Source organism: Choloepus didactylus, chromosome 18 (genome assembly GCF_015220235.1).
Source record: "Choloepus didactylus isolate mChoDid1 chromosome 18, mChoDid1.pri, whole genome shotgun sequence".
In the NCBI taxonomy this organism is placed as follows: Eukaryota; Metazoa; Chordata; class Mammalia; order Pilosa; family Megalonychidae; genus Choloepus; species Choloepus didactylus.
The window spans coordinates 19,499,306-19,571,394 of NC_051324.1; the positions used below are offsets into that span (position 1 = coordinate 19,499,306).

Consider the following 72,089-nt stretch of genomic DNA (forward strand, 5'->3'; position numbering starts at 1 on the left):
ACTAAAAAGGGTTGTCCATATTGTGCAAAAGAGTGCCCACCAGAGTGACCTCTCAGCTCCTTTTGGAATCTCTCTGCCACTGGAGCATATTTCATTTCATTTCATTTCTCCCTTTTGGTCAAGAAGATGTTCCCCATCCCATGATGCCAGGTCTACATTCCTTCTCTGGAGTCATATTCCATATTGCCAGGGAGATTCACTCCCCTGGGTGCCTGATCCCACATAGGGGGAAACCAGTGATTTTACCTTTCAAGCTGGCTCCACTAGAGAAAGAGGGCCACATCTGAGCGACAAAGAGACACTTGGGAGGAGGCTCTTAGGCACAATTATTGGAAGGCCTAGCCTCTCCTTTGCAGCAACAGTCTTCCCAAGGGCAAATCCCATGGTAGAGGGCTCAACCCATCAAACCACCAGCCCCTCATGTCTGTGAACACATTGGCAACCATCAAGGTGGGGCAGGCCAATACCCCTGCATTCTCCACCAGCCCCTCAACGGGGCTCTGCATATTTTTTCCTTGTTTTTTTTTTAAACTTTTCTTTTAAATCAACTGTATAAAAAATTAAAAAATTAAAAAATTAAAAAAACATAAAAGAACATTTCAAAGAGACCATAAGAAGGGAGTAAGAAAGACAACTAACCTGAGATAACTACTTTACTTCCAACAAGTTCCTACTCTACCCCAAGAAAGTTACCTAATATAGCAACATTTCTGGGAACTTGTTCTTACTATACCCATCAGAAATTAACAGATCATAGTCATTCCTGGGCATTCCCAGAACATTAAATTTACCCATGATAGCTTATCTTTTCTTATTGGATTATTGTTCCCCCTTCCTTAATTGCTCTCTATCGCTAGTTCCCCTACATTGTACATTATAAACTATTTGTTTCACATTTTTCAAAGCACACATTAGTGGTAGTATACAATATTTCTCTTTTTGTGCCTGGCTTACTTCACTCAGCATTATGTCTTCAAGGTTCATCCATGTTGTCATATGTTTCACAACATTGTTCCTTCTTACAGCTGCGAGGTATTCCATCATGTATATATACCAAATTTTATTTAGCCACTCATCTGTTGAAGGACATTTGGGTTGTCTCCATCTCTTGGCAATTGTGAATAACGCTGCTATGAACATTGACATGCAGATAACTGTTCGTGTCACTCCTTTCCGAGCTTCCGGGTATATACTGAGAAGCGCAATCGCTGAATCGATGGTTAAATCTATATTTAGTTTTCTAAGGAACTGCCAACAATTATACAGTCTCACAAACAATGAATAAGAGTTCCAATTTCTCCACATCCCCTCCAGCATTTGTAGTTTCCTGTTTGTTTAATGGTAGCCATTCTAATTGGTGTGAGATGGTATCTCATTGTGGTCTTAATTTGCATCTCTCTAATATCTAGTGAAGCTGAACATTTTTTCATGTGTGTCTTGGCCATTTGTATTTCCTCTTCAGAGAACTGTCTTTTCATAACTTTTGCCCATTTTATAATTGGGCTATCTGTGCTATCATCATTGAGTTGTAGGATTTCTTTATATATGCAAGTTATCAGTCTTTTGTCAGATACATGGTTTCCAAAAATTTTTCCCATTGAGTTGGCTGCCTCTTTACCTTTTTGAGAAATTCCTTTGAGGTACAGAAACTTCTAAGCATGAGGAGTTCCCAATTATCTATTTTTTCTTCTGTTGCTTGTGCTTTGGGTGTAAAGTCTAGGAAGTGGCCGCCTAATACAAGGTCTTGAAGATGTTTCCCTAAATTATCTTCTAGGAGTTTTATGGTACTTTCTTTTATATTGAGATCTTTGATCAGTTTTGAGTTAATTTTTGTGTAGGGTGTGAGATAGGGGTCCTCTTTCATTCTTTTGGATATAAGTATCCAACTCTCCCAGCCCCATTTGTTGAAAACAACATTATGACCCAGTTCAGTGACTTTGGGGGCCTTATCAAAGATCAGTCAGCCATAGATCTGGGGATCTATCTCCAAATTCTCAGTTCGATTCCATTGATCAATATGTCTATCTTTGTGCCAGTACCATGCTGTTTTGACTACTGCGGCTTTATAATAAGCTCCAAAGTCAGGGAGTGTAAGTCCTCCCACTTTGTTTTCCATTTTTAGAGTGTCTTTAACGATTTGAAGCATCTTCACATTCCAAATAAATTTGATACCTAGCTTTTCCAAGTCTGCAAAGTAGGTTGTTGGAATTTTGAATGGGATTGCATTGAATCTGTAGATGAGTCTGGGAAGAATTGGCATCTTAATGACATTTAGCCTTCCCATCCATGACTATGGAATATTTTTCAATTTTTAAGGTTCCCTTCTATTTCTTTTAGTAGAGTTATGTAGTTTTCTTTGTATAGGTCTTTTACATCTTTGGTTAAGTTTATTCCTAGGTACTTGATTTTTTTAGTTGCTATTGAAAATGATATCTTTTTCTTGAGTGTCTCTTCAGTTTGTTTATTTCTAGCATATAGAAACATTACTGACTTATGTGCATTAATCTTGTATCCTGCTACTTTGCTAAATTTGTTGATTAGCTCTAGTAGCTGTATCATCGATTTCTTGGGGTTTTCCAGATATAAGATTGTATCATCTGCAAACAATGACAGTTTTACTTCTTCCTTTCCAATTTGGATGCCTTTTATTTCTTTATCTTGCCAGATTGCCCTGGCTAGCACTTCCAGCACAATGTTGAATAACAGTGGTGATAGTGGGCATCCTAGTCCCATTCCTGATCTTAGAGGGAAGGCTTTCAATCTCTTGCCTTTGAGTACTGTGCTGGCTGTGGGTTTTTCATATATGCTCTTTATCATATTGAGGAACTTCCCTTCAATTACTACCTTTTGAAGTGTTTTTATCAAAAAGGGATGTTGGATTTTGTAGAATGCTTTTTCAGCATCTATTGAGATGATCATATGATTTTTCCCTTTTGATTTGTTAATGTGTTGTAATACATTGATTGATTTTCTTATGTTGAACCATCCTTGCATGCCTGCAATTAACCCCACTTGGTCATGGTGTATGATTTGTTTAATGTGTCTTTGCATTTGATTTGCAACTACTTTGTTGAGAATTTTTGCATCTATATTCATTAGGGAGATTGGCTGGTAGCTTTCCTTTTTTGTAGCATCTTTGCCTGGTTTTGGTATTAGATTGATGTTAGCTTCATAAAATGAGTTAGGCAGTGTTCCATTTTCTTTGATGTTTTGAAAGGGTTTAAGTAAGACTGGTGTCAGTTCTTTTTGGAAAGTTTGGTAGAATTGCCCTGTGAAGCCATCTGGCCCTGGGCATTTATTTGTGGGAAGCTTTTTGATGACTGATTGGATCTCTTTGCTTGTGATTGGTTGGTTGAGGTCTTCTGTTTCTTCTCTGGTCAGTCTAGGTTGTTCATATGTTTCCAGGAAATTGTCCATTTCCTCTACATTACCCAGTTTGTTTCCATACAGTTGTTCATAGTATCCTCTTACAATTTGTTTAATTTCTTCAGGATACACAGTAATGTCACGTTTCTTATTCATTATTTTGTTTATCTGGGTCTTCTCCCTTTTATATTTTGTCAGTCTAGCTAGGGGCTTGTCAATCTTGTTCCTCTTCTCTAAGAACCAACTTTTGGTGTTATTTATTCTCTCTATTGTTTTTTTTGTTCTCTATGTCATTTATTTCTGCTTTAATCCTTGTTATTTCTTTTCTTCTACTGGCTTGGGATTAGTTTGCTATTCACTTTCTAGCTTCTTCAGTTGGTCCATTAGTTCTTTGATTTTGGCTCTTTCTTCATTTTTAATTTATGTATTTAGTGCAATAAATTTCCCCCTGAGTACCACTTTTGCTGCATCCCATAGGTTTTGATATGTTGTGTTCTCATTTTCATTCATCTCTATATATTTGACAATTTCTCTTGTTATTTCTTCTTTAACCCACTGATTGTTTAGGAGTGTTTTGTTTAACCTCCAGGTATTTGTGAATTTTCTAAGTCTCTGGAGGTTATTGACTTCTAATTGTATTCCATTGTGGTCAGAGAATGTGCTTTAAATAATTTTAATCTTTTTTAAATTTTTTATTGAGCCTTGTTTTATGACCCAGCATATGATCCATTCTGGAGAAAATTCCATGAGCACTAGAGAAGAATGTGTATCCTGATGATTTGTGATGTAATGTTCTATATAGGTCTGTTAAATCCAATTCATTTATCAGATTGTTTAGGTTTTCAGTTCCCTTATTGTTCTTCTGTCTGGTTGATCTATCTATAGGAGAGAGTGAGGTGTTGAAGTGTCCCACAATTGTGGAAACATCAATTGCTTCCTTTAGTTTTGCCAGTGTTTCTCTCATGTATTTTGTGGCACCTTGGTTGGGTGCATAAACATTTATGATTGTTATTTCTTCTTGATGAATTGGCCCTTTTATTAGTATGTAGTGGCCTTCTTTATCTCTCATAATATCCCTGCATTTAAAGTCTATTTTATCTGAGATTAGTATTGCTACACCTGCTTGCTTTTGACTGTAGCTTGCATGAAATATTTTTCCCATCCTTTCACTTTCAATTTCTTTGTGTCCCTGTGTCTCAGATGAGTCTCTTGAATGCAACATATTGATGGTTCATTTTTTTCTTCCATTCTGCAACTCTATATCTTTTAATTGGGGAGTTTAATCCATTTACATTTAATGTTATAACCATGAAGGCATTTCTTGAATCAGCCATCTTATCCTTTGGTTTATGTTTGTTGTATATATTTTTCCCTCTCTCTATTAATATCCTTTAATGTACCTATACAAAATCACTTTAGTGCTGAACCTTTCTCCATGTCTCTCTCTCCTTTCTTTGTTTGTCTGTAGAGCCCCCTTTAGTATCTCCTGTAGGGCCGGTCTCTTGTCAGCAAATTCTCTCAGCATTTGTTTGGCTGTGAAAAATTTAAGCTCTTCCTCAAATTTGAAGGAGAGTTTTGCTGGATAAAGTATTCTTGGTTGGAAATTTTTCTCACTCAGAATTTTAAATATGTCATGCCACTGCCTTCTCGCCTTCATGGTGGCTGCTGCGTAGTCACTACTTAGTCTCATGCTGTTTCCTTTGTATGTAGTGAATTGCTTTCCTCTTCCTGCTTTCAGAACTTGCTCCTTCTCCTCAGTATTTGACAGTGTGATCAGAATATGCCTCAGAGTGGGTTTATTTGGATTTATTCTATTTAGAGTCCACTGGGCATTTACCATTTGTGTATTTATGGTGTTTAGGAGATTTGGGAAGTTTTCCCCAACAATGCCTTTGAATACTCTTCCTAGACCTTTACCCTTCTCTTCCCCTTCTGGAACACAAATGAGTCTTATATTCGGATGTTTTATGTTATCTGTCATATCCCTGAGGTCCATTTTGATTTTTTCAATTTTTTCCCCCATTCTTTCTTTTATCCTTTCATTTTCCATTCTGTCATCTTCCAGGTCACTGATTTGTTGTTCAACTTCCTCTAGTCTTGTACTATGAGTATCCAGAATCTTTTTAATTTGGTCAACAGTTTCTTTAATTTCCATAAGGTCATCTATTTTTTTATTTAGTCTTGCAATGTCTTCTTTATGCTCTTCTAGGGTCTTCTCCTTTATAGCCTGTCCTTTGTATCCTATGCTATGCTCTTCTTCATGTCCTTTATATCCTGTGCCATGGTCTTATCATTCATCTTTAGTTCTTTGATTAATTTCTCCAGGTACTGTGTCTCCTTTGATCTTTTGATTTGGGTGCTTGGGCTTGGGTTACCCATATCATCTGTTTTTTTCATATGCTTTAAAATTTTCTGTTGTTTTTGGCCTCTTCGCATTTGCTTAACTTGATAGGTTTCTTTTAGGATTTGTAGACCAATTGAAATCCTTATCTCTAATTTGTCAGATCTACAGCTTTGTGTAGTACACTTTCTCTAACTAACCAGCAGGTGGCATCCATGAGCCACTTGCTCCCCTCAAGCCAGTTCTCCCCCACTTTGTCTTTGTGGTGAGTGGGGGAGTGAGTCTTGTGGGGTCCAATTGGTGTACCAAGCTTGTGTATGTAGTTGGGGCTGCCTGCCCTGTATATGGGGCGTGTGTCTTAGTGGTCAGGGAGGGGTGTGGCTCTAACAATCAAACCTCCCTGGTGTTCTTGGAGTTTTAAAGCTGCTGCAATAGTCTAATCCTTCAGTTCAGTCCTGCCACAGTTTGTCTCTGCCACTGACCCACAAGTCCTTGGTATTGGTGTATGCGCCCTGAGACTTGCAAGTGGGTCCCTCTTCCAGGCCATGCACCCCCAGGTCCTCTGTTGAGGAATTACTGTGCTATGTCACAGGTGAGTGCCATCCCCCCAGGGCAGTTCTGGGCTGCAGGGCTGTGTAGGGAGGCTCCCACTCTGCTGAAAGGGAGGCTGAATGGGGCATGTTAATTTACACTGCTCTGCCTTCCCAAATCTGGGACAACCAGCTGACGGTGCAGGGAAGGCTAATTTCCACGCCCAGTTTTGTGGTGTGTGCATGTTATTGGAAGCACTTCTGTCACACTGGATTGTCTGGGGCAGCTCTGGGCTATGGGGCCAGCGATGGGCAGGAGTGTTCCCTGTCCACCAGGATGATGGCTGTGAGAGGATGCCCCCTTTTCTTGGGAAGTTGTGGTGTTTAGTGAATTTTCTCAGCCACTGGATTATTGCCTTTTGTCTCAGAACTCTCTTAGTTCTGCTTTTGTCTTGACCAGTGCAAATTGCAAGTCTTTGAGGCTTTCTGTATTGGGCTTCTTAGAGTAATTGTTTTAGAAAAAGAAAAAAAGATAAAAAAGGGCCCTCCTCACAGATCTAATGGGTTATTGAAATGCTAAGAGACAAAGCAATTAGGGCCATTAGGAAAGGTCCAGGGGGCAGAGAGATTGCTTTTTCTTCTGGATTTGCATATGAGCCTCAGGGCCTGAGCTCTGCCCTACCCTTTTCTTTGTTCACCAGAACTCCAAAAAGCCTCTGCTTTTATTTTTGGGTTTTTCTTGCTGTTTTTGCTATCCCTATCTCCTCTTTGCCAGGCTGGCTGCTCCCAGATTCTCTGGTATCTGTTCTATCTATGATTGAAGTTTGGACCAGTAGAATGAGTTTCCAATAAGAGCTGCCACTGCAGTTCTTCCTTCTCATTCCCAGTGCTGATGGCCCCTACTCCCATGGGACTGAGCCTGGAAGGGAGGTGCATGTGCTCATGAGTGTCGTATGATGCATCCCCAAAGTCAATTTGCTCTGTGGTGTCCAGTCCATGCACTTCCTGGCTTCCTACCTACTTCTCTGGAAGAGTAACTCTGAAATGCATTTTCAAAAGTTCAGTTTTCATTCAACATTAATAGGAAGTAGATGGAAGCATCATATCATGACTATATGTTGGGGATTCAGATAACCGAAACCAGTATTTATCATTTTTCATTTTTGCATAACATTAGAGAAGTGTTCCTCTGTCAAATCAAAAATTAAGCATCACGAAGAGGAGCAGGAGGAAGAGGAGGAAGGCACAGGGGTGGGAGCTGTTGCGGAAGCTGCCAGTGCAGAACCTCTTCCAAGGCGCCTAGAAAACTTTCAGCTGCCACAGATTCAATTTCGGGTTGCTGGTGGATAGAGGGAGGAATCAGCAGCTTGGAAATTCAACTAAGTGATCTGGCTGGATTTGCATTGTCCTGACATACTTTATAGAGGAATTTGATGGCTTAAGTGATTAAGGTGATACTGTGGGGTTTTGAAGCCTATGAAAGGTGGCAACTCAACCATGATTTCTTTTTCAACTCCAGAGCATTTCCTTCTTTGAAGTCTTTGTTTTCACCTTAGTCTCAAGAGCCTAAAGAAATAAATGCAGATGATGAGCTGGACGATACATTTGGTAACAAGGAGGGTGACCTGGGTGCTGTGGAAGAGCAATGCAGTGTTATCCTACATCTCTCCTCACAGCTCAAACTGGGCATGGATTTAACAAAGTGGTGCTTCTACATTTATTAAGCATTCCTTGCTGGAAATGTATGCAGACTTTATATCTCATTCATACCTGTTTATAGCCACAGCTGAGAACAGAATGATTCATTTTGTTGAGAACTACTTTGCCTCACTACATGAAGGCTGTAAGGGAGCCTTGCTAAGAAACTGTACAGTCTTGTCATTGGAGAAACATTTCACTGTTCCTGGAGGATGCCAAAAAGTGAGGCAGCAGTCAGGGATACTAGCAGCTCTTCCACCCAGACAGTTATAAATCAGACTCCTCTATCAGAGGAGTCTTTTGCCAAGTTGGATCAGACTATTTACAGCCAGATTTGTTGCTGAGCAGGTTTCCCAACATATTCCAGTCTCAGGATTTTATGCAGAATGTTCAGAGAGGAAGATGTGCGTAAATGCACATATTTGGACTAAGAGAAAATTCTTAGGCATGCCAATAGGAGTGACAATGGTTGTACAGGGTATCCTCAGTCTATTGGAGCATGGAGAAGAGTACTTTGTGCATATGCTCAGTCAATTTTAACTGTTCCTTGGGTGGAACTGGGTGGCAAAGTCAGTGTCAACTGTGCAAAGATGGGAACTGAGCCAGCATCACTTATACCAAGTCATTTTATGGTGGAAAACTGCTACCAGGTTTCAGCTGAAATAAAGCACATCACCAACTCTGTGGTATGCAGAGTGCAAGGGGACTGGAAGTGTTCTTGAGATCATTTATAGCAATTGAGAGATGAAGTATGTGAACTTGACTAAATTGGCAGTAATGGAGAAAAGATTAAGACCTCTGGAGAAGCAGGATCCATTTGAATCCAGGAGATTACTGAAAAAATGGAACTGACTCTCTGTGGCCTTATCAGTTTCAAAGCGTACCCTGGAAGAAAGCTAGAGGATTGAAGAAAGGCATTACACCAAAATAGGCACACCCTGGAAAACAAAATATTTATCAATGAGGGATATCAGTGGGTTTATCACCAACCCCTTTGGAAAATAAATCCAACAACACAACCAGCAGAGTGACACACACCATCTAGGACTTGATCAAATGAGGTTATCCTTCACTCTCCCAGCCTGCAGTCACTTCACTGAGACACCTGCTTACTGACTGTACAGATGGAAACTAGCTGAAAACTAATGTACCTACTAAGGCACTACTGTAGTACTGCAGCAAGGCCAAAGTGCTGAAGAAACATGATAGACCTTTCACCAGCTTGTTTCATGTGATTTGAAATATCATCTTAAAATGTTTTACCTGAAGTATTAGATGATTAATCTTCTACACAGTTCCTGTTCCTAAAGCTAAGTTTGAATCCTGGTTTTGCACAGGAGCAATAGATGTACACAACAGTGAGAACTCCATGGTTTGATTTCTTTAAAGTGAAAAGTGAAGTCTCTTTCAGAGTTTGTGTTTTGCTTTTGGTCAGTCACTGAAGTATTCACAACTTTTATTAAACAAAACAAAACAAAACAAAACAACAACAACAAAAAAAAAAACAAACAAGAGAAGGAGGAAGATGACCCTGAAGTGGATTCAGCCATTGTGCCTGAAATCAATGTTTAAAAAACAAAACAAAGAACCAACCAGGTTGTTCTAACAAGACATTCTATTCCTTCTGAAAGACTCTGCCTGTATCTGAGGAATTTATCCATTATCCCCCTCTGTTGGAGCTCTCTTTTAAAAAGCATATTTATAAGTGGATTAGAATTGTACCCACGAAAAATTTTTTTCTTCTGAATATCTTAACACACTTGAAAACAACACTGACTTGAAAATTTTCAGAACATTTTTCACTACCTAGTTTTATTAAATATTACACTGGAGATAATTTTTTTAAATGTGTTCCTGTCAATAGGATGAAATTTTAACTTTTCTCAACAATGAAGGTATTAAAGAAACAGCAAATAATTTAAAAAGGCTGTTACTTTTTTTCCACTTGTAGGTTAATATCCAGTATTATGTGCTATCCCTTTGGATAAGTATGCTTTATTTTACCTTTGTTTTCTCAAAATTTAAAACAACTATTCACATTTGTCAGTAATTCAGAAGTTATATGTATGACTGAATGCATGCAAGGTGTGGTTTCATTGTTTTCAGGAAAAAGTAAATGCTGAAGAAAGTATGAAATTTTATAAAAAACATGAAAAAGATATCAGGAAATTGTATTCAGGGATATAGCTTTTTTAAAATAAGTATTTTATTGAGGTTGAAGAATTGCTGGCAATTCAAAGATTAGTGCTAACTATGGCTTTCATCATTCATTCAAATATTTATTGAGCACCTACTTATGGTCCTCAACACTTGTTACTGCACCTTAATTTTCCAAGAGTGGTGCCTTAACTCTGTTTCTTCTGATGTGGTCTTCCAGTCAGTGTGTAACATACCTGTTTTCCATCAACCACTGTAGATGGCTGTTTCTATTACATCAGCAGGAGAAGTTGAAGATTTGTGCCCTGAAAAATTGTGTCTTATTAAAAGGGTTAATAAAATGGAAACAGCAAAACAATATTTTTTTCAGCAAATTGTAAATTATATAAAAAAAAACAGAATTGGTTTATGCACAACCATTTTAATGATTCCCTTGTTCATTTTTGCTGTGAAGTGCACTGAAAAATCTCCAAATGAGTTATGGTTCATGTGTTAGGAAAACTGAAAAATAAACTAGAGAACAATGAAAAAATAAGCATGAGGCTCACTAATGCAAGGTGTTAATAATAAGATGGCATACGGGAACTCTATTCTATGCATGATTTTTCTGTAAGCCTACAATTTCTCTAAGAAAAAAAAACAAAAAGCAATAAACAAAGCATCATGGTCACTCCCAAATCAATGATTTAACATTTTCATGGCCAGTGCAATTAGAGGATGGAATGAAATAAATGATAAAGTTTTGTGAAGTAGAGAAAAAATATAGTTGAATTCTGTAAGCTGGTCTAGAAAACAAAGAAAGTCCATTGGAAAAATGACTTAAATCTCCTATTCTGTTCCATTCATCCCATTTTGTTCTTTCACCATCATTATGTTTTACTTACAAAGGGTTTGTAGAAAGTATTGTCTGCTAAGACAAGACCTCCATCTTTCCTCCTTTTTTTGAAGTTGGCTTAGTTATTTGTAGCCATTTATTGATCCATACAAACTTTACTGTAATTATTGAGGCCTCAAAACAAATCCAACTGGAATTTATTTAGGTTCGTATTGAATTTATACTTGAATTTAGGAAAAATGTCTTTATTTTGTTGTCCCATTCAAGAGCATGGAATATCTCTCCATTTCATCACATTATCTCCCAACTCTCTATCAGAGAATCAAACATTTCTTCATAGAAGTTTTGTATGTTTTAAATTTATTCCTGATATTTATAGCTTTCTGGATGATGCCCTATTTTTATTATATTTTCTAAGTGTCTTTTTCTGGGTATGGAAAATACTATTGATTTTAAAGATGATCTTATGATGACAATCTTGCTGTACTCTCTTAATTTTGATAATTTAATGTCTATTAGTAATTAATAATGTCTAATAGTTTAATGTCTTTAATGTCTAAAAGTGTAACGCTTATTCTCTACAGATGACATAGCCTAGTCAAATAATGACAGTTTTATCTCCTCCATTTAAATATTTGCACCTCTTATTTCTTTTTGTTTCCTTATACTGCTATCTAGAATCTCTAGCACTATGTAGAACAGTAGTGGTGAGAGTGGGCAACTTTGGTGTCTTTCCAATCTTAAAGGAATTGCAATTAAAGTTCTCCATTAAATGTTTCCCCTAGGTTCCCAAGTTAAATAAGTTCCATTCTTTACATAGTTCACTAGCAGTGTTTCTCACAAATAGGCATTTAATATAATCAAATCACTTTTTCTACATTGAGATAACTGTGTGATTTTTCTCTTTCAATCTATTAATGTGACAAATGATTCTAGAGTTTTCTGATGTTGAACCATCCTTGCACTCCAGTGATATGCCCCACCAAAGCATGATGCATTATTTTTTGTAATGCAGTATTGGAATAGATAATATTTGGTTTAGGTTTTTTTTTTCCTTGTTTATAATTGAAATGGTTAATAAATTTCTTTCCTTGTTTCTTATTTATCTGGTTTGGTGACACAAACTCCACTAGCCTCATAATGAGTTGTGCAGTTTTACCTGAAAGTTTCCTTAAAGTTTAGCTCAGGGGATTTTTTGAAGGGTAAGTTGGTAAATCCATAATGACCATTTTACTTTCTTCACTACTTGTCAGCCTATTCAATTCCCCCTTCTTGTACCAATTTTATATGTTAGGTATATAATAAACCATAATATTCTCAGGTTATTTTAAGAAAATTATTTTTATTAAAGTGTAACATACTTACAGAAGTGTATAACTTATAAATGTGGCAGCAGGGGCATAGTTTTTAATCTCCATGAATCTTCCCCCCAGAAAACAGGTGGTGCAACTTGGATAGCATCTGCCACACACATGTGTGACAAAGAAGAGCAGTTGGGAAAAACTAACATAGCTACAAGACATGTATGATATCGGCATCTATGCAGGAGGGATCTAGGGGAAGCCACAGGGCAGTCAACAGACCTGAAATAAAAACAGCCCACAAATAGTCAGTGGAAACTCTGAAGGGGCTAGAGAAATCTAGGCCCAGTGAGCTCTCAGTATTAGGCCCTGCACACTTTGTGGACAAAGGGCCCCTACAGTGAGGAGAAATTACTGAGAAAAAAAGATAAATTGAGAGCACAGGAAAAAAGGAGAGATGCTGTTCAGGTAAAATTGGAGGACAGAAACAGAGCCAGGGAATTTGGTGGTGGTGGTGGTGGTGGTGGGTTGCTTGGTGGCTATAGAGTGTTTGTAAGTAAAATTTAATTTAAAAGTTTTAAAACAATAAAATGTCACTGCATTTTTGAATGCTTCATCAAAATGAAATAGGAAGCTCTTAAGCTAGGAAAAAACTACCCTTAACTTTATCCTCCTCCTAAAAGTTTGTGTAAAATAGTTTCACTTAATGACAAGCACTAGAAAAAGATTGAGTACTGGAAAGTGTGAAAAAGGGGTACTTATAAATTTTAGGAAAATATGTAATTGGCACAAGCTTATTAGAGGGCAATTTAGGATAGCTGTAAAAGTTAAAATTTTCCCTTTTAGAGGTCATTCCACTTTCTTAACTTATTTTACAGGAACTCATGCAACAGTGCAAAGAGTGAAAAGATATGGATACTAGTAAATTTATAACATTACCTATAATAGTAAAAATTTGGAGTTTCTCATATATACATCAATAAGCAATTGAGTGAAATAAAGCATGTGTATACAATGAAATACTATGCAGTTGTAAAAAAAAAGAGGGAAGTAGTTCTTAAGCTATTTATATGAAAAAAGTCCCATGAAATGTCAAACAAAAAAACACAAATTTGTATGATCTTATTTTTTAAAGTATCTAAATGTGTTTTTCTATATTTTCAGAAAAATCTGCAAGTATATGCATCAAATCATTAAGATAAGGTATTAATTTTCATATTTAAAATAAAAGATATTAAAAATCTTATGTTCATATAATGATCCCATAATTATACTTCCTCATACTCTTAAAAAAACCCAAAATTGAATCAGATTTACAGACAAAAATGCATCACAGGATTATTTATAATTTTGAAAAATGAAAAGCGCCTAACTGGCCATCAGTGAGGAAATTCTTATGCTTATAATGATACTTATTAGGAGTGAAATACTATGAAGCTTGTTTATGGTCATGGAAAATTTCTTAGGGGATAATGACAACAAGAAGGAAAAGTATTTCTGCATGTACAGAAAAATATTAGAAGTAAAGATACCAATCTGTTGCTTGTGTTTTTCTCTGGGTGATGGATTTAGAGGTGCCTCTTACTTATGGCTGTTTCCCACTGGATAGAGATCTAGGGCTTCTCCAGGGCAAGGATCATTTATTCCTCTAAGTCCCCAGAGCCCAGGCCAGGACCCGGGAACCAGAAGGCATCAGTGAGTATTTGCCTGTTGGAAGGTTATGAGGGTAAGGCTCCCACAAGATTTGGTGCCTCTGTGCTCCTTGTCTCAGGTGGTAATCACTGAGACACTACTCTGCAGCCCAAGGAAGATCACTGAATAAATTTGGGTTTTTGGAGTTTCTTGAACAGGGTCAGGGAAAGCAGCCTGGGGCCCCTGGGAGCATGTCATTGGTTAGAGGTGGCATATGCTCCTTTTGAAACCTAATTCCTGGCCACCAGGACTTTAAATCTCTCAAGGCCAGATAGAACCAAAGCACCTTAAACACTTTGAACATTAGTTGACCACTTACATTTAATGTAATTATTGATATGTTCAGGAGTAAGTCTGCCATTTTATTTTTTGTTCTACTAATTCAGTCTGACATTTTGTTTGCTTTGTCTGCTTTTTTGTTTCACTGTTTTACAGCCTACCAGTATATTACTTGGACATTTTTTTTTAGAATTCCATTTTGATGTATCTGCAGTATTTTTGAATGTATCTCTTTGAATAGTTTGGTGGTTGCTCTAGGTATTACATTATATATACTTAACTTATCACAGTCTCCTGTTGTGATATTTTACAGTTCAAGTGAAGTATAGAAACCTTACCTCCTTTATGTCACATTGCCCTCTCCTGTTTATAATATAATCATTTTAAATATTTCCTCTACATAAATTTAGAACTGCATAAGACAGTGCTGTAAGATTTGGTCAACTATCAAGCATAATTTATAAATCTAAGGAGGAGAAAAGAGGTCAATTTTGTTTACTGATTGGTCCAGTTTGCTAATGCTGTCATTTTGCAAAACACCAGAAATAGATTGGCTTTTATAAAGGCGGTTTATTTGTTTACAGAGTTACAGTATGAAGGCCATAAAATGTCCAAGGTAAGGCATCAACAACAGGGTCCCTTCACTGAAGGGTGGCCATTGGTATCTGGAAAACCTCTGTTAGCTTGGAAGCCATGAGGTTGGTGTCCACTTGCTCCCAGGTTGTATTTCAAAATAGTGCCCTCCAAAATGTTGCTCTTGGGGCATTTTGTCCTCTCTTAGCTGCAGCTCCTCCTCAAAATGTCACTCTCAGTTGCTCTCCAAAATGTCACTCCCAGCTGCACTGTGTCTGGGCCTGTGTGGCTCTTTTTAAAGTACTCCAGTCATTCAATAAAGACCCAACCTGAATGGGTGGGGCAACCCTCCATGGAAATAATCCAATGAAAGATCTCTCCCACAGTTGATTGAGTCATATCTTCATGGAAACACTGAACCATTAGGTTTCAACCTAATCAACAATCCCATGGAAACACTGAACCATTAGGTTTCAACCTAATCAACACTAACAAGCCTGCACCCACAAGATTGTATCAAAGATAAAGGCATTTTGGGAGACATAGTACCTCCAAACCAGCACACTGATATTTTTGTGCTATTTCTTCCTTCTGGATCTTCCAAGTTTCCTTCTTTAATAGTTTCTTTTCTGTTTATAAATATTCCTTTAGACATGCTTTATAGAATACGTCTGCCAGTAATAAATTCTCTTAGTTTTCCTTCACCTGAGAATACCTTGATTTCCCCCTCATTCCTAAAGGATATTTCCACTGGATATAGGATTCTGGGGTGACAGTTTTTTTCTTTCAACATCTGAAAAATATTGTGCTACTTCCTTCTGGCCTCAGTGCTTTCTGATGAGAAATATGTTCATTTGAATTGTTTTTTCCCCTACAAGTATAGTGTTATTTCTCTCTCATTGCTTTCAAGAATTTTTTCTTTGTGGGTAGCTTTCAGAAGTTTGACTATGATATGTCCTGGTATGGATTTCATTGGATTTATCCTGCTTGAGTTTCACTCAGCTTCTTGATCTGTAGGTTTATGTCTTCAATCAAATTTGAGAAGTTTTCATCCATTATATCTTGGAGTACTTCTTAAGCCCCCACCCTTTTTCTCCTACCTTCCAGTACACCATTAGCATTCTACAGGTCCTTAAGGCTCTGTTCATTTTTATTCATTATATTTAGTCTTTTAAATTGTTCAGGATTAGGTAATTTTTTATTAAGTTTTATTTGCAAATAGTCTATATATATACTCTATATCCACCAATCAAAAATTCCTCCTCCACCTACACCCCATTCCCTAGTAACTTCTAATCAACTTTCTGTCTCTGTGAATTTGCTATTTCTAGAGATCTCATATAAGTGACGTCATACAATATCTGTCCTTATGTGCCTTGCTTATTTCATGTAGCATAATGTTTCCAAGATTCATCCATGTTTTAGCATGTCTCAGGACTTCATTTTTTCTTACAGCTTAAAAATATTCCATTGTGTGTTTGTACCACATTTTGTTTATCCATTCATTTGTTGAAGTTTCAAATGAAGGAACCTTGAGATGACACAAGACTCCTCTACTGCAAATGTAAAAGTCAGAGTTCACAACCAGCCATGACTTAAACAGCTAAGGAAGAAAGTTAGAGAAAAGATACATACTAGTTACTATAATAGTTAACCTGTATTTATTTATTATATATTCTCATTATTAATTTCTATAAGTCTGCTTGCTAAAAAGAACATAGATCCCTCTGGTATTATTGAGAGATTTGTTATTACGGTTCCAAAGATTTTTGACTTGTAACCTTGAGACAACAAGTGTTTATATAATTGTCTATTTTCGTAGGGGTAAAACTGCATTTGTTTACTTAAAAGTGTAAAATCTTTGCAATATGATATTGGTCTTACCTGTTGTCCTAGTTTCCCAGGAATACGATAACAAAGTATCACAAACAAGGTAGTTTAAAACAACAGAGATGTACTGCCTCACATTTGTGGAGGTAGAAATCTGAAACCACAGTGTTGGAAGGGCCCTGTTCCCTCTACCCTGTAAGGGAGAATGTTTTGACTCGTCCTTCCTTCTGGCAATGTGCCAGCAATTCTTAGCATTCCTTGGCTTGCTGCTGCAGCACCACAATCTCTGCCTCATCTGTCACATGGTATTCTCCCATCTGTCTATGTGTCCAAGTTTTCCTCTTTTTATGGGGACTGGTTCATATTGAGTAAGGCCCACCTTAATCCACTGTGGCCTCATCTTAACTAATTCCATCTTCATGACTCTATTTCCAAATAACATCATATTGGGAAATTCTTCAGGTTAGGATTTCAACATATATTTTTGCTAGAAAAAATTCAACCCTTAACTCTTGCTAATATTTTTTATCATTATCCCACTTTCCAAAACCTCACTTGTCTAATTTTAGTAAATATCATAAAGGCTATACAGACTGTTAGAATGATGAACACTGCAAAAGACATTTATCTTTTACAAAAGTTATTTAATATGTAAAATTGACAAATGAATAAGTGACTCAGATTACCTTTAAGCACAATACAGAATACTGTTTTTCCTGATAATACCAAACCATGGTGGGGATTCAGGAAGGGGACTGGTGATAAGGCAAATTTGAGATTCAGAATGAGACCCTCATGGTAGAAATGTCTGTCAGTCCCTCACTGGAGGGGAGGAAGAACACTTGCATTTTCTCTGCTGACATCAGTGACCCCACAAGTAAGAGACTTTGCCCCTGAGAAGTCTCCCCAGTACACTCTGCATGTCCTTGTTCTGTAGGCTGTAAATGAAGGGGGTCAGCAGGGGAGTCACCACTGTGTACATGACAGCAGCTGCTGTTTCCTCCTCTACTGAGCTGAAGGAAGATGATGAGGGGCACAGATAAGCCCTGATCACTGTCCCAAAGAACAAGGAAACAACAGTGATGTGGGAACCACAGGTAGAAAAGCCTTTGTGCCTTCCCTGGGCAGAGGGAACTCAGAGGATGGCTGAAACAATGTGTATATGACACACCAAAATGAGCATAAAGGGCCTTAAAATAACTGCTCCCCCCACAAAGAGGAGGAAAAGCTCATTGACCTGGGTGTCAGAGCAGGACACCTTCATCAGGGGGCCCAGATCACAGAAGAAGTCAGGAATGATCTTCTCTGAGCAGAAGGAAAGCCAGAACATGAGGAAGATGTGGGTCATGGCAACAAGATTTGTAAGCGTCCAGCAAGCAGTGACCATGAGGATGCAACAGTGGGGGCTCATGACCACTGTGTAGTGGAGAGGGTGGCAGATGGCCATGTAGCAGTCATAGGCCATGGTGGCCAGGAGAAAGATGTCCATGTCCCCAAAGGTCACGAAGAAGAAGAGCTGAGTCAGGCATCCTGCATAGGAAATGGAAATGCTCTGGGTCTGGAGGTTCACCAGGGCCTTGGGAACAGTGGTGGAAGTGAACAGGATGTCTGCACAGGACAGGCTGGTGAGGAAGAAGTACATGGGTGTGTGGAGATGCCTGTTGGTGCCAGTGGCCAGGACAGTGAGCAGGTTCCCAGCCACAGTGACCACGTACATCCACAGGAACAGCAGGAAGAGGATGTGCTGCTGCTCTGGCTGCTAAGAGAGTCCCCAGAGGAGAAACTTCAAGATACTGGTCTGGTTCCCTCCTGCCATGAGCCCAGAGGCCAGAGAGACAGACCTCAAGTGAGACACAATAAAATTCTCTAAACTATTTCACTCTAGATGATTGGGGAAAATGCCATTCTGTGAACTCTAGAGAAGAGGATTAAAGAATGGCTTTAATGTATTTGTATGAACTACCCACTATATGTGCCATGAATATTTACTGAATCCTACTAAATACACAATGCTAGGAAGTGTGGGGACACACCTTAAGAGAACTAAAGTAGGTTGCTTGTTTGGTTTCTCTGCACTCCTTTTTGTCCACAATTTCTTTAGTTGTAGTTTCTATTTCTGCAGATGTAGTCTCAGTGGATTTGAGATAGTTTCCTCCACTCACTCATTAATTCATTAATTCACTCATTCATTCCACAGATTGTGTAAGTACTAAGCTGCACCTCATACAGTGCAAGGTAAATAAGACAGATAATAAACTCAGATAATTTTTAATGTAATGGGATGGACTGTCCATGTAAAAATCCTATAAAATTGGTTTTTCAGGGTCCTCCACACCTTCAGCTGCCTCCAAACCTCTCTGAGACCACAGACTGTATCTGTTCTGATCCACTGTCCCCAGGATGCCAAAATCATTATTGCAAAACTACAAGTTCATAATATCCCTTCTAGCAAAAACTGTTTCAACAGTCTAAAAGCTATTTCTTCAAGGTGTTGGGGAAACTATGAAGAAGAAATAAAAATATTTAGTCTCTCTTTCTCCCCCCATCCCACACACACACACACACACACACACACACACACACACACTCATTTCTAACACAAAGCAGAATGAGGCAGGAGAGGCTGGGCTCTGGGCCACAGGGTTTCACCAGGTGGATGGGGACAGTATGTTTAGAGACAAGCTCTTGAGCACAGAACAGGAGGTTGGAAGACCAGGACAGGTTCAGAGATGGGGACAGGAGCTTTGAGCAGGGAGAAGGGATTGGAGGCTGAGATGAAGATGGACAGGGAATTAGGGGCTGAAATAGGGAAATGAGGGCCAAAGTAGGGAACTGAGGGCTGAAATAGGGAACTGAGGACCTAAGTAGGGAACTGAGGGCCTGCATAGGGATAGTTTTGCAGATATTTCAGCAGGTCACTGATGTTAGTGCTTGAGTAGACACAACACCTAAAAATGCCTGTTCCCTCCATGTGTGGAACCAACTTAGAATTAGGCAGAGGGGTTAAGCAATCAGGTGGAGAAAAGAAAATCACATTCATTACTGAAAAAGACTAGACTGTAGAATGTGTCTTAGCTGTGTTCACTAAGTGAGTTCTTTTTATAACTTTTCCAAAATTAAATATATTTTCCTTTCCAGGCTTAGTTGGATAATCATGGATCTCTCACAGGAGAAGAGCTGCCCCTATAAAACATGTAACTTGGAGGAAAAGAGCAGAAAGCGTGTTTTCTGAAAATGATCTGGTTCCTGAAGAGAAAGGAGAAGCTGAGGTCCAAAATTCAGCAATCAGGTAAGTCCTCCAGGTTTGAGCTACACAAAAGCAGTGGAGTGGGGCCAGGGATATTCATCTGATGGATAAACACTTCACATGGAAAGAAACATCAGGAGAAGGAAGTAAATATTCCCCCAAGTGAAGGAGACAATTATTGGCAGTATTTCTTTCCATCTCTGACTGGCAAGATGTCGTGCATTTACATATCACCTACCACATAAAATTTCACTGATCCTTCTACACAAAAAAAGTTGTCTTTAGAATTAACTTCCACAACATTTTGCTTACAAATCATCTATGAGTTTTACTCTTTCAGCACTTGAATTGAAAATTTTTGTGATCCTATAAAAAAACCCAGATAGTCTTTTATATTTTTTGTCTTTTGCATGGTACTTCCAACAGACCCTATCCCATGTCCCATGAGTCCCTCCACCAGTGTCCAGCCTGACCCTGGTGCTCTCCCCATGACCTGTTCATATCATCACCATCATCCCTCTGTCACATACAGGCTCCCTCCACTGCTCAATCCTCACCTCTGGATCTTCTCACTTGCTCTCCGCGCTGCCTGGAGCACTCTCTCTCCATGACCAATCACTCCCTATTCATTTAAATCCTACTCATCCTTTACGTCCCAGCGTAAATATACCAAAAGACACCTAGGGTTTTCTGCGCTTTGCTGGGCATTCCAATATTAACCCTTTTCCCCCTATTTTAACACCCCTATAATTTATGCTACTTGGTTAAGGCAGCTTCACCATTGGACTAAAAGCTTCAAGAAGTCTGGCCCCTATGGTTCTGTTCACCAGTGTGATTTACTGGTGCATAAGATAATGCCTGGCTCAAAAGTGCTGAAACATATGATGCCTGAGCAAACAAAGGCATGGAGTGGACACTGGCAGATAAGAAAATCAACCCCTCTGTGTTACAGTCAGGAAACTGAAGCCCATGAAATTTAAAGGAATGCAAAGGGTTGTATCAAAAACTAGTTTCCCTGAATTTCTGTGGTGCCTTCCATTTGACCCTATCTACTCAGACTTCTAGAACCATGTACTCTCTGCAACTTAGTGTGGTGGACTAACTAAGAATGCATGGCTTAGAGCAAGAGATTAGCAGATGTTCTGCTTCCTACCAAACCTGTGGCTCCCTGATGAAAAGGAACAGTCCTGCCAGAAGGAATTTCTCAGTCAAAGCACAGATCCTTTTTCCAAAGGCCCAGCATGCTGAGTCTGCTCACTGTGGCTAGAGATTGAAATCCACAGCTGTTTTAAAACCCCTCCTTGTCTGTGGAGACTTCCCTGGCCATATAAGCCTACAGGATCCTCCTCTGACCACTCACCTCCATCACCTAATTACTGTACTCCTTATTCTGTACCCCCATAGACTGCCTGGTAATTTCTCACCTTCTATTTGGAAAGGCTTCCTTCCTCCAACACAAGGGAAGTATCAAGATTTTGTTATTCTTTCATCCTTACTTGACTTGGACTCTTTGGACATGGAGACCTCGCCCCGTTTACCTGCATATTCCTTTCACCTCCTGAGATATGCTGGGTCGTGTTTGCTATTAAGAACAGGGACAGCTCAGAGCTTGAGTCCCTTCCCAGCCATAAAGCTTACCTCCCTGTCTGTGTCCATCTCAGTCACTGTCTCCTATGAACTATTGCCTCTTGTTCAGTCCTCTACATCATTGGAAATTAACATGAAAGAGCTACCTGAATCCTCAAAGGCCATCCTTCCCTGGAACAAAGAGATGGGCTCATGGCTGTTTTTTTAGCCTCTGATGCAGCAAGTCTTTCCTACAACCCAAATGCAGCAGGGGTGCAGATGGGGAGTTTTCTGTTCATTAACTTCTGGACCTCTGGCATAATCCTTAGGGTCTCCAGCCCTGGGCTAAAAGGAAACTTGCCTTGTCTATTTCCTTGGTGGCCACAGTGTGAGGTCTCTTGGGTGTCTTGTGAGAAATGGGAACTTAATTGTCCCATGCTCTATATATCCCCTTGGGAGCAGTTTCTGGGAAGATGGAGAGGATTTTGTTCAACCATATTGGGATTTTCTCCAAGAAAAATTGACTGCCTATGTCTTGGGCTGAACTAGAAAATCTTCCCCATCCATCCAAAATAGTTTCTTTGGACCCTGTTACATGAAATGACAACTATTTTAATTAATTACAAAAGGCCTATGCTAGAATTTGAATTTCGTATGTAGAACAAATCACCCTTTGAAAAGTAGAAAATGTGTGCAATCATGGTCATTCTCACTTTAGTGTAGATTATTTCTCAAATTCTTCATGAAAAGGTCACTCTAGGCTTCATGGGAGAACAAGAAGGACAAAGATTGGGGCACAATGGATGGTGAGAATCCATCCAGAGGAAGTTGAGGATCAAGGTACACTATTAAAAACAAGTAACTACATTTCAAGTAACAGAACTGCACTGAATGGTGGGGAAAGAACTAACCCAAGTCACTCTTGAACACAATATTTTTACTACACACTTTCAGCCTAAAGACAAAATTAAAAACAAACATTGTATTCTGGTTATTGATTTGTTCTTCACAGTGGTATGGGTTAGCATTCTGACACTATTTTATGTGTATTCTATAAATAAGCAAATAAGTAAATATATTGTGAGAGCCAGGTGTTCCACTGTTGCAGAAGGGAGCTACAAGCATGAGAATGGGGAATGCTAAATGAACCCTATGGTGTTGCACAGGAAATGGAAGTATCAGTGTAGCCTCATGCTTTTGAAGATAGATAGATGATAGATATGTTTAGACATTACATAGATAGATACATACATACATGCATAGATGTGTGTATATGCTATGTGCTAATGCATACATACATTTCTTAGCTCTGTCCATTGAGAGAACTTAAAAGCAATGACACCTCAAAAGAAATGGGGACACCTGTCACCAAGATCTTAGATTTGAAATACCACTCTATTCTATGAGAAATATCTAATTACAAGTCTGGGATAGGAAAAATAAAAGGTGAGCCTGTACATCTTCTTGTACCAGAAAGGAGAAAAATGTTCAAAGAAAGATAAAAGAACAGAGAAACCAACTTGTCCCACTGGCCAAATTTGGGACAAATCAAGCAATAAAATAATGAGAGTAATGGATGATCACTCAGAATAACATTAAAATAAGTATTCACTATATTAGTTAGGGTTCTCTAGGGAAAAAGAAGCAACAAGAGATATCTGTAAATAATAAGATTTTATAAAAATGTCTCATTCAACTGTGGGGATGCATGAGTCCAAATTACATAGGGCAGGCAGTGAGCTGGCAACTCCAATGAAGGTGTTCAATGAACTCAGGAAATGCTTCATGGGCTAACTGAAGAAGAAGTGAAGGTACTCTCTCTCTCTTCCTTAAAAGTCTTCAACTAATTGGATTAAATCCAGCTTGTTGAATTCTCTCATTGCAGAAGAGATGCCCTTCATTAATGCAATCAGTCACAGGTGCACTGAATTGATGATTTAATAAACCAGACTTCTGGTTTGTTAACCAGCCACAAATGTCCTTGCAGTATTGTTTAAACAGTGCTTGCTTGAGCAGACACCTGGACGCCATCACTTGGCCAAGTTGAAACATAAACCTATCACTTTCATGTTATGATATTGACAGAATGAATGAATGAATGAAAAAGGAAGGAGTGAAGGAAGGAGAAAAATTTTTGGGATAGTATTTCAACTAACAAATGTAGAAGAAATGATAGAATTAGAAATAATCAATATTTGACAAATACCACAGTAATAATTGTTATAAACAGGACTCATTAATGGATGCCAATCTTAGTGCATAGCAGTACGACAAGCAATAGGGTATTTGCTTAGCTTAATGTATCTCTCTGTGAGATTTTTATTAATTACAAAAGAAAAATATTATCTTTTTCAATAGAGAGACCTGGTAAATATCACCTTAACCCACTTTTGGGGATAGACACATAAGAATAGAATTGCTGTGCTGTAAGGTAGATAGATACTGGCCAAAAGTTTTCCAAAATGATTGTACTTATGCCAGTTTGAAAGTGTTATGTACCCCAGGAAAGACTATGTTTTTTAATGCAGTCCTGTGGGGGCAGACTTATCATGGCTGGGATCATTTGATTAGGTTGTTTCCATGGAGATGTGACCCACTTAACTGTGGGTGAGACCTTTTGATTAGATTATTTCCATGGAGGTGAGACCCAACCCATTCAAGGTGGGTCTCTATTAGTTCACTGGAGTCCATAAGAGAGCTCAGGGGCCAACACAGATGCCGCACACTTGGAGATACAGACAGAAATCTATTTGGAGATACTAAGCTAAGAGATGAATCCCAGAGTTTGCCCTGGAGAAGCTAACAGAGGACCCCCCAGATGCTTGGAGAGGAACACCCTGGTAGAACATTCAAGATGCACAGAAGCTGAGAGAAAGAAACTAAGAGAGATGGAAGCACAGAGACATTTTGGAGAAAGCCATTTTGAAGCCAGAACTCAGGGGCAAAGGACAAGCATACTCCAGCCATGTGCCTTTACAGCTGACAGAGGTGTTCTAGATGCCATCAGCATTTCCTCATTGAAGGTATCCTCTTGTTGATGCCTTAGTTTGGACACTTTAAGACCTTAGAACTGTAAATTTGTAGCCTAATAAATCCTCTTTATAAAAGCCAATCCGGGCGGGGCAAGATGGCGGACTGGTGAGCTGCATGTTTTAGTTACTCCTCCAGGAAAGTAGGTAGAAAGCCAGGAACTGCGTGGACTGGACACCACAGAGCAATCTGACTTTGGGCATACTTCATACAACACTCATGAAAACGTGGAACTGCTGAGATCAGTGAAATCTGTAAGTTTTTATGGCCAGGGGACCCGTGCCCCTCCCTGCCAGGCTCAGTCCCGTGCGAGGAGGGGCTGTCAGCTCCAGGAAGGAGAAGGGAGAACTGCAGTGGCAGCCCTTATCGGAAACTCATTCTAATGATCCAAACTCCAACCATAGATAGACTGAGACCAGACACCAGATGATCTGAGAGCAGCCAGCCCAGCACAGAGGAGCCAGGCATAGAAAAAAAACAACACGAAAAACTCCAAAATAAAAGCGGAGGATTTTTGGAGTTCAGGTGAACATAGAAAGGGGAAGGGCAGAGCTCAGGCCCTGAGGCGCATATGCAAATCCCAAAGAAAAGCTGATCTCTCTGCCCTGTGGACCTTTCCTTAATGGCCCTGGTTGCTTTGTCTATTAGCATTTCAATAACCCATTAGATCTGTGAGGAAGGCCCTTTTTTTTAAATCCTTTTTTCTTTTTCTAAAACAATTACTCTGAGAAGCCCAATACAGAAAGCTTCAAAGACTTGCAATTTGGGCAGGTCAAGTCAAGAGCAGAACTAGGAGAGCTCTGAGACAAAAGGCAATAATCCAGTGGCTAAGAAAATTCATTAAACACCACAACTTCCCAAGAAAAGGGGGGTGTCCACTCACAGCCATCATCCTGGTGGACAGGAAACACTCCTGCCCATCGCCAGCCCCATAGCCCAGAGCTGCCCCAGACAACCCAGTGTGATGGAAGTGCTTCAAATAACAGGCACACACCACAAAACTGGGCGTGGACATTAGCCTTCCCTGCAACCTCAGCTGATTGTCCCAGAGTTGGGAAGGTGGAGCAGTGTGAATTAACAAAGCCCCATTCAGCCATCATTTCAGCAGACTGGGAGCCTCCCTACACAGCCCAGCAGCCCAGAACTGCCCTGGGGGGACGGCACTCACCTGTGACATAGCACAGTTATCCCTCAACAGAGGACCCAGGGTGCACAGCCTGGAAGAGGGGCCCACTTGCAAGTCTCAGGAGCCAAACGCCAATACCAAGTACTTGTGGGTCAGTGGGAGAGACAAACTGTGGCAGGACTGAACTGAAGGATTAGACTATTGCAGCAGCTTTAAAAGTCTAGGATCATGAGAGAGATTTGATTGTTAGGGCCACCCCCCCTCCCTGACTGCCCATATACAGGGCAAGCAACACCAACTACACACGCAAGCTTGGTACACCAATTGGACCCCACAAGGCTCACTCCCCCACTCACCAAAAAGGCTAAGCAGGGGAGAACTGGCTTGTGGAGAACAGGTGGCTCGTGGACGCCACCTGCTGGTTAGTTAGAGAAAGTGTACTCTACGAAGCTGTAGATCTGATAAATTAGAGATAAGGACTTCAATAGGTCTACAAATCCTAAAAGAACCCTATCAAGTTCAGCAAATGCCACGAGGCCAAAAACAACAGAAAATTATAAAGCATATGAAAAAACCAGACGATATGGATAACCCAAGCCCAAGCACCCAAATCAAAAGATCAGAAGAGACACAGCACCTAGAGCAGCTACCCAAAGAACTAAAGATGAACAATGAGACCATAGTACGGGATACAAAGGAAATCAAGAAGACCCTAGAAGAGCATAAAGAAGACATTGCAAGACTAAATAAAAAAATGGATGATCTTATGGAAATTAAAGAAACTGTTGACCAAATTAAAAAGATTCTGGACACTCATAGTACTAGACTAGAGGAAGTTGAACAACGAATCAGTGACCTGGGAGATGACAGAATGGAAAATGAAAACATAAAAGAAAGAATGGGGAAAAAAATTGAAAAAATCGAAATGGACCTCAAGGATATGATAGATAATATGAAACGTCCAAATATAAGACTCATTGGTGTCCCAGAAGGGGAAGAAAAGGGTAAAGGTCTAGGAAGAGTATTCAAAGAAATTGTTGGGGAAAACTTCCCAAATCTTCTAAACAACATAAATACACAAATCATAAATGCTCAGCGAACTCCAAATAGAATAAATCCAAATAAACCAACTCCGAGACATATTCTGATCACACTGTCAAACACAGAAGAGAAGGAGCAAGTTCTGAAAGCAGCAAGAGAAAAGCAATTGACCACATACAAAGGAAACAGCATAAGACTAAGTAGTGACTACTCAGCAGCCACCATGGAGGCAAGAAGGCAGTGGCAAGATATATTTAAAATTCAGAGTGAGAAAAATTTCCAGCCAAGAATACTTTATCCAGCAAAGCTCTCCTTCAAATTTGAGGGAGAGCTTAAATTTTTCACAGACAAACAAATGCTGAGAGAATTTGCTAACAAGAGACCTGCCCTACTGGAGTTACTAAAGGAGCCCTACAAACAGAGAAACAAAGAAAGGACAGAGAGACTTGGAGAAAGGTTCAGTACTAAAGAGATTCGGTATGGGTGCAATAAAGGATATTAATAGACAGAGGGGAAAAATATGACAAACATAAACCAAAGGATAAGATGGCTGATTCAAGAAATGCCTTCACGGTTATAACGTTGAATGTAAATGGATTAAATTCCCCAATTAAAAGATATAGATTCACAGAATGGATCAAAAAAAATGAACCATCAATATGTTGCATACAAGAGACTCATCTTAGACACAGGGACACAAAGAAATTGAAAGTGAAAGGATGGAAAAAAATATTTCATGCAAGCTACAGCCAAAAGAAAGCAGGTGTAGCAATATTAATCTCAGATAAAATAGACTTCAAATGCAGGGATGTTTTGAGAGACAAAGAAGGCCACTACATACTAATAAAAGGGGCAATTCAGCAAGAAGAAATAACAATCGTAAATGTCTATGCACCCAATCAAGGTGCCACAAAATACATGAGAGAAACACTGGCAAAACTAAAGGAAGCAATTGATGTTTCCACAATAATTGTGGGAGACTTCAACACATCACTCTCTCCTATAAATAGATCAACCAGACAGAAGACCAATAAGGAAATTGAAAACCTAAACAATCTGATAAATGAATTAGATTTAACAGACATCTACAGGACATTACATCCCAAATCACCAGGATACACATACTTTTCTAGTGCTCATGGAACTTTCTCCAGAATAGATCATATGCTGGAACATAAAACAAGCCTCAATAAATTTAAAAAGATTGAAATTACTCAAAGCACATTCTCTGACCACAATGGAATACAATTAGAAGTCAATAACCATCAGAGACTTAGAAAATTCACAAATACCTGGAGGTTAAACAACACACTCCTAAACAATCAGTGGGTTAAAGAAGAAATAGCAAGAGAAATTGCTAAATATATAGAGACGAATGAAAATGAGAACACAACATACCAAAACCTATGGGATGCAGCAAAAGCAGTGCTAAGGGGGAAATTTATAGCACTAAACGCATATATTAAAAAGGAAGAAAGAGCCCAAATCAAAGAACTAATGTATCAACTGAAGAAGCTAGAAAATGAACAGCAAACCAATCCTAAACCAAGTACAAGAAAAGAAATAACAAGGATTAAAGCAGAAATAAATGACATAGAGAACAAAAAAACAATAGAGAGGATAAATATCACCAAAAGTTGGTTCTTTGAGAAGATCAACAAGATTGACAAGCCCCTAGCTAGACTGACAAAATCAAAAAGAGAGAAGACCCATATAAACGAAATAATGAATGAAAAAGGTGACATAACTGCAGATCCTGAAGAAATTAAAAAAATTATAAGAGGATATTATGAACAACTGTATGGCAACAAACTGGATAATATAGAGGAAATGGACAATTTCCTGGAAACATATGAACAACCTAGACTGACCAGAGAAGAAATATAAGACCTCAACCAACCCATCACAAGTAAAGAGATCCAATCAGTCATCAAAAATCTTCCCACAAATAAATGTCCAGGGCCAGATGGCTTCACAGGGGAATTCTACCAAACTTTCCAGAAAGAACTGACACCAATCTTACTCAAACTCTTTCAAAACATTGAAGAAAATGGAGCACCACCTAACTCATTTTATGAAGCTAACATCAATCTAATACCAAAACCAGGCAAAGATGCTACAAAAAAGGAAAACTACCGGCCAATCTCCCTAATGAATATAGATGCAAAAATCCTCAACAAAATATTTGCAAATTGAATCCAAAGACACATTGACACATTAAAAAAATCATACACCATGACCAAGTGGGGTTTATTCCAGGCATGCAAGGATGGTTCAACATAAGAAAATCAATCAATGTATTACAACACATTAACAAGTCAAAAGGGAAAAATCAATTGATCATCTCAATAGATGCTGAAAAAGCATTTGACAAAATCCAACATCCCTGTTTGATAAAAACACTTCAAAAGGTAGGAATTGAAGGAAACTTCCTCAACATGATAAAGAGCATATATGAAAAACCCACAGCCAGCATAGTACTCAATGGTGAGAGACTGAAAGCCTTTCCTCTAAGATCAGGAACAAGACAAGGATGCCCGCTGTCACCACTGTTATTCAACATTGTGCTGGAAGTGCTAGCCAGGGCAATCCAGCAAGACAAAGAAATAAAAGGCATCCAAATTGGAAAAGAAGAAGTAAAATTGTCATTGTTTGCAGATGATATGATCTTATATCTAGAAAACCCTGAGAAATCGACGATACAGCTACTCGAGCTAATAAACAAATTTAGCAAAGTAGCGGGATACAAGGTTAATGCACATAAGTCAGTAATGTTTCTATATGCTAGAAATGAACAAACTGAAGAGACACTCAAGAAAAAGATACCATTTTCAATAGCAACTAAAAAAATCAAGTACCTAGGAATAAACTTAACCAAAGATGTAAAAGACCTATACAAAGAAAACTACATAACTCTACTAAAAGAAATAGAAGGGGACCTTAAAAGATGGAAAAATATTCCATGTTCATGGATAGGAAGACTAAATGTCATTAAGATGTCAATTCTACCCAAACTCATCTACAGATTCAATGCAATCCCAATCGAAATTCCAACAACCTACTTTGCAGACTTGGAAAAGCTAGTTATCAAATTTATTTGGAAAGGGAAGATGCCTCGAATTGCTAAAGGCACTCTAAAAAAGAAAAACGAAGTGGGAGGACTTACACTCCCTGACTTTGAAGCTTATTATAAAGCCACAGTTGCCAAAACAGCATGGTACTGGCACAAAGATAGACATATAGATCAATGGAATCGAATTGAGAATTCAGAGATAGACCCTCAGATCTATGGCCGACTGATCTTTGATAAGGCCCCCAAAGTCACTGAACTGAGTCATAATGGTCTTTTCAACAAATGGGGCTGGGAGAGTTGGATATCCATATCCAAAAGAATCAAAGAGGACCCCTACCTCACCCCCTACACAAAAATTAACTCAAAATGGACCAAAGATCTCAATATAAAAGAAAGTACCATAAAACTCCTAGAAGATAATGTAGGAAAACATCTTCAAGACCTTGTATTAGGCGGCCACTTCCTAGACTTTACACCCAAAGCACAAGCAACAAAAGAGAAAATAGATAAATGAGAACTCCTCAAGCTTAGAAGTTTCTGCACCTCAAAGGAATTTCTCAAAAAGGTAAAGAGGCAGCCAACTCAATGGGAAAAAATTTTTGGAAACCATGTATCTGACAAAAGACTGATATCTTGCATATATAAAGAAATCCTACAACTCAATGACAATAGTACAGACAGCCCAATTATAAAATGGGCAAAAGATGTGAAAAGACAGTTCTCTGAAGAGGAAATACAAATGGCCAAGAAACACATGAAAAAATGTTCAGCTTCACTAGCTATTAGAGAGATGCAAATTAAGACCTCAATGAGATACAATCTAACACCGGTTAGAATGGCTGCCATTAAACAAACAGGAAACTACAAATGCTGGAGGGGATGTGGAGAAATTGGAACTCTTATTCATTGTAACTGTATTATTATTCATTGTGACTGTATAATGGTTCAGCCACTCTGGAAGTCAGTCTGGCAGTTCCTTAGAAAAGTAGATATAGAGTTACCATTCGATCCAGCGATTGCACTTCTCGGTATATACCCGGAAGGTCGGAAAGCAGTGACACGAACAGATATCTGCACGCCAATGTTCATAGCAGCATTATTCACAATTGCCAAGAGGTGGAAACAATCCAAATGTCCTTCAACAGATGAGTGGATAAATAAAATGTGGTATATACACACGATGGAATACTACGCGGCAGTAAGAAGGAACGATCTCATCAAACATCTGACAACATGGATGAACCTTGAAGACATAATGCTGAGCGAAATAAGCCAGGCACAAAAAGAGAAATATTATATACTACCGCTTATGTGAACTTTGAAAAATGTAAAACAAATGGTTTATAAAGTAGAATGTAGGGGAACTAGCAATAGAGAGCAATTAAGGAAGGGGGAACAATAATCCAAGAAGAACAGATAAGCTATTTAATGTTCTGGGGATGCCCAGGAATGACTATGGTCTGTTAATTTCTGATGGATATAGTAGGAACAAGTTCACAGAAATGTTGCTATATTAGGTAACTTTCTTGGGGTAAAGTAGGAACATGTTGGAAGTTAAGCAGTTATCTTAGGTTAGTTGTCTTTTTCTTACTCCCTTGTTATGGTCTCTTTGAAATGTTCTTTTATTGTATGTTTGTTTTCTTTTTAACTTTTTTTTCATACAGTTGATTTAAAAAAGAAGGGAAAGCTAAAAAAAAAAAAGCAAAAAAAAAGCCAATCCAATTCTGGTATTTTGCATAACAGCAGCTTTAGCAAACCACAACTGTGCCAGTTTCAGTGTATTGTGTCCCCCAAATGCCATTATCTTTATAGTCTTGTGTGGGGCAGAAGTTTTGGTGTTGGTTAGATTTGCTTGGAGTGTGCCCCATCCAGCTGTGGGAGATAATTTTGATGAGATGTTCCCATGGAGGCGTGGCCCCGCCCATTCGGGGTGGGCCTTGATCAGTGGAGCTATATAAATGAGCTGACTTGGGGGGAAGAAAGAGAGAGCAGCTGGGAGTGATGTTTTGAAGAGGAGCAAGCTTGCTAGAGAGGAACGTCCTGGGAGAAAGCCGTTTTGAGGCCGGAGCTTTGGAGCAGATGCCAGCTGCCTTCCTAGCTAACAGAGGTTTTCCGGAGGCCATTGGCCATCCTCCGGTGAGGGTACCCGATTGCTGATGTATTGCCTTGGACGCTTTGTGGCCTTAAGACTGTAACTGTGTAGCGAAATAAATCCCCGTTTTATAAAAGCCAATCCATCTCTGGTGTTTTGCATTCTGCAGCATTAGCAAACTAGGACAGATTTTGGTACCAGGAGTGGGGTGCTTTTGCTGCTGAGTTTGCAAATACCAAACATGTTGGAACGGCTTTTTAAATGGATAAGGGGGAATTTCTGGAAGAGTTGTGAGGAGCTTGATAGAAAAGGCCAAAACTGCTTTAAAGAGACTGTTTGTGGAAATATGGACTCTAAAGATACTTCTGATGAGGACTTGAACAGAAATGATGAATGTGTTGTAAACTGGAAGAAAGGCGATCCTTGTTTTAAAGTGGCAGAGAATTTGGCAAAATTGAGTCCTGGTGTCAGATGGAAGGAAGAATCTGGAAGCAACAACTTGGAATACTTAGCTGAGGAGATCTCCAGACTACGTGTGGAGGACGTATCCTGGCTTCTCCTTGCAGCTTATAGTAAAATGCGAGCAGAGAGAGATAAACTTAGAACTGAACTCTTGGGTTCAAAGAAACCAGAAGTTGATGGCTTGGAAAATTACGGGCTTCCAGTGGGTAGAATCCCAGAAGCTACAGCCCAACCTGAGGACAAGCCAAGATTGGATAAGGAGTTAAGCAGAAAGGATTTGTGGAAACTCCTATTGTCTGATGGCTTTGACCCCTGCATGCTTCATGCAAAGCCAACAGAATTTTTGCGAGATCTTTATAGACGGAGCCATTGCCGGTCTGGACTGGAGGAGACAGACAAGGAAAAAATTAAAGGAAAAATCTCTTCAAAGACAGAGCCATGGAGGTTGAGGTCTGGAGTCAAGAGGTTTAGGGCTGGGAGAGCGGAGCAGCCCACATGCATGGAAAGGGTGAGTTTGCCCTGGAGGTCGAGGGCGGGTTTTCCGCCTCGATGCTCTGGAAGAGTTTTGCCACCTCAGGTCCCAAAGAGGGTGGAGCACATTTCCAGGGAATTGGGGAGAGCCTGGCTGCCACCACACTGTTCTAAAGGGGTTGAGCGTGTGACCCGGAGATGGAAGGGAATCCGGGAGCTGCCCCGATGTTTGAGGAGGGTGGGGCCGAGAAGGTGGTCTCCCCAATGTGTGGAAATGTTGGAGCACTCACCTAAGTGTTTGGAGAGGAACAGGCTGCCGAAAAGGCCCTTGGGAAGGGTTAGGCTCCCACTCTCTCAAGCCCCAAGGAAATGACTCTCGGACTTTGAAATCTAATGGACTTTGTCCTGTGTGTTTTAGGAACTGTTTTGCTCCTGTTAACCCTGTTTTCCTTACTGTTTCTCCTTATGGCAATGGAAATGTTCATCCTATGAATGTCTCTCCTTTGTGTATTGGAAGCACATAACTTGTTCTAGGTTCACAGATCCACGGCTAGAGGGGAATTATGCCTTAGAACTGACCAAGCCTAAACTGATTTTGATGGGATTTTGTACTTAACTTTTGTTACTGAAATGATTTAAGTTTTTGTGAAATGAATGTATTTTGTATTTGGAAAGATAATGCCATTTTGGGTTCCAGGGGGTGGAATGTGCCAGTTTGAGTGTATTGTGTCCCCCAAATGCCATTATCTTTATAGTCTTGTGTGGGGCAGAAGTTTTGGTGTTGGTTAGATTTGCTTGGAGTGTGCCCCACCCAGCTGTGGGAGATAATTTTGATGAGATGTTCCCATGGAGGCGTGGCCCCGCCCATTCGGGGTGGGCCTTGATCAGTGGAGCTATATAAATGAGCTGACTTGGGGGGAAGAAAGAGAGTGCAGCTGGGAGTGATGTTTTGAAGAGGAGCAAGCTTGCTAGAGAGGAACGTCCTGGGAGAAAGCCGTTTTGAGGCCGGAGCTTTGGAGCAGATGCCAGCTGCCTTCCTAGCTAACAGAGGTTTTCCGGAGGCCATTGGCCATCCTCCGGTGAGGGTACCCGATTGCTGATGTATTGCCTTGGACGCTTTGTGGCCTTAAGACTGTAACTGTGTAGCGAAATAAATCCCCGTTTTATAAAAGCCAATCCATCTCTGGTGTTTTGCATTCTGCAGCATTAGCAAACTAGGACAACAACATACTGGTTTAAATTCCCAACAATGTAAGAGTTACTGTTACTTTACAGCCTTGTCAACACATGTTTTTGTCAGTCCTTTAACTTTTAGACATCTTGGTAGGTATATACAGTGCTATGTCATTGCAGTGTTTATTTACTCATCCTTGATGAGTAATGAGTTTGAGCACATTTTCATATGCTTCTTGATCATTTGTTTATCTTTTATGATGGCCTATTTAAGTCTTCCGCCCATTTTTAATTGGGTTGTCAATTATCTCATTGACTTATACTTTTTTTATATCTAGGAGATGAGTTCTTTGTCTAATATATGTATTTGAAGGTCGCCCTATTGTTGTGACTTGTTTTCTCACTTAATGTATTTTGATGAGTAAACATCTTAATTTTAATAAAGGCCAGTTTGTCATTTAGTAGGATTAGTTTTGTGTTCATGTTCTGTTTAAAAAATCTTTGCCTTCTACAAGGTCATGAAGATATTCTCCCATGTTTTCTTCTAGAAGTATTGTAGTTAACTGTTCATATCTAGTTCCATGATCTATCTCAAACTAATTTTGTGTATGTGTGTATGAGGGATGGGTCTAGTTTCTTTTTTAATCTTAACAGTCTGAAATTCATGGTCTTTTTAACTTATTCAAATATTTGAAAATGGTGTTTTTAAAGAAATATTTTCAGTATTTTCATTTAATTTTTATAGACATAATTACAAAAGAATTAACATAACTGGGTATGGAATTTTGAGTTGTGAAAATTTCCACATAAAATGCTGATAATTCTTTAGTGTTTTATGACATTTGGTATATTTTAGGGAATAGTGTGAAGCCAATTTGAACTTCTGTTTCTTTTTAAGTAATGTTATTCTCTGTCATTAAAATTTCATTTTTAAATAAAGTTATTCTATTGTTAAAGTAGAAACTATCACTAGAATATGAGTAGGAATATTTTCATTAATATTCTCCAGAATATGGTAAGACATTAAATTTGAAATCTCAGGTTTCTGATTCTCTATAATATTATCTTATTTTAAGTTAAATCATTCATTACTTTTGTTCCCTTCTGGTTTCTTTTTGTGGAGCTACTATAATTCTTAAGTCAGATCTCAACATTCTCCCCAACATATCTATTCTCTATTATGTTTTAAAATCTTTGTCCTTTTAATAATCCCTCTAGAAGGAAGTCCATCCTCCATATTACTAATTTATTTTCTGAAATGTCAATTCTGCCTAAATTGCCAATTTAAATCTTAGTTCTGCTCTTTATTCATTCCTGTCTTCTGTTTCCAAATAAATGTTATTGCCTTCTAAATTTCTATGTGCACTGCCTCTTATTTTTGATGTCTTAACAATGTAAAAAAATAATAACTAAAATTTTTATGTTCCCTTTTATAAATCACTTTCAAGTACAAGCTTTTCTTCCAAATACTTAGATTGTTTCTACCTTTCTCTTACATTGCAAACATATTTCATGGATAATTCCTTTTTTAAGAATGGCCTTAAATAAGAAGGGATTTTATCAGGGCTGGAATTTGCCAACAGACAATGAAATTTACCCCATCTCATCATCCAGAGATTTTCTCCTTTGGGGGAGTTGGGGCAGAGATTCTCTGGATAAGTTAATGAATACTGCAGTAAATTTCTGCACATACTATTTGCAAATTTTTGAAAGTTAAATCATCATTTATTTTCATAGTTCTCTTCTATACCCCATATGATTCCTTACACCTAATTTGCATGCAATAAATAAAACATGACAAATAGTAAGAAATTCTGAGTAAGATAAAATATACTTTATAAATGTAAATCAAGTTTATATAAAATATAATTACTAGGAAGAAAATATGTATCATGAGGTGACATCCTTTCTGTTTCTGGGCAGGCAGTGTCCTGGGAAATGGAGTTTGATTGAATACAGGGCCACAGACAACAGGACCCATAAGGCTCTATGACCTGAATCTTGTGGAGAGGAAAAGACAATTTAGCAAATAGTTTCAACATCTGCTATGTGCATAAAGTGAGAGGAGATTCGGAGACACGTCCAACAAGTAAATGACTAGTGTAGGTGGCAGTGAAATAACAACTAACATTTACTAAGTGACTTTCAAAACAAACTGAACTATGTTCCAGGATCTGTTTAAGGAAATTAAGGAAATTTTCAGGTATTATTGCATTTGATCTGCCAAACAACTTTATGAAAATGTTATTATTATTATTGTTATTTCTGATTTACAGATAAGTAAGTAAAATAACTGTCCAAATTAGTGTCAGGGACTTATATAGACCCAGAGCTCGCAGTCTTCACCATGGTCCTCTCAGAAAGGTCACACTTCTCTGCCACTGAAGGTGCTAAGGCATAAGATAATGACCACTCTTCAGAGCAGTTGTAACAGTGACACATTCAGGAAGGGGATTAGATGACATCTAGACACTTTCCACCTCTCAGAATCTAAAAATTTAGGAGACCTTCTATCAACATGCTAGATAAGAGAAAGCATAACTCCCACCCTAACCCTACTCAAATCAGACCCAAGGACAAAGATGAAATAAAATTCTTTCACTTTGCCACCCTTGACACCAGAAAGGTTTCAGTATGGGCAGGAAGGAAGGCCAGGAATCAATTATACCATAGTCCTTGGAGCTCCAAAGGGGCATTACCAAGTTTCTGCTGAAGGACAGAAGAGAGGGGCCAACATTTCCACAAAGATCCTAGAGAGGTCACCCTGAGCTTCAACCCTGGGGACATACTCTCCTGGAAACCCTCCAGCCTGTCTTTGCTCTGGAAAAAACTCTGGTAATGATTACTCCTGACAGGCACTGTTTTCCCTGAGGGCATGGATGGAGGAGAGTGAAATGAGTCCCAGCAGTTACTGAGACTTGGCCTGAATGAAGACCCAGAGGAGTCGGGTTTCAAGAGACTTTATAACCTGGTGGATATTTCCAAATTTCCTCTATGCTAAGACACAGCTGGCTTCATTGAAGAGGAAAAAACCCTCCCCATCCTCAGGCTCCATAACAGCTCCAGCCCCCAGTGCCCTGGCTGCCCTATCTACTCTGCAGTTGGAAATCTCAGAGCTCATCGTTCCCAACCCTCCAGTCTTGTCTTCTCCACCTCAGGAAAAGATGACCAGGTACTGCACTCCAAGCCAACTTACTACTGGCCATTTCTCCAGCGTGTCTGTCCCCAAAAAGTAGTGCTATCTGGTGCTACACCAGCTGGCTGTAAATCCTCCATTTGTGGAAGAGGGGTGAATGCCACAGGACCAGACCATTTTCACCTCACCTGAGCTCAGCACAGACTCACCTGGTAGGGACTGAGGACACTGAATAAAAGTCTTTAGGGAAGTGATGTGGAGGAATAGCCAGCTTTTAACTGAGTACTTACTGTTTGTTCACAACTGAATTAATGCATTTTCTTCTTTGACCTAGACAAAACCCACAACATGTAAGCAGAACTAATAGGTCATCTTATCAGTTGAAAAAAAAAGGTGAAATGAATTACTTAAAGTCACAGAGAGGTAATAACAAGGTCAGGACTTGAATCAGCATGATTCCAGAATCCAATACCTCAAAGACGTGGGAGATGAGGATAAACACATGGGGGTGGAGTGAGAAACCACCCCTTCCTGGGTTCCCCAACTCCTTACACAATCCAGTACCAATGATCATAACATTGACCAAAGAACACCAATAATCAATATGTAGACCCTACCTGATAATTCTTCTGGGGACTTTGTCTATGAAAAAGGGATCTGAAAGGGGTAGTTTTGGTTTGGTTTCCTCAGTCTCAAGTTCTACCTCCTGAAGCAATACTGCTTGTCTGTGTGTGTGTGTGTGTGTGTGTGTGTGTGTGTGTGTGTGTGCATGTGCACTTCCTCTTAGAGGAGCTACAAAGCCACCTTACACTCCACACTGAATGATGCCTGCTAATGGGCCCCTTTGGACCGTTATTTCACTGTCAACACACTTACAATAGATTGCCTAATTGTTTTACAAAGTGGTTACAGTACATTACAGTCCTATCAGTAGGGCATACAAGTTTCCATTTTTCCTAACACTTGAAATTGTCAGACATTTCAACTGTCCAAGATGAAGGATGTTAAATTGATTTCTGTTTTAATTTGCATTTCTCTTCTTACTAATGAGGTTAGACATTTCTTTTGTTTTTGGGTCTTAGGAGCTTCCTCTCCGTGATTTGCCTATTTAAGTCTTTGTTCATTATATTCGCTTGGGTTTTTGGTTTTTTCTTATTAGTGTGTAAGCCTCTTTGTATTCTGAAAATAAATCCTTTATTGATTGTGTGTGTATCAAATACCTCTTTTCAGTCCAACACTTGTCTGTCCACCTTCTTTATGATATCTTATTCAGAAAAATGTAAATTTTCATGTCAAATTTTACAATATTTGATTCTGTGCTTGTGTGTCTTGTTTCTGGTTTAGGATATCAATTCCTACCCTGATATTATGAACAGTTTTTCCTATAAAATTGTGGAAGTTTTGTTTTTCACAATTAAGCCTTTAGGAATTGTTTTTCTGTATTTAATATATGTGTACCCATTTGTCCTACAACAATTTACTAAGTAGTCCAATCTTTCCTTGCCTATTATGAAAACAACCCGTGCCATATACTAACTTGCTAATATATGCTTGGTCTGTGGTGGGCTTGCTAGACTGTTACATGGCATGTTTGTCAGTTCCCAAGCCCATTGTGCTCCACTGTTTGAATTACCACAGGTAAAGCCTTAGGAAAACACTTTGATACCTGAAAGGACAATTCTGCCACCCTCATTTTTTCCTTCAAATTACCTTAGCTCTTGTTGGCTCCCAATTCTCCCAGATGAATTTTAGTATCAGTTTGTTTCATCCCATGTTTAAAGAAATCTGTGGTATTTTGTCTGAGTTTGCATCAAATTCATAGATTCATTAGAGGAGAATTGACATTTTTTTCCATGTAGAGTCATTCTAACCATTAACATTGCATATCTCCCAATCATTTAGGTATTCTTTTTTTACCTTCAGAAAAGTTTTATAAATTTTTGATAGTGGTCTTGGACCTCTTGTTAGAATTATTCACAGAATCCTTAAATTTCCATTGCTATGTTGAATAGGAATCCTTTTAAAGATCATATTTTCTAACTAATTGTTTATAATATATAAAAAGTATTGATTTTTTAAATATTGACTTATTTCCCTAAAATTTGCTTAATGCTCTTAATTTATCTATACATTCCCTTGAATCTTCTTGGCACACAACCACATTTTTCCTGTGAGTTCTATCCATTTTGTTCTTTCCTTTCCAATTCTTTTATGGCAAATTTTTTTTCTATGCTCTTTTCACAAGTAGGGCAATATTTCAAATGTTTTATTCTGAGGACTTAAGTCAAGCTCCCTGATGCAGGCAGATTTTGACCACATCTCCTGTACCAAAGGGGCATTAACACCCCCAAAACTCAGCCCTTTCCATATAATTCCTAGTGAGAAATCCCAAGGGGCATCATCTAGGTTTGCAACTATTCTTTTGAATTTTTTGTTTGTTTCCCATATCTACGTACTACTATTTCTTTGTTTTAGGTTTGCCTCTGTGAAAGTTTTTAGGCTATAATTTTATTGAATATCTATGGGTTTTAATGGAAATGTGATCTGTCAATATAAGCTTAGTCTGCCAGTTGGCCAGAAGCCTTACCTCTGAAACCTTACATTTCCATACCATATGAGCTAACCAGAGTCTCTGAGCCCTCTGATTGAGCTTTACTCAATCCTTCCAACCCTGAGATATTATGATTGTGTTTGGATATGGGAAAGGGTATTTCAGGAGTGGAAACTATATTCCTTTAGGTACAGAGGTGAGAAAGCACATCATATCAGAGGAAAGATAATTAGGCCTACATCCTGTGCTTGGCATGTAATTCACAAGTGTACAATAGTAGACACTGAGAATTAGTGCTTGAATTAATTATAGATTGACTTTTTCATTGAGTAGAGATTTCTATAGAAAAATTTGTGAATAACTTAGGATAGCCTGGACTACAATGACAAATAGATCACAAAATGTATAATGGTTTAAATAGAATAAAAGTTTATTTCTATATTGTACAACAGCTCCAAGTGGGTGTTCTTGGTGGCAGGTGTCCCTTCTGGATGTGGAGAACGAAGGATACAGGCACATTCCACCATGTGACTCCAGTGTTCCACTCAGACTCCTGGCCATTTGCATCAGCTGGCAGAAGGAGGGAGAACAGAGGAAGCCAAGACCTGGACCTCATCTGTGGATTGGCTAGTGCTCAGTCACATGGCCACACCTCACTGCAAGGGTGCCTGGGAAATGTAGTATAGCTGAATGTCCAGAAAGAAGAGGACAACATGGATAATGGTGAGCAGCTGGTAATTACTGACACAATTAATATGACCTCAGATTACAAGAGGGATCAAAAAGGAGGTGTTACATTAAATAGCAAGGGCCTGGAGGCAACTTTTCCATATATGTGTAAAGCAAAGGTCAATTTATCTATATATGATTCAATATAAGTTAACTTACCTGTGCATGTTGAAATCGCATATGCATACCTAAACAAGTTATCTGGCACACTCTGAACTTGCACAACTGCTAGGGTGTTCTAACATTCTTTGAACCTGGGCCTTGATTTACCCTAAACTAGGATTTTTTGGGAAATGAATGGGGGGTGCTGGCAGGTGATGGGTGGGAAATAAGTTTTGTCAGTTGCCATTAGCTTTCTATCCCCTTACAAGGTTTGCTTTTCTTACTTTCTTTTTCCTTAACCAATCATATTTTTTTCTTGTGTAACCTTATTTGTTTGCTATGTAAGTTGCCACTTTCTTGGGAGAAGGAGGAGCATTTTTGTCTCAATATTGGGTATTCCCCAAATTGCAAATTTTCTCCTTGTGATAAATAAATGGTCTCTCTCATCTAAATTCTTCAAAATTGTCTTCTGCTTGACAGAGGTCCCCTGTAGTCAAACAGTTAAGGGAGCCTTACAATATTTCAGGTAGAAAATGATGATGGTCTTACTAAAGCACTTAGATAGCAAATAGAAAAATTGAGCTATTAAGCCTCATTATAAATGAGGACTCAACAGGTCAAATGTAAAGGTGAGGAATAAACTGGGTGAGTGTGCCTATGAGTATCCCAAATGTGTAGAACCTATGAAATGCACCTGCATTTCAACTCAAGAAATATTGGGTGCAAAGTAAACAGTGCATATAATGGACAGTACTCCACAACAATTTTTCTGGAGTAGATAAACATAAACAAGATATGGTTTTCCTCCTCAGAGAAAGCTTGCTTAGGTTAAATGTGCAGACTATGAGGTTTGGTGAGATGTGCTGGCAGTATGACTGAGCACAGAAATAGGGTAAAGACATCAAGCTTACAGATATGGACCTGAGAGTCATTGATTAAGCAATAGTTGAAGCCACTATGAAGTTAGATAAGTCACTAAAAAATAATGAAGAAAGGAAAGTACACACCAAAGAGAAAAGCATTGTGACTATGTATAATAAAGGATTTCAAAAAGATATAAAGCCTATCAAAGGAAATGCTGAAAATCAGGTTTGAAAATGGGACACCTAGGAAATAAATTCATTAGGATGATTTCCTAGGACCAAAACCCAATGTTCCTTGTCATTTACAGTCTAATGATGGCAATCCAGACACCAGTTATCCCATGTGCTCTGGCTTCCTCTGAGTTTGATGAGAGAACAAATTCCTAATTTTACGGACAGACACACCTTTTGAAATGGAGTATTTTGTCAAAGACTCCAAATGAAGATTCTTCCTTATTCCCTGTAATAAAATTAGGGTGTGATTCTGGCTTAAACATTAAGCTAAATTGAGGGCTGAGACTATGTCTTAGATGTTCAATAAATGGATAAATAAACAGTCTTTTCACATATTTGTGATCTTTTCCATGAGGCCTAAAAAATGTCTGGCACATGGAATATGAAAAGTCAATTATTTGTTAAATGACTGAAACCTAATGTCTGGGTGGTAGTCCTAGGTTTCAGGGGAATGGGCACCACTAATTCACAGAATGCATACTTCTTAACTTGAATGTCTGGGGGTAAAGAATGAGTTCCACTGGCCAACAGGGATTTTTCCCTCATATATTGTCTCTGGATTTAGTAATCCTGGGGAGAGAGAAAGCTAATCACTGGATTCAAAAGTGGCGGGTAAGGATGTCATGACACACAGCAACTTAATAATTCTGGACTTTCCTTCCATTCATACTAAAGGAGCCATGAGGAAAGAAAACCAGTCCTCTACCCTGTATTTCATCCTCCTGGGAGTTAGTGGCCAGCAGGCACAGGAAGATTTCTTCTTCATCCTCTTCCTCTTCATTTACCCCATCACACTGATGGGAAACCTGCTAATCATCTGGGCCATTTGCTCTGATGTTCGCCTCCACAACCCCATGTACTTTTTTCTTGCAAATCTCTCCTTTGTTGACATCCTCTTCTCATCTGTAACCATCCCTAAGATGCTCACAAATCATCTCTTGGGCAACAGAGCCATCTCCTTTGGGGGATGCATCACGCAGATGTATTTCATGATTTCCTTGGGTAACACTGACAGCTACATCTTAGCTGTGATGGCATATGATAGGGCTGTGGCCATAAGCCGCCCACTCCATTACACAACAGTTATGAACCTGACATCTTGTTTCCTGCTTGTTGTTGGGTCTTGGGTGATTGCAAATTTCAATGCCCTACTCCATGCTATACTGACAGCTGGTCTGTCCTTCTGTGGCAACCAGAAAGTGGCCAATTTCTATTGTGACATTACACCTTTGCTCATGTTGTCCTGCTCTGACATCCAATTTAATGTGAAGATGATGTACCTAGGTGTTGGGGTTTTCTCCTTACCATTAACATGCATCATCATCTCCTATGTTCGGGTCTTTGGCACTGTCTTACAAGTTCCATCCACCAAGGGTGTGATCAAAGCCTTCTCCACCTGTGGTTCTCACCTCACAGTTGTTTCTTTGTATTATGGGACAGTGATGGGCATGTATTTCCGCCCTCTGTCCAGTTACAGTCTGAAGGATGCAGTGATAACTGTGATGTACATGGCAGTGACCCCAATGTTAAATCCTTTCATCTATAGTCTGAGAAACCAAGACATGAAGGCTGCCTTGGGGAAGCTCTTCAGCAAGAGAATGTCCTCATAAGGAATGTGAAGTCCTGCATGCATTAGACACTTCAGTCCCCAAGTAGAATGCACTTGGGAATCCAGCAGCAATGTCACTCCTTTCCAAGAAGCCAGCTGTCATCTTTCTAGCCAGAGAATCCTAATTCTCAGAAATCCTGAAACAGTTTGAAGAGTCTGCAATCTTAGTTAAATGACAACTTTCTATGCATTATTGCTCTTTTGGCAGAGCAGCAGCACAAGAACGATGGTTTTATGTCCCAGCTGTGCTACTGAATAGCAGAGTATAGTTTGGAAAGTCTCAGCCTCATCTTCAAAATCTACATATTAGGAATAAAAATTCTACTCTGCTGTGTCAAGTGATTGAGAAGAAAACATTGCCTTGTGCTTTGAGGATATAAATCTCTATCTGGCTCATTCCCACAATGGGAGGGTGCCTGTCCAATAGAAGAACTGAAGTAAGTGTGAGACACCAGGACATACCCTCCTGACAGGTACGAAGAACAGCTCCCAGGACTGTGATTCTCTTGATGATAAGCAGCTTCCCTCCATGAAGAATAAGTTGTCACTTCTCTAGCCTCATATTTACCCACAATTTTTGTTGTTGTTCTTGTTTACTCTCAGTGCTGCCTGGTCTATGGTGTGCCCCAGAGCCCTAAAGTAGGTATAAGAAGAGTGAAACCACGTGATACATTGGACATACGCTACATGGGGGCCAAAGATCAGTGGTGGAATTTGTGACACAAAAGCAAAAGTTTAAATAAATATTTAGTAAAGCATTGTTAAAAAATCACTATCCAAATGCCCATTATACTGGGTTATGAAATTATTTGACCCCCTTCTATGCTTGTAAGCTTTCGGGGCAGGAGATATCTTAACACATCTCTGTAGCTCTCTCAATGCATCCAGTAATTATTAGTGGAAAGTGGTATGAATGGATGATATCAGACCCCAAAATACAACTGGATGGTGATCAGACATAATTATACTGGACATTATTTACCCACCCACTGGACTCCTAAAAGAACACACTTCAGGAGACATTTTTGATCCTACTATATAGTTAATGAAATTAGACCATCACTACCTCATTAGATATTCTATAAAATCTACTAGAATAACACTCAATAAACATTGCTTTCTTTATTCAATTTTATTATGATATATTCACATACCACACAATCATCCAAAGTGTACATTTTTCACATTACCATCATATAGTTGTTCATTCATCACCCCCATCTATTTTTTTTAATATTTCCCTTATACCCAAAAAAGTGAAGATAAGAAAAGGAAAAAATAAGAGTAAAAAAAGGCCACCCACATCATCGCCCCCACCATATTTTTCCTTTAGTTTTTTTGTCCTCATTTTTCTACTCATCCATCCATACACTGGATAAAGGGGGGTGTGATCCACAAGGCTTTCACAATCACATTGTCACCCCTTGTAAGCTACATTGTTATACATACGTCTCCAAATTACCAAAGCTACTGGGTTGGAATTTAGTAGTTTCAGGCATTTACTTCTAGTTATTCCAATATATTAAAACCTAAAAAGTTATCTATTAGTGTGCAAGAGTGCCCACCAGAGTGACTCGCTCTTGACTCCATTTGGAATATCTCAGCCACTGAAACTTTATTTCATTTCATTTTGCATCCCCCTTTTGGTCAAGATGATCTCAATCCCACAGTGTCAGATCCAGATTCATCCCTGGGAATCATGTCCCATGTTGCCAGGGAGATTTACACCCCTGTGTGTCAGATTCCATGTAGGGGGGAGAGCAGTGATTTCACCCACCAAATTGGTTTAGCTAGAGGGAGAGGGCCACATCTGAGCAACAAAGAGGGATACAGGGGGAGACTCTTAGGCAGGTGTAGCCTCTTCTTTACAGTAACAAGCTTCATAAGGGCAAGTCTTATGATAGAGGACTTAGCCCATCATCCTGCCAGTCCTCAATGTTTGGGAGAACATCAACATCAACAGCCATCCATGCAAGGAATCCTAAAACATCTGCATTTTCACCCAGCTCCTCAGGGAGCTCTGCATATATATTTTTTTTCCGTTACATTCCTTTCCAATTGACTTTATCAGAAAATTAAAAAAAAACAGACAATAAACATTTCAAACAAAAGCAAAATAAAGAAATAAAAAAACTAATAACCTATAATAACTGCATTACTTCCAAAATGTTCCTACTCTACCCCAAGAGCATATTTAGACTATAACCTAGGAAAGGAATAAGAAAAACAAGTAACCTAAAATAACTAGATTTCTGTGAACTTGTTCCTAGTATTCCTTCCAGAAATTAACAAACTGTAGTAATTCCTGAGCATTCCCAGAACATTAAGTTTACCTATAATAACTTATCTGTTCTTATTAGATTATCGTTCTCCCTTCACTATTTGCTGTCTATCACAAGATCCCCTACATTCTACATTTTAAACCATTTATTTTAAATTTTTCACACTATTCACATTAGTGGTAACATGCAATATTTCTCTTTTTGCACCTGGCTCATTTTGCTCAGCATCATGTCTTCAAGGTTCATCCATGTTGTCATATGTTTCATGACCTCATTCCTTCTTACTGCTGTGTAGTATTCCATTGTGTGTATATACCACATTTTGTTTATCCACTCATTTTTTGAAGGACATTTGGGTTGTTTCAATCTCTTGGCAATTATGGATGTTGCTGCTATGAACATTGGCATGCAGATATCTGTTCGTGTCACTGCTTTCAGATCTTCTAGGTATATACTGAGAAGTGCAATTGCTGGGTCAAAGGCTAACTCTATATCTAGTTTTCTAAGGAACTACCAGACTGTATTCCAGAGTGGCTGTATCATTATACAATACCACCAACAATAAATAAGAGGTACCATTTCTCCACATCCTCTCCAGCATTTGTAGTTTCCTGTTTATCTAATGGCAGCCAATCTAATTGGTGTGAGATGATATCCCATTGTGGTCTTAATTTGCATCTCCCTAATAGCTAGTGAAGCTGAACATCTTTTCATGTGTTTTTTGGTCATTTGTATTTCCTCTTCAGAGAACCATCTTTTGCTCATTTTATAATTGGGCTGTCTGTACCACTGTTGTTGAGTTGTGGGATTTCTTTGTATATGCAAGATATGAGTCTTTTGTCAGATAAAATGGTTTCCAAAACTTTTTTCCCTTTGAGTTGGCTGCCTCTTCACCTTTTTGACAAATTCCTTTGAGGTCCAAAAGCTTTTAAGTTTGAGGAGTTCCTATTTATCTATTTTTTCTTTTTTTGTTGGGCTTTGGGTATAATGGCTAGGGAGTAACTCCTAATACAAGGTCCTGAAGACGTTTACCTACAATATCTTCTAGGAGTTTTATGCTACTGTCTATTATGTTAAGGTCTTTAATCAATTTTGAGTTAATTTTTGTGTAGGGTGTGAGGTAGGGGTCCTCTTTCATTCTTTTGGATATGGATAACCAGCTCTTCCAGTCTCATTTATTGAAAAGATGTTATGTTTCAGTTCAGTAGTTTTGGGGGTCTTATCAAAGATCAGTTAACTGTAGATCTGGTGGTTTATCTCTGAATTCTCAATTCAATTCCACTGATCAATATGTTTATCTTTGTGCCAGTACCATGCTGTTTTGACGACTGTGGCTTTATAATAAGCTTCAAAGGTGTGGAGTGTAAGATCTCCTGCTTAGTTTTTCTTTTTTAGAATGTTTTTAGCAATTCAAGGCATCTTCTCCTTCCAGATAAATTTGGTAGGTCGCTTTTCCAAGTCTCCCAAGTAGTTTGTTGGAATTTTGATAGGGATTCCATTGAATCGCTAGATGAGTTAGGGTAGAATTGACATCTTAATGACATTTAGCCTTCCTATCCATGAACAAGGAATATTTTTCCATCTTTTTAAGTCCCTTTCTATTTCTTTTAGTAAAGTTATGTAGTTTTCTATGTATAAGTCTTTTACATCTTTGGTTAAGTTTATTCCTAGGTACTTGATTCTTTTAGTTGCTATTGAAAATGGCATCTTTTTCTTGAATGTTACTACAGTTCAGTCATTTGTAGTGCAGGAACATTATTGCATCCTGCTACTTTGCTAAATTTGTTTATTAGCTCAAGTAGCTGTGTCATTGATTTCTCAGGGCTTTCCAGATGTAAGATCATATTATCTGCAAATAAAGACAGTTTTACTTCTTCCTTTCCAATTTGGATGTCTTTTATTTCTTGGTCTTGCCAGATTGCTCTGGCTAGCACTTCTAGCACAATGTTGAATGAGTGGTGACAGTGGGCATCATTGTCTCATTCCTGATCTTAGAGGGAAGGCTTTCATTCTCTCATCATTGAGTACTATGCTGGCTGTGGGTTTTTCATGCATGCCTTTCATCACATTGAGGAAATTTCCTTCAGTTTCTATCTTTTGAAGTGTTTTTATCAAAAAAGGATGCTGGATTTTGTTGAATGCTTTTTCAGCATCTATTGAGATGGTCATTTGATTTTTCTCTTTTGATCTGTTAATGTGTTGTAATACATTGATTGATTTTCTTATGTTGAGCCATCCTTGCTTGCCTGGAATGAACCACACTTGGTCATGGTGTATGTTTTTTTTAATGTGCCTTTGGATTTGATAGCAAGTATTTTTTTGGGAATTTTTGTATCTATATTCATTAGGGAGATTGACCTCTAGTTTTCCTTTCTTGTAGCATCTTTACTTGGTTTTTGGAATTAGAGTGATTTTAGCTTCATAAAATTTGTTATGTAGTGTTCTGTTTTCTTCAGTGTTTTGGAAGAGTTTAACCAAAACTGGTGTCACTTCCTTTTGGAATGTTTGGAAGAATTCCCCTGTGAAGAGATGGGCATTTATTTGTGGGAAGTTTTCTATGACTGATTGGATTTCCTTGCTTGTGATTGGTTGATTGAGGTCTTCTATTTCTTCTCTGGTAAGTCTAGGTTATTCATTTGTTTCCAGGAAATTATCCATTTCCTCTACATTATCTAGTTTTTTTGGCATACAGTTGTTCATAGTATCCTCATAATTTTTTTTTATTTCTTCAGTATCCACAGTAATGCTGCCCCTCTCATTCATTATTTGTTTATTTGCATCTTCTCTCTTTTTGATTTGGTCAGTCTAGCTAGGGGCTTGTCAATCTTGTTGATCTTGTCAAAGAACCAACTGTTGGTGTTATTTATTCTCTATATTGTTTTTTTGTTTTCCATGTCATTTATTTCTGCTTTAATCCTTGTTATTTCTTTTTTTCTATTTGGTTTAGGATTAGTTTGCTGTTAAATTTTTAGCTTCTTCCATTGCTCCATTTGTTCTTTGATTTTAGCTCTTTCTTCCTTTCTAATGCATGCATTTAGAGCTATAAATTTCCCCCTCCATACTGCCTTTGCTGCATCCCATTGATTTTGATATGTTGTGTTCTCAATTTCATTCATCTCTACATATTTAGCAATTTCCCTTGCTATTTTGTCTGCAACCCACTGGTTGTTTAGGAGTGTGTTGTTTAACCTGTACATATTTGTGAATTTTCTATGTTTCTGATGGTTATTGACTTCTAATTGTATTCCTTTGTAATCAGAGAATGTGCTTTGAATAATTTCAATCTTTTTAAAATATATTGAGGCTTGTTTTTTGACCCAGCATATGATCTATTCTGGAGAAAGTTCCATGAGCACCTGAGAAGAATATGTATCTTGGTGATTTGGGATGCAATGTTCTATATATGTCTGTTAATTCAAATTCATGTATCAGATTGTTTAGGTTTTCTATTTCCTTATTGGTCCTCTGATTGATCCACCAATAGGAGTGAGTGATATACTGAAGTGTCCCACAGTTATTCTGCCAACATCTTTTGCTTCCTTTAGTTTTGCCAATATTTGTCTCATGTATTTTGGGGGCACCTTGATTGGGTGCATAAACATTTATGATTGTTATGTCTTCTTGTTGAATTATCCCTTTTATTAGTATGTTGTGACCTACTTTGTCTCTCATAACATCGTTGCATTTAAAGTCTAGTTTATCTGAGATTAATATTGCTACTCCTGTTTTCTTTTGGCTGTAGCTTGCATGAAATATCTTTTTCCATCCTTCCACTTTCAAATATTTTGTGTCCCTGTGTCAAAGATGAGTCTCTTGTAAGCAAGATATTGATGGTTCATATTTTTCAATCCATTCTGCCAATCTGTATGTTTTATTTGGGGAGCTTAATCCATTCATGTTCAGTGTTATTACTGTGAAGGCATTTCTTGAATCAGCCATCCTACCCTTTGGTTTGTTTGTCAAATATATTTTTCCCCCTCTCTCTTAATTTCCTTTAATGTACCCTTACTAAATCTCTTTAGTTCTGAAACTTTCTTCATAACTGTCTCTCTCCTTTACTTTTTTCTCTGGTGGAAGGGCTCCCTTTAGTATCTTAAGTAGGGCAGGTCTCTTGTTAGCAAATTCTCTCAGCATTAGTTTATGAAAAGTTTAAGCTCTCCCTCAAAGTTGAAGGAGAGCTTTTTTGGATAAAGGATTCTTCGTTGGCCATTTTTCTCTTTCAGAATTTTAAATATGTCATACCACTGCCTTCTCCCCTCCATAGTGGCCACTGAGTAGTCACTACTTAGTCTTATGCTGTTTCCCTTGTATGTGGTGAATTTCTTCTCTCTTGCCGCTTTATGAACTTGATCCTTCTTTTCGGCATTTTACAATCTGATCAGAATATGTCTCAGAGTTGGTTTATTTGGATTTATTCTGTTTGGAGTTCATTGTGTGTCTATGATTTGTGTATTTATGTTGCTTAGAAGGTATGGGAATTTTCCCCTTCAATTTCTTTGAATACTGTTCCTAGACCTTTACCCTTCTCTTCACCTTCTGGAACACCAATGATTCTTATATTAGTGTGCTTTATGTTGTCCTTCATATCCCTGAGGTCCATGTTGATTTTTTTCCCCAGTCTTTCTTTTGTACTTTCACTGTCCATTCTGGCTTTTCCAGCTTGCTGATTATCTCCTCAGCTTCCTCTAATCTAGTATTGTCTGTCTCCAGAATCTTTTTAATTTCATCAACCGTTTCTTTTATTTCCACAAGATCATCTATTTTTTAATTTACTCTTGCAAATTCTTCTTTATGCTCTTTTAGGGTCTTCTTCATGTCCTGTATATACTGTGCCATTATCTCATTGTTTGTCACTAGTTCTTTGATTAATTGCTCCAAATACTGTGTCTTATCTGATCTTTGAATTTAGGTGTTTGGGTTTGGATTTTCCATATCTTCTGGCTTCTTTATGTGCTTTAAAATTTTATTTTGTTTTTGGCCTCTTGGCATTTGCTTACCTTGATAGGTTCTTTTAGGATATGCAGATTTATCTGAACAGGGTTATCTCTAATTTGTCAGGTTGAAGCTTAGTGGCATTCACTTTCCCTGAGTCACCAGCAGATTGTGAGAACAAGCTGCCTATTACCCTTAAGCCAGTTCTCACCAACTTTGTCTATTTGGAGAGTGGGGGTCTGAATCTTGTGGGGGTCCAATCAGTGTATCAAATTTCCATGTGTAGTTGGTACAGCCAGCCTCGAATGTGGGGTGTGTGTAGCAGTTATGGAGGGAGGGCAGCTTTAAGAATCAAATTTCTCAGGCATTCCTGGAGACCTAAAACTGTTAAAAGAGTCCAAACCTTTGGCTCAGTTTCCCCATAGTCTGTCTCTGCTGCACACCCACAAGTACCTGCTACTGGTGTACAGCCCTTCGGACTTCTGCATGGATTCCACCTCCAAGGGCCTCCATAGGGTAAGACAGTGCAATGTCACAGATGAGCACAATCTCCAAAGGAAGCTCTGGGCAGCTGCACCTTGCAGGGATGTTCTCAGCCCACTGAAAGGTTGTCCATTTGGGGCATGGTAAACTCCCCATTCAGTGGACCTCTGCCTTCATAGCTATGTTGCAATTAGGTGTGGGTATGTGAAAGCCTATTATCCATGCCAGATACTGAGGCAGTGCCCAGGGTTAGGATGGCACTTCCCACTGCAGTTGACTCCATGGCATTGCTCTGGGCCACGGTGCTGCACAGGGGAATTCCCAACACACTGAAAAGATGCCTGTAGGGGTATGGCAATTTCCCCCTTTTCATAGACCTCTGCCTTCCTAGTTCCAGGACAATTAGCTTTGGGTGTGCAAAAGGCTATTGTCCATGCCAGATACTGAGGCAGTCCCCCTACACTTGACTGTGTGGCTTTTGCTGCTGGATCCATAGCCACTTTTGGGATTTTTAGACTAATCCCTCTCCAAATGTCAACCCCCAGTTTTTTCTGACCACAGTGTGGCTGCTGGCACCCTAGCAGCCTCACTCACTCATTTCTGAATGAAGACTCTCAAATTCACCAAGTGCACAGTCCCTGTGGATTTAGCAGCCCTTGTCCAGTCAATGCAGTGCTGGAACTGTATTCTGGAACACTTTCTTCTTTTATCTAGTGTTTTTCCATTGAGATGTTTTTTGCCCCGACTCCCCTAATCTGCCATCTTCCCTCCTTCCATTGCATTTTAAAGTAGTAATGTTGTGACACTATTTTAATTGTAATATGAAATGAAGTTGAATTAATAGAATTTTTGGTGCAAAATAATCATCAAAGTAAATAATTTTATTGAAAATTATGTTAGCATGTTTCTGCAGCACAGCTCAGAGGAAATAATGCCTTGATTCTGGCTACCAGCCCTGATTATATAGATAATATTCCTCAACAACAGACAGTTTATCCAACAGATCAATAAATAACCCCTAAAGGAACTTCACTACTTGTCATCTTATTATTTCATGTGAAAATTATCAAGGCATTTCAAAATATCAAAAATACAAAAGTGGCTTTCCAAGCTGGCCAGTATGGCTCCCCTCCCCTGCTCCAATGGAGTGGTGGGCTCCCCTAAGGAGGTGGGGAAGGGTGGCTGGGCCAGCCAGTGGGTGGGTGATGATGCTGGATGTCTGGAAGAGTACATAGTCCCACCTGGTCTTCTTCAGATTCCTGTGGGATTGGCCAGGTGCCAGAAGTGAATAGAGAGTTGAGGGAGAGCATACTTGGAAGATAAAACACCTGATCAGCTAAATAAACATTATCAGTTATGTGCCAAACACTTTGAGACCTCTATAATCTGTAGAACTAGTCCTTAAGAGACAGTACTTTGAGATATGCTATACCAACAGTATTAGATCTTACCAGTCATTTGAACATTCTACATAGTAGACACAGAAAACAAATAAAAGAATTAAATGAAGATGAAATCAGGAGACAGAAACAGAAAAGCAAAATTGATGAAAATTCTGAACAGGAACAAAAAAATAAAGAAACAAACAATAACAATGCTCAGAACCCAAATGAAGAAGGGGGTGAAGAACAGGATGAAAATATGTTACCTTTAACACTTGAAGAGAAGGAAAACAAAGACTACCTAAAGTCTTTTGGTGAATTTTTGATTCTTACAGGAAAACAAAACATACCTCTGGATGGGCATGAGGCTGATGAACTCCCAGGTCTCTTTACTCCTGATAGCTTTCAAGCACTGCTGGAGAGTCAAATAAGTTCTGGTGAAGAGGTTCTGAGAAAGAACTTTGAAACAGCAGTTAGCAGGTTCTGTTTGAAAATACAGCAGAAATGGATGGTAGAGATATGCAAGGGCTGTTCAGGAAGAAACTCTCTGGGAAGTGAGAGGCTCACACTTCTTTTCCATTATCACTGATGATGCCGTGAACATGGCAGGGAAGAGTACCTGCCAGTGTTGGTGAAGTCTGTGGCTCAATGTCATAAACTGAGAGAGGAATTTGTGGACTTCCTGCCTTATGAAGCTGATGCAGAAATTTTGACTGTGAAATTTCACACTACAATAACTGAGAAGTGGGGGTATACATGGAGAACTGTCATGGACAGTATTGCATTGTGTCCAGTGGATTTTCTCCCAAGCTGAAAGTTGTTTCTTCTAGACTTCTAGAGAAATACCCCCAAGAAATCTACACACTCTGCTCTTCCTGTGCCTTAAATATGTAATTGGAAAAATTAGTGCCTGTTACAAGAGTATCTGTTGCATTGCGAATGGTTGAAGAAGTTTGTTCTTTTTTCCATTGATCACTGCAACTACTTTTAGAAAACGACAATGTAATTTCAGTCCTTTTTCAGAGCAATGAATAAAGGGGTATTGAACTGAAGGAAATTTGCCATTCTCAAAGGACAGGAAGGCATGATGGTTTTGGAATTTTAGTGGAACCCCTGCAAGCACTTGTTTTATGTTTAGATGGTATAAATAGTGATACAAATATTAGATGGAGTAACTGTATAGCTGAGCATTTGTACTTTGTACTGTAGTAACAGATTTTGATTTCATTGTTACCATTGTTGTTCTTAAGAATGACCTATTTTTACAAGAGCCTTTGGGAAAAATCTCCAGGGGCAAACCTCTGATGTCTTCTTTGCAGCCAGCAGCATGACTGCAGTGCTACATTCACTAAATGAAGTGATGGAAAATACTGAAGTTTATCATGAATTTTGGTTTGAGGAAGCAACAAATTTGGCAACCAAACTTGATACTCACCTGAAACTTCCTGGTAAATTCTGCAGAGCTCAGCAAAGGTAACCTGAAATCTCAATTAACCTCTGAGAGTTACTATAAAGAAATCCTAAGTGTTTCAAAGATGAAGCCCCTTATTCAGGAACTTAAAGATATATTCTCAGAACAGCACATCAAAGCTCTTAAATGCTTATCTCTGGTCCCCTCTGTCATGGGACAGCTCAAATTGAACACATCAGAGGAAAGCCATGCTGACATATACAGAAGTGACTTACCCCATCCTGACACCCTCTCAGCCAACCTTCATTGTTGGAGAATCAAGAGGAAACACAAAAGGAAAGATATAGAGCTTCCAACTGACATTTATGAAGCCTTCCATCTGCCTGACATCAAGATTTTTCCTAATGTTTATGGTTTGTTGCAGGTCTTATGCATTCTTCCTGTGATGAAGTTTAAGAACATACACTATGAAAATGGACAAAAGTGTCTCAAAGCATAACTGAGGAACACTGTGATAGATGAAAAGTCAAATAACTTGGCTTTGCTTAACATAAATTTTGATATAAATGTGATATGGATTTGATGGTGGATGTATATATCAAACTCTATACAACTAAGTCAGAACTTCCTACAGGTAATTCAGAAACCATTGAAAATACTTGAGACTTTTAAAATAGGTTTTCTTTTACATTTGGAGGAAAAGCTGTAAGGTGTATGTCAGCTGCTTAATCACTGACTATCTTTGCCTATAAGTCTGCCATTGAATACATTAGTCATTAATATTCTACTTATTTAAAGGGCCCCTGTTTGAACTCTCATGCTTTAAAGACCCATCTAGTCTTCCAGAAGATAGCATTGAAAGTGCCACATCTCATTCCTGCATAATGTCTATAGTGGCACTCTGGAATTATTTTAGTTAAGTCATTTTAGACACAGCATTAAACATCACTGTGAATCCAATTGTCGGGTTATCAGTCCAGTTATCAGTACTTTGAAGAAAGAAATTTTGAGGAGTTGTGGAAGGAAGGAATGCATTTTGTGAAATGTTACAATGAGGCTTACTATTGACTTTTAACTAGAAGGACTTTTAAGCATGTTGTTAAAAATTTGTATTGGATAGTTAAGGGAATTACCAGAGAGTGAGAGAAACTGAGTTCACCAAGCAAGGATTTCAGTGTAGATTTTGTCTTTATCAAATGAACCTAAAGGAACAAGTAACAATTAAAGTTCAAATGCCTTTTCCCCCATGGCAGGCTGAGCTGTAAAATCTCACTGTGATAGAAAGCAGCACTCTCTAAGCAAGCAAATATAGCTCATCCCAGTTCCAACTAGGGTTTTAATTAACAAATGTGTGCTGTTGAATACAAGCTGCAATCCCTTAACAAGCAGATAGAGGCTTTTAGTGATGAATGACCTCAAAGAACCAGAAGACTCTTCTATCCTGGGAGAGGGAGCCCAGAAGACCAGGTGTTACCAATGGCCAATGAGTGAAACTGGATGGTCATGGACTGGCTCTGAAAGGGAGCTTTCTGTCCCTTTTTCTCTCTCTCAACATGAGGGGCTCAGTGGAGAGAACCTAAGCCATTTTCAGTTTGCAGTGCTCTGAACCAGACAGGGGCAGAGACAACAGAGTGAGAGTCAAAGGGCCGATTCAAATACAGATAATTCCCTAGGGGGTGTATCTTCCCTAAGAGGAAGGAGGTGGAGCCCAGTTCTACTAACATCTTCCCTTCACAACAAGATCCCAGAGCCTGGGAGAAAAACAGTCTAAGCAGAAACCTAAGGGGCCATGCCTCCTTACACCAGATGGGAGTGACAGGCTGACAGGCACCACCTGCTTGGCAGGTTAGGAAAAGCACAGTGGCTAGAGACCTCACAGAAATGTCTGTCAACCTCTAAGACACACCTGCAGGGATATTTGAAACTGAATATAACCCCACTCTGAGATCTGAACCCGTTTTGGTCTGGGAAAATCTGATTGGGGTAACCAAGTAAACCAGATGCCTAGACAACAGAAAACTGCAATTTATGCTAGGAAAAATGAAGATATGGCCCAGTCAAAGGAATAAACTTACACCTCTCTCTGAGTCCCTTCCTCTTTCTTTACTTCCTGCACTGATTATATTAACATTTCTTTTATGGTGCTGCTTTTTCTTACATTCATTTGCTGTCTTTATTAATCAGTTTGTGCCCCAGATTGTCACTCAAAAGGTTGCCATACTCATAAGGAATTTATTTTATATGTTCAAATATGTGGGTTTATAGTAAACAAAATTTCATCTCTCCATTAACAGAAATCATTTGTACATCTTACATCAACTATATTATTCCTAGTACCTAATGAAACATGTACAGACTCCTTGCTGTGGTTCAAAACTCTCCAAAATAGTCACCTGAAATTCTTTTCTAGGCTGATTTCTCTCTGTTCACTTGCCTAACAATTCTGCTCTTGATAAAGATACATAACCCATTTTTGCCTAAATTTCACCCTCATTGTCTGAACTCTTTGTCCTTGTGGCTTTCTCCATGATAATGAATTTGGACTTCAACTATTATCCGATTGGCACACAGGGAGTGATTTTAAGAGACAGACAAAATCCAATTTGCTTTTTATAACTATAATTATGGCAGTAGCAGACATCTCTAAGAAGAAGTCTGTCTGAAAAAGGAAAGACTAATATAAGAGGCAGGATGGTAGCTAAAAAGGGATACAAGATTAGGGAAAACTCATTTAATGATTGGCAACATCTAATATGTCAATTTGTTAATGGGAAAGGAAAGGAGTTGAGGTAGATATTGGACAGAAAGAAAGTGGAGCCACTGAGAGAACTGATGAGGAAAAATTGTTGAAGAAACAGAGGGAATAGGAATGGGAGCATATTGAGTAGATATACACTTTTCTCTGAAGGAAGGAGGTTGTGGAAATTATGTGCAGTGGAGAATGAAAAGGAAATGACTCCTCATTGGAGTAATTTTTCTCAGTGACAAGGGAAGGGACACCCAGGATCCTGGGAGTTTCCATGTAGAGGGTTCTGGTGAGTTCAGAAGAGTAACAGGTTTTGATGAATGACAATGGATAATGGGTAGAAGCAGGATTGCAGAAGAAATTCCTGGGGACAAATGCAATTGAGGATCATGAATTCTAATACCAAGTTTGTGTGATTCTCTGACATCCCTCTGCTATCCAGGAACAGGGAAATAAAAGTATGCACAGATTGTCTTATGTTGAGGTTATGTTGGAAGATGGAGATGCTATTTTAAACATTAACCTTTTCATATATTATATGATGTGGTATTTATCTTTCAGCAACTTTCTTCATTTCCATCACATTATGTTTTCTTAATTTATGCTTGTGCATCCCTCATTTTAACCCTGTCCAGGACTAATTTATGAGTAAATTCATTTATCCATTCTTGATTTGTTAGATGCTTTATAATAATTCTATATGACAGTACACATCCTTGTGAAATATTCCTAATCATGTGTGCTAGAGTTTCTCAAGGGTATAATCTAGAATAGAAATTGCTGGGTCAGATGTGTATGGATTTTCAGCTTAATGAAAGATTGCCTAATTGTTTTCAAAGTGGTTATACTAATTTAGAGTCCCATCGGTAGGGCACTTATTTTCCATTTTTCTACTTCCTCTCTAACACTAGAAGTTCTCAGACATTTGCACATGTTACAAGAACAAGGATGCTAAATTGAATTTGTTTTAATTTGCATTTCTTTCCTGTCTAATGAGATTTAACATCTATAATCTGAATCATCGGCCATAGCAGTTTATTCTCCTGTCACTTACCTCTTCAAGTCTTTGCTCAATTTTATTGGTCTTTTTTTATTATTGTATAAGAAAATGTATTCCAAATATAAATCTTTTATTGGATTATATGTAGCAAATACCACTTCCAGTCCATCCCTTGTCTTTTATCCTTCTTTGTGGTATCTTTTTCATACAAATGTTTTTTTCAAATTTTAAGGTAGTTGAATACTACAATACTTTCTATTATGATGAGCAAATTTGTGTTAGGGTAAAGAAATCAACTCCTACCTTGATACCATAAATATGTTTTCCTCTAAAATTGTTGAAACTTTTCTTTTTCAATTAATACTTTAGAAATTGTTTTACTGCATTTGTTTATCTATGGGGCCCAGTAGTCCCATTCCTATTTACAATGTAGTCAATCCTTTCCTGCCTATTGTAAAACCAAAGCATGTTATATACTGACTTCTATTGGTCTGTGGTGGGCTCTCTACTCTGTTACATGGGGCAGTTGTCCATCCCTACAGCCATCCTACTCCACTGTTGGAATTACCACAGCTAAAGCCCTAGGAAAACACTTTAATAAGTGAGAGGACAATTCTGCCCTCCTTATTCTTTCTTCTCAAATTGTCTGTGTTCTTCTTGGCTCTTTTTTTCCTGCAGTATTGTAGCATCAGTTGGTTTCATCAGACGTTTATAAGAAACTTGTGCTTTTCATTTGGGATTGCAAAAAATTCATAGACTAATTAGAGGAGAATGGACATTTTACCACATTAATATTTCTGATCATTAACACTGCATATCCCTTACTTATATAGGTTTTTTTAAACCATTACTAAAATTGTGTAACCTTTGTATACCTTTCTTAAACCTCTTCTGAGATTTCTTTTTGATTCAATAAAATTAACATGTTATTATGAATGGAAATCTTTCTTAAAATTACATTTTCTAATTTTTTCTTAATATAGGTGCAGTACTGATTTCTTTCATTTTGATTTATATCCCTTAATTGTGCTGCAATCTGTTACTTTAGCTACAGATGCCCCTGATTTTTTTGCATACAATCATATTTTGTGCAAATTTTATCAATTTGGAATTTTCTTTTCCAATTTTTATATGATAAAATATATGCAAGGGAGGAGAAGATGGCAGCATAGACAGGAGTGAAGTTAGTACCCCAGAGCAAATAAAAATAAACAGGTACAACTTCTAAAAAATCTGGAATAACTGCTAGGAGACAGTGGCTACTGTCCATGCATTGTGCACCAATCTGAACTGAGAGAAATGCCCAAGATCACAGCATACAATCTGTAAATAAAGGCTACAGACACAAGCCAAGACCTGCCTCCCTCATGGCAGCCTGAACTGCAAAACCACATGGTGCTACAGAGCAGCACTCTCTGAGCAAGTGAATATACCTCAGCTCAGCTCAAACTTGGGTTTTAATGTTAACTGCTCCATACAGGCTATGCATCCCCAACAAGCAGACAGAGGCTTTTGGTGATGACTGACCTTGGAGAGACAGGGGAAGTATCTGTCTCAGGACAGGGAGCCCAAGGGATTGGATGCTATCTCTGGTCAATGGGTGAATCTGGGGGCCATGAATGGGGGCTTTGTGTCCCTTTCTCTCTCTCTCAACCTGAGTGACTCAGTAGAGAAAGCCTCAGCCATTCTCAGCTCACAGTGCTCTGCAGTAGAGAAAACCTCAGCCATTTTAAACTTGCAGCACTCTGACCAGACAAGGGTGGAAGTAGCAGAGTCAGAGAAAAAAAGGATCTATTTACATGCTAATGACCTCACTCTAGGGGGCATATCTTCCCAAGAGGAAAGAGGAGGGATCTAGCTCTACCACCTGCCTTCCATTCAGAACCAGACCTCAGAGCCTGGGGGAAAACAGCCATGAGCTACAACTCTTATACCAGTCTGGAGTGACAGACTGACAGATGCCACCTGCTGAGCAGAAAAGCACAGGGTGTGCCAATCCTGTAAAACACACCATCAGAGAAACCTGATACTGAATATTTCTTCCCTTTGGGACTTGAGCCTGTTCTCATCTGGGAAAACCTGATTGGGGTGGCCAAGGAGGTCAGATGCCTAGAAAACAGAAAACTACAATCTACACTAAGAAAAAGGAAGTTATGGCCCAGTCAAAGGAACAAACTTACACTTCAGCTGAGATGCAGGAATTTAGACAACTAATGCTAAATCCATTCAAAAACTTTAGAGAAGATATGGCAAAAAGATAGAGGCTATAAAGAAAATACTGGACATACATAAGGCAGAAATTGAAACTTCAAAGAAACAACTGGCAGAATCTATGGAAATCAAAGGCAAAACACAAGAGATGAAAGACACAATGGAAACATACAAGAGCAGGTCTCAAGAGGTAGAAGAAAACACTCAGAAACTGGAGAACAAGATACCTGAAAGCCTACACAAAAAAGAACAGATAGAGAAAAGAATGGAAAAATATGAGCAATGTCTCCAGGAACTTAAGGACAAAACAAAATACAAGAATGTATGTGTCATTGGTATCCCAGAAGGAGAAGAGAAGGGAAAAGGGGCAGAAGCAAGAATAGAGGGAATAATTAAAACTTCCCATCTCTTATGAAAGACATAAAATTACAGATCCAAGAAGTGCAGCATACTCCAAACAGAATAGATCTGAGTAGGCCTATGCCAAGACACTTAATAATCAGATTATCAAACATCAAAGACAAAGAGAGAATCCTGAAAGCAGTAAGAGAAAAGCAATCCATCACATACAAAGGAAGCTTAATAAGACTATGTGAAGATTTCCCAGCAGAAACCATGGAGGCAAGAAGGAAGTGGTGTGATATATTTAAGATACTGAAAGAGAAAAACTGCCAACCAAGAATGCTATTTCCAGCAAAATTGTCCTTCAAATATGAGGGAAAGTTCAAAATATTCTCTGACAAACCAATGACAGAGTTTGTGAACAAGATACCTGCTCTACAGGAAATAATAAAGGGAGCACTATAGACAGATAGGCAAAGACAGGAGTGAGAGCTTTGGAATGCAATTTTAGGTGACGGTAGCACAGCAATGTAAGTACACTAAACAAAGATAACTGTGAATATGGTTGAAAGATGAAGGTTAGGAGCCTGTGAGACACCAGAAGAAAAGAGGAAAGATAAAAACTAGGACTGTATAACTCAGTGAAACCTAGAGTGTTCAATAATTGTGATAAACTGTACTAGTATGTTTTTTCATGAGGGAGAACAACTGAATGTCAACCTTGCAAAGTGTTAAAAATAGGGAGGTATTGGGGGAAAAATACAATCAATGTAAACTAGAGACTATAATTAACAGAATCATTGTATTATGCTTCCTTTAATGTAACAAAGACAATACACCAAGGTAAATGCAGATAAGAGGGAGCATAGGGGAGGGGTGTGAGACTCTCGGCATTGGTGGTATTGTCTGACTCTTTATTCTACTTTGATCTAAGGTTATCTTTCCTTTTGCTGCTTCCTAGCTGTCATGTGTTGTTGCTTTTCCTTCTCTTTCATTTTTCTTATTCTTCTTCTCTACCTTCTTTGGCTCTTCCTCCCATTTTGTTGAAGAAATGTAGATGTCCTTATATAGATACTGGTGAGGGAGTTGAACACATAAATATTTGACTATACAGGGAATCATGGATTGCTTACTTAGGATGGAACATATGGGGTGTGAAAAAAGCAATCTTAAAAAAATGGGTTGATGATGAAATCTTGAGGGCAGTATACTGAGTTAAATAAGCCAGACACATAATGACAAATATGGCAGGGTCTCATGGATAGGAACTAATTATAATATGTAAACTCACAGACATGAAATATAAGTTACCAAGATACAGAATGAGGCTAAAGAATAGGGAGCAGCCACTTAGTATGAGCAGAATGTTCAACCAGGTTGAACTTAAATGTTTGGAAATGAACAGAGGTGATGGTAGCATATTGTGAGAATAACTAACAGTGCTGAATGGTGTGTGAAAGTGGCAGAAAGGGGAAGCTCAGAGTCATGTATGTCACCAGAAGAAAAGCTGGAGGTTAAAAGATGGGAATGTATGAAACAGTGAATCTTGTGGTGGGAAATGTCCAAGATTAACTGTACAAATATTAGAAATCTCTTCCATGAACCAGAACAAATGTATGACACTACAACTATAAGTTAATAATAGAGGGGCATATAGGAAAAAATATATATCTATTGCAAACTATATACTACAGTTGGTAGTATTTCAATGTTCTTTCATAAACAGTAACAAATGTACTATACCAATACTACAAGTCAACAACATAGGGGGGGTGGTTAGGGATACGGGAAGATTTGCATTTCCTTTTTGTTTGTTTGTTTGTTTGTCTTGGTTTCTTTTTTGGAGTAATGCAAATGTTTTAAAAATTGAAAAAAATTAATTGTGGTGATGAATACACAGCAGTATGATGGTTCCAGGGGCAATTTAATGTACACTTTGGATCCTTGGAAAATTGTATTTTGTATGGTATGTGAACAATCACAATAAAAAAAGTATGCAAGGGAGAGTGTTGTTTTTAAATATTTGAAAAATAAACAAAAATGATAATATAAATATAGTTAAAAAGAGAAATAGAAAGGTTTACCTCTCTCCTCTATAAAAGCCCCAATCAGGTGTTCTTCATAGAAGGTGGCACTCCAAGATGTGGAGAAAGAGGAACACAGTCACATTCCACCATGTGTCTCCACCATCCTATTCAGCATCTCTGTGATTTGTATCCAGCAGGAAGAAGGGGAAAAGAGAGAATGGAGTTTCCCAGGGTAGGAACATATCAACGGATAGATAGAACTAGAACATATGCCCACACCTCTCTGCAAGGATGCCTGGGAAATGCAGTGTAGCTGATTGTCCAGGAAGGAAAGAACAACCTGCATTAGGGTGAGCAGGTAGAAGTCTTTGCCACAAATAATATGCACTGATGTTACAAATCCCATCAACAAGGAGGGAACCTGTAGTAAAGCAGTTAAGAGGACATGGCAATATAATGATCAGAAAATGATGATGACCTAAACTAAAGCACACCCATGGAAATGGTGAGCTTGCCCCAGAGGTTGAGGGTGGGCATGCTGCCTTGATGCTCTGGAAGAGTTTTGCCACAGCAGGTCCCAAAGATGGTGGAGCACATTCCCAGGGAATTGGGGAGAGCCTGGCTGCCACACCACTGTTCTGAAGGGGTTGAGCATGTGCCCCAGAGATGGAAGGGAATCCGGGTGCTGCCCCAATGTTTGAGGAGGGTGGGGCCTAGAAGGTGGTCTTCCCAATGTGTGGATATGTTGGAAACTCACCTTAGCACTTGGAGAGGAAAGGGCTGCTGAAAAGGCCCTTAGGAAGGGTTAGACTCCCACTTTCTCAATCCCCAAGGATGCAACATCATTCTGTAAAAGACTCAGACTTGGAAATCTAATGGAACTTGTCCTGCAGGTTTTAGGAACTGTTTTGGTCCTGTGAACCCTGTTTTCCATTCAGTTTCTCCTTATGGCAATGGAAATGTTTATCCTATGAATGTCCCTCCTTTGTATATTGGAAGCACATGTTCTAAGTTTATATGTCCACAGTCAGAGGGGAATTTTGCTTTTGGACAGGCCACACCTGTAACTGATTTAATGGGATCTTATACTTAACTATTGTTACTGAAATGATTTAAGTTTCTGTGATATTGTTGTGGGATGAATGTATTTTGTATATGGAAAGATAATGTCATTTTGGAGTCCAGGGTGTGGAATGTGCCGGTTTGAATCTATTATGTCCCCCAAACACCATTATGTTTGATGTAATCTTGTGTGGGCAGACCTATCAGTGTTAATTAGATTGTAATTATTTGAGTGTTTCCATGGAGATGTGCCCCACCAAACTGTGGGTGATGACTCTGATTTGGTAATTTCCATGGTGGTATTGGCCTGCCCATTCAAGGTGGGTTTGAATTAAATTACTGGAGCACTATATAAGATCAGACAGAAGGATCAAGCTGCTACAGCCAAGAGGGACACTTTGAAGAAAGCACAGGAGCTACAGATGAGAGACATTTTTAAGATGGTCACTGGAAGCAGACTCTTGCTCCAGAGAAGCTAAGAGAAGAGAAATACTCCAAGTGCAACTAAGAGACATTTTTGAGGAACTGCAGCCTAGAGAGGAACGTCCTTGGAGAAAGCCATTTTCAAACCAGAGCTTGGAGCAGACTCCAGCCATGTGTCTTCCCAGCTAACAGAGTTTTTCTGGATGCCATTGGCCATCCCCCAGGGAAGGTATCCAATTGTTGGTTTGGATGTATTATGTCCCCCAAAATGCCATTATCTTTGATGCAATCTCATGTGGGCAGGAAACATATTGGTGTTGATTGGATTGGAGACTGCTGATTGGATGTTTCCCTGGAGATGTGAGTGAGATCTTTCACTGGATAATTTCCATGGAGGTGTGGCCATGCCCACTCAGCATGGGCCTTGATTAGTTTACTGAAGCACTATATAAGCTCAGACAGAAGGAGTGAGCTTGCTACAGCCAAGAGGGACACTTTGAAGAATGCACAGGAGTTGAGAGAGGAGCTTCAGCTTACAGAGACATGTTGGAGATAGCCTTTGAAAGCAGACTTTTGCTCTGGAGAAGCTAAGAGAGGACAAACACCCCAAGAGCAACTAAGAGTGACATTTTTGAGGAGCTGAAGCCTAGGGAAGGATGCTCTGGGAGAAAGTCACTTTGAAACCAGAACTCCAGAGCAGATGCCAGCCATGTGCCTTCCCAGCTAGCAGAGGTTTTCCAGATGCCACTGGCCATCCTCCATGAAGGTACCTGATTGTTGACGTGTTACCTTGGACACTTTATGGCCTTAAGACTGTAACTGTGTAACCACATAAACCCCCTTTTATAAAAGCCAATACATTTCTGGTGTTTTGCTTTCTGGCAGCATTAACAAACTAGAACATTATCCTTCGTGTATAATAAGATTAGTGTGTGATTCAGGCTCCTGCATTAAGTTGCAAGTTACTTGAAGGCTGAGACTATGTTTTATAGTCCTAACTATCAAATGAATGAATAAACTGTCACTTTTTTATGATTTTTCTATGAGCTGAAAAAGTGATGGAATAGGAAAATTTATTTATGTATTTAATGATTAAAACATATGTGTTATACCCAAATAATCGGTACCTCTGTTGAACAGACTATTTCCAATACATGAATGTCCAGGGGTGACTGAAGTTAGTCCCAGTGACCAACAGGGATTTTTCCCTAATATATTGTCTCCATCTGGATTTAGTAAACCAGGAAAGAGAGAAAGCTGATTACTGGAGTTAAAAGTGGTGGGTAACTAATCTCATTATATGCAATAAATTCATTAATAATTCTGGATTTCCCTCCCTTTCATGTTGAAGGAACCATGAAGAAGGAAAACCAGTCCTTTACCCTGTACTTCATCTTCCTGGGATTTAGCAGCCAGCAGACACATGAAGATTTGTTCTTCATCATATTCCTCTTCATCTACTCCATCAAACTAATGGGAATCTTGCTCATCATGTGGGCCATTTGCTCTGATGTTCACCTTCACAACCCTATGTACTTTTTTTCTTGCCAACCTGTCCCTTATTGACATCATTTTCTCATCTGTAACCATCCCTAGGACACTTGCAAACCATCTCTTAGGCAGCAGAACCATCTCCTTCAGGGGATGCATAACGCAAATGTATTTAATGATGTCCATGGCTAACACTGACAGCTACATCTTAGCTGTGATGGCATATGATCAGGCCATGGCCATCAGCCACCCTCTTCATTACACAATAATTATGAACCCAAGGACTTGTTTCCTGCTTGTTTTTGGACCTTGGGTGATGGCAAATGCCAATGCCCTCCCCCACCCTTTACTCACAGCAGGTCTGTTCTTCTGTGGCAACAAAGACATGGCCAATTTCTGCTGTGATGTTAGCACTTTTCTCAAGTTATCCTGCTCTGACTTCCACATTATTTTGAAGATTATGTACCTAGGGGTTGGTGTCTTCTCTGTACCATTAATATGCATCATCATCTCTTATATTTGGGTTTTCTCCACTTTCATATGTGTTCCATCCACCAAGGGAGTGCTCAAAGCCTTCTCACCTCACAGCTGTTTCTCTGTATTATGGGACAGTGATGGGCATGTATTTTCACCCTCTGAGAAGTCATAGCCTGAAGGATGCAGCGATAACTCTGATGTATGTGACAGTGACACCAATGCTAAATCCTTTCATGTATAGTGTGGGAAACTGGGACATGAAGGCTGCCTTGGGGAAACTCTTCAGAAAGAGAAGGTCCCATAAGGAATGTGAGGTCGTGCATGCATTAGACACTGCATCCCCAAATAGAATGCACTTGGGAATCCAGCCCCTTTCCCAGAAGCCAGTTTTGATCTTTCCAGCCAGAAAATCCCTCTATTCCAAAATCCTTTAACCATTTGATGAGACTGCAGTCTTACAAAATGACCCCTTGGCATTATTGCTGCTTTGACTGTGTGGCAGCACAAGAGCCATAGGTTCATGTCCCCGCTGTGCTTCTGACTAGCAGAAAAGAGTTTGGAAAGTCTCAGCATTTTCTTCCATATCTACATATTATAAACAAAAATATCTGTCCTTTTTTACTGTGACATTATTGTCTCATGATATGAAGGATGCAAATAACTATTCAAACATCAATTTTTACCATTGGTTTAAGTTTCATTGGCTGCTTAAGCAAACAACATAAAATGGACAGGCTTAAAACATGGAAATATATTAGCTTATTGTTTTCAGGCTGGGAAAATGTTCAAACTAAGGCATCACAAAGATGATGCTTTTTCCCCAACACTGTAGTATTCTGGGGCTGTCTGCTGACCACCTTTGATCCTTAGCTTATCACATGGCAAGGCACATGATGGTGTCTCCTTGTCTCTCTCTTCTCTTTTGGGTTCCATTGATTTCAGCTTCTGGCTGCTCAAGCTGTGACTCTCTCTCATTGTCTGAATTTGTTCTGTTTATCAATGATTTCATTAAGAGGATTAAGACATCCAGATTGAAGTGTGTCACACCTTAACTGAAATAGCCTCATGAAAAAGTCCTTGCAATGGGTTTGTATCCACAGTAGTGGATTAAATTTAAGAACATGTTTTTCCAGAGCATATACAGCCTCAAACCACCACTTGATTATTAGGTGTGTTCACTGCTTCTGTGCTTTTAAGACAGGACAGGAGCTGTCTTAATGCATCTCTGTTACTCCTGTAGTGCTGGTCACATAAAGTGCATCCATTCACTATGGGTGGAAACTGGGATGAATGAATGAAAATATCAGACTCTGACATGTAAACCAAGAGTGATTAGACATAAGTACCCAAGATGGTATTTACCTGCCCATTGAATCTTTAAAGAAACTGACTGTAGGAGATATTTTTGTTCTTATGGCACAGTTGATTAAACTAGACTACCTCTAAACATCATAAGGCTCTCTTTAAAATCTTTATAGAATAACACAAACCAATAGACTGATTGCATTTTAAAGTAATAAATAAATGGCACATTCTGCATTAATTATAACATGAAATAAAGCTGAGTTGTCAGAAAATTTGCATATCAAAAAAAAAGGAAAAGATCTTCATGGAAAATGATGTCTACAAGTTTCTCCAGCATGACCCAGGGTAGATGAGGTTTTTATTCTTGGTGACAGCCCTGGTTATGTAGATAATATTCTCCAAACACAGACTGTTAATTCAGCAGGACACAAAACAGCCCCTAAAAGAACACAACTCCCAATGATCTGATTCTACTCCCTGAAAATTATAAATGTTTTTCAAAATATTTATGATATATCATTGGTTGCTCATAATTCTCTTTTTTCCAAACAGAAAAAAAAATGATTTTAAGAGTTGAAATGAGTGTATCTTAGAAGAGTGTACAAATTTTCCATTATCTACATTTTTAATTTCCAGTAAAAATTATCTAGAGATAACATACACTGTTAAGAGTTTGTCCAAGGATGTTGAAAGATGACTATCTACATTTTGTTGCTTTCTAAGGCTCTAAAACACCAAGGATTAGAACAATTTAATGAAAAAGGATTTGATGACAAATTCATCCGAATCTTGTGTGTATATGACTAAATGATGGAATGAATGGAGACATTTTATTTCCATATTTCACAGTTGGACAAAGAAGATGTTACTTGAAACTGTTTATTGTCTGTCCTCTTGAGAGTGTGAAGTTTGGGATCTGTTTTGTTCACCCAGCACTTACAACAGGGCTGGCATATAGTAGATACTCAATATATTTGTGTTAAATAAATGAATCCTGCAACATTATGCTTAAATAATGAATAAACAGAGATTAATTTTGCTGTTGTTGGTGAACTCAAGAAGGCCAGAGGATATAAGATATTTCCCATAGAGAAAAATGGGTGCCAAAAAGGATAGTATAAAAGAACAGCTGAAGAAAGATACCTTCTTGGAAAAACTTAGTACACTTAACTTCTGAATCAATTTCACACCATTCCTCTGTGTTCTTTAAATTTAGACAGGATGGGGGGGTATTGACATTCCTACTGTACTTTCTACAAATGTGAGAGCCTATGGGAATGTTTGTAGCTCCAACTACAAATAAAAATCACTGAACCTTTATCTTAAGTCAGTCATTGTTTTTCTCAGCTATCTTCCTTTGATTCTGCCTAACACACCGTCTTGAAGAAATTTTAACACTTTTTAATTTAATTTACATTTTTCATCAATTCCCCAGTATTGACTAAGTTTGGAAAAGAATATGTATGTTGTACATCTGTAAGAGACTAGTCAGGAAACAGAAATAACACCAGCGGTTTTTAGTTTGTTATTTGTTTGTTTTCTTTTTAACTGAAATATTAATATATACTTTTTTATATATAATTTTTAATATAGAATCCCTTTGGTTTAAAGAAAAGCATGCAGCAAATACAAAGTTCTCATATACCCCCTCTATTTTTAACACCTTGCATTAGTGTGGAACTTCTGTTACAATTAATGAAAGAACATTTTGATAATTGTACTAATAACTATACTGCACAGTTTACATTAGGGTCCCCTGTTTGTGCTGCACAGTCTTATATTTTTGCTGTTGTTTTAAATTTTCTATTCTAGCAATGTCTATATATAACTTTAAATATCCCCTGTTCTGGTTTGCTAAATGCTGCTATTATGCAAAATACCAGAAATGGATTGGTTTTTATAAAGGGGTTGTATTTGGTTACAAAGTTACAGTCTTAAGGCCATTAAGATCAACAACAGGGACCTTCACAGAAGGGTGGCCTATGGGGTCCAAAAACCTCCCTTTGTTGGGAAGGCATGTGGCTGTCTCAGGTTGCATTTTAAAATGGCATTCTCCAAAATGTCAGTGTCAGCTTCCAACAGCTATCTACAAAATGTGTCTCTCAGCTGTAGCACTAAGAACTTTCTGTTTGTGAGCTCTTTTTGTATGCCTCCAGTGATTTAATTAAGACCCACCCCAAATGGGTGGGGTAACGCTGCCATGGAAATTATCCAATCAATGGTCTCACCCACAGTTGATTTTGTCACATCTCCATGGAAACACTCAAAGGATTCCAACATAATCAACACTAATATGTCTGCCCCCACAAGATTGCATCAAAGAACGTGGTGTTTTGGGGGACATAATACATCCAAACTGGCATATCCCCTTTCAACCACATTCAAATACATAATTCAAATATATAATATATAATTCAAAGAGTAAATTAGAAAACAGCAGATCTTACAGAAATAAAATATACTGTTAATCAAAATAAAAATATACTGGAGACACACAACAGCAGGTTTGAAGAGACAGAAGACCAGATAAATGAACTAGAGGGCAGCAACAGAATTCAAGCTCATAAAGTATCAAATCATGAAAAACATAGAAAACTTTCTAATGGAAATCAGGGAAATGATGGACAACATGAAGGACACATATATAAGAATCAGTGGTGTCCAAGGAGTAGAAGAAAAGTGTAAATGGCTGGGAAGAGTGTTTCAAAACACACTTGATGAAAACCTCCTGACCATACTAAATGGCATAAGTATGGAAAATAAAACTGCCCAACTAACTCCAAGTAGAATAAATCCATATAAACCGACTCTGTGACATATACTGATCAAATTGTCAAATGCTGAAGAGAAGGAGAAAGTTCTTAAAGCAGCAAGAGAGACTAACCACCACATACTTCGGAAACCACACAAGACTAATTATTGACTACTCAGCAGGCACCATGGAGGTGAGAAGGCAATGGTATGCCATATTTGAGATTCTGAAAGAAAACCTGCCAGCCAAGAATTTTTTATCCAGCAAAGCTCTCCTTCAAAATTTTCACAGGCAAAACAAATGCTGAGAGAATCTGTTAATAAGAGACCTGCCTCACAAGAAACATTAAAGGGGGTTCTACCAGCTGAGAAAAAAAGAAAGGAGAGAGAGAGGTCTGGAGAAGGACACAGAACTGAAAAGTATTAATAAGGGAAACTTAAAGTGAAAAAATGAGGGAGCAGGGGAAAAACATATCTGACAACTAAAAACCAAAGGATATGAAGGTTGATTCAAGAACTGCCTCCACAGTAATAACATTGAAACTGAATGGATTAACACCCAAATTAAAAGATATAGATTGGCAGAATGGATGAAACACTGTGAGCCATCAATATGCTGATTACAAGAGACTCATCTTAGACAAAGTGATACAAAGAGATGGAAAGTGAAAGGATGGAAAAATACCCCCAAAAAACTAATATCAGATAAAATAGACATTAAATAAAAAGATGTCATAAGAGACAAAGAATGACCCTATAGACTAATAAAAGGAACAATCCACTAAGAAGAAATTACAATCATAAATGTTTATGCATCTAATCAAGGTGCTCCAAAGCCCATGAGACAAACATTGGCAAACTGAAGGGAGTAATAGACGTTTCTACAATAATCATGGGAGACTTCAATACACCACTCTCTTTTTTTTTTTTTTTAAATTCAGTTTTATTGAGATATATTCACATACCATACAATCATCCATGGTGTACAATCAACTGTTCACAATACCATCATATAGCTGTGCATTCATCACCCCAATCTATTTTTTTTCTGAAGATTTTTAAATTTTATTTTCATTTATGCAGTGTTTGAATAGGTAGTATGTTGACAAGCTATAAAATTCAAATGGTTCAAAGAGTATATAAGTGAAAAGTTCTATCCACTTCACATTTTTTTTAATCTTCATTTTATTGAGATATATTCACATACCACGCAGTCATACAAAACATATCGTGCTTTCGATTGTTTACAGTACCATTACATGGTGATACATTCATCACCCAAATCAATCCCTGGCACCTTCATTAGCACACACACAAAAATAACAAGAATAATAATTAGAGTGAAAAAGAGCAATTGAAGTAAAAAAGAACACTGGGTACCTTTGTCTGTTTGTTTCCTTCCCCTATTTTTCTACTCATCCATCCATAAACTAGACAAAGTGGAGTGTGGTCCTTATGGCTTTCCCAATCCCATTGTCACCCCTCATAAGCTACATTTTTATACAACTGTCTTCGAGATTCATGGGTTCTGGGTTGTAGTTTGATAGTTTCAGGTATCCACCACCAGCTACCCCAATTCTTTAGAACATAAAAAGGGTTGTCTAAAGTGTGCATAAGAGTGCCTAACAGAGTGACCTCTTGGCTCCTTTTGGAATCTCTATGCCACTGAAGCTTATTTCATTTCCTTTCACATCCCCCTTTTGGTCAAGAAGATGTTCTCTGTCCCATGATGCCAGGTCTACATTCCTCCCCGGGAGTCGTATTCCACGTTGGCAGGGAGATTCACTCCCCTGGGTGTCTGATCCCACGTAGGGGGGAGGGCAGTGATTTCACCTTTCAAGTTGGCTTAGCTAGAGAGACAGGGCCACATCTGAGCAACAAAGAGGCATTCGGGAGGAGGCTCTTAGGCACAACCATAGGGATGCCTAGCCTCTCCTTTGCAGCAACCGTCTTCCCAAGGGTAAAACCTGTGGTAGAGGGCTCAACCCATCAAACCACCAGTCCCCTATGTCTGTGGTCATGTTAGCAACCATGGAGGTGGGGTAGGCGAATACCCCTGCATTCTCCACAGGCTCCTCAAGGGGGCACTACATCTTTTTTTTTCCCTTGTTTTTCTTTTTTTTTTTTTTTTAACTTTCCCTTCTTTTTTAAATCAACTGTATGAAAAAAAAAGTTAAAAAGAAAACAAACATACAATAAAAGAACATTTCAAAGAGACCATAACAAGGGAGTAAGAAAAAGACAACTAACCTAAGATAACTGCTTAACTTCCAACATGTTCCTACTTTACCCCAAGAAAGTTACCTAATATAGCAACATTTCTGTGAACTTGCTCCTACTATATCCATCAGAAATTAACAGACCATAGTCATTCCTGGGCATCCCCAGAACGTTAAATAGCTTATCTGTTCTACTTGGATTATTGTTCCCCCTTCCTTAATTGCTCTCTATTGCTAGTTCCCCTACATTCTACATTATAAACCATTTGTTTTACATTTTTCAAAGTTAACATTAGTGGTAGCATATAATATTTCTCTTTTTGTGCCTGGCTTATTTCGCTCAGCATTATGTCTTCAAGGTTCATCCATGCTGTCATATGTTTCACGAGACCGTTCCTTCTTACTGCCGCGTAGTATTCCATCGTGTGTATATACCAC

The 72,089-nt window shown here is 38.6% G+C and overlaps 1 protein-coding gene and 3 pseudogenes across 1 annotated transcript; 3 read left to right on the forward strand and 1 right to left on the reverse strand.

Annotated features, from left to right (window-relative positions):
* LOC119514674 overlaps positions 1-8,966 on the forward strand; it is a 20,750-nt pseudogene extending 11,784 nt beyond the window's left edge.
* An 8,498-nt stretch (positions 8,967-17,464) lies between these two features.
* Positions 17,465-18,418, reverse strand: LOC119514675 (annotated as a pseudogene).
* Positions 18,419-42,178: 23,760 nt separating this feature from the next.
* Positions 42,179-43,108, forward strand: LOC119514314 (olfactory receptor 1A1-like). The gene has a single exon (XM_037810029.1). The coding sequence runs from the start codon at positions 42,179-42,181 to the stop codon at positions 43,106-43,108; it is 930 nt and encodes a 309-aa protein (XP_037665957.1).
* A 21,656-nt stretch (positions 43,109-64,764) lies between these two features.
* Positions 64,765-65,810, forward strand: LOC119514676 (annotated as a pseudogene).
* Positions 65,811-72,089: the final 6,279 nt, after the last annotated feature.

Bases quoted from the DNA above. Each gene is read 5' to 3' on its own strand.
- LOC119514314 (XM_037810029.1), top strand. From the start codon at position 42,179: ATGAGGAAAGAAAACCAGTCCTCTACCCTGTATTTCATCCTCCTGGGA.